At 35.3% G+C, this 72089-nt stretch overlaps 1 protein-coding gene across 1 annotated transcript; it reads right to left on the bottom strand.

The window, feature by feature from the left end:
* Window positions 1-34061: 34061 nt before the first annotated feature.
* Window positions 34062-66208, bottom strand: LOC136036613 (FERM domain-containing protein 5-like). Its single transcript, XM_065718918.1, has 2 exons — window positions 65872-66208; window positions 34062-34912 (listed from the first exon to the last, which is right to left on the bottom strand). Exons 1-2 carry the CDS (start codon window positions 66175-66177, stop codon window positions 34730-34732), a joined length of 489 nt encoding a protein of 162 aa, XP_065574990.1. The 5' UTR covers window positions 66178-66208; the 3' UTR covers window positions 34062-34729.
* Between the last annotated feature and the right edge of the window lie 5881 nt (window positions 66209-72089).

Below are 72089 nucleotides of genomic sequence, written 5' to 3'. Positions count from 1 at the left end.
CCTTCCGCAAAGAAGGTAAGGGCAGGCGGAGATGTGGCCCCTACTACGGTAACTTCAAGACCAACAGTCATCATGTGTGGCGAAAATTCTGGCCCGTCCATGCCCCCACATAAAATAGAGGGAATACGCCCCCTTCAGCCCCCAAACATGAGGAGAACGCGATCGCTTTGTACGATTCTGATTTTAATCAAATTATTGATTTTTAATAAAGATTAATTTTTTCAGCTAAAAGAAATAACTAGGATCTTAAAAATGATTAACCTGTTGTAGCACAGTGGATTGGTGCTCTTCTTGGCAATACGCGGCCCAGGGTTCGATCCCCGCCGCAGCAAGGTTGAGTGACAAGCTTGCTACTTGTTCCTGTAAAAACACCCAGCAACTGAAACGTCGATTCGACACCCTATGCGCCAACAATGGCTCTGGAGGATCTTTACCCTTTATTATTTTTTTTAAATAATCCATTCTTATCAGGTTAATAAAAGGTCCTTTTTGATAGTTTTTTAGGGGGAGGGCTTTGAGGGACTTTTCACCATACTTTATTGCTAAGAAATGAATTTATCTGCGAGATAAATTTTTCAATCTATTAGAACATTGATGCTCTCTCCCATCTTTAAATAGTAACGCATTCCTTTTAAACTTAATATAGCGGTCCCGTCGATAGTTTTGAGGGGGCTTTGAGTAGCCCCATTGATCCCAAAGGAAATGAATTCTCCTGGAGATTAACTATAATGTGTTTTAGCGCTATGATTCCCTGGAGGCCATTTTGAAATTTCGCCCCCTTCTTATTCTTCAAGAAAACCTAAGTAAATGAACAAAAATTTAGTTGTGTGTTACTATTGTCTCTAAGATAGGGATTTTTAGTATAAGATTAATACTCTTTACCAGCCTGATATAAAGTCTTTTTACAGCATAAAATCATATGTGTTTCAGGGGCAATATCAATTTTCATTCTTTTTTAAGCTGTTCTAGAAATGCCTGCATCGATCCAAGATTTTCTGACCGATTTCTTTGGTGAAGAAGAAGCACCAATGGACACCAACAACCGTTCCGTATGTATTTCTAAAACTCGATAGAACATTACACTATCTAAAAACTAAAGGAAGATAACTCACCCATATTTATATGGTAATTTCTACTTCTTAAATTCTTAGCCCTTAGTGGGGTATATGGGTCCAAAAGGGTCCATATAAGGAATGCTTTCCGACTCATAAATTTTTAGCTGGTAGTTAGCTCTCAATACACCCGAAGGGTCACAATGAAAGACTAATACATTTTCTTTCAGCCTAATATAAATTCTTTCTCAGGATGAAATCAATAGTCTTTGAATGAGCTAATAAGCTCCTACTATTTTCTAGGTTTACATACCAACATCTGAAGGGGCAGACAACCTCTATGAATACATTAAATCGCTAATAAAATTGAAACAGGCCCCAGAGAATACTGAACGTCAGTGGGGTTCAAGTGTGGGGGTGACCCCTGTTAATATAGCTCTTCCTATTTTTGATTTAGATGGCATAGTTTATAGTACCCAAAGTGAGCACGATGAGGGGAGCAGGGCAAAGTGAAAGCGGTTCACCCCCCATTTTACCTGACTTCTATTTAGCTGATACCGCGTTGCCCAATAATTATAATTTTAGAGCTTAATTTGCAGACCCATTTAACACCATTTCAAGTATTAGTATCCATACGGATCCAATAGACATAGCTCCCTCCAATGTCAGCAAGATTCGGGCAGTTATTAAAAAAAATTCTGGAGGGCGGGACAGTGTTAAAGCATCCATCTCACAAAAAATTCAAATGAAAATATGGGTGAGGTGTACTCTCATTACCTGCGAACAGAGATTAAGACGCTTCACCCAGACATACAAAATTTTGAGAGCGTTTGTCAGATTGGGTAGGAAGTATTTTTAATAGGATAGATAGTCATTATAAAAATAGGAGTGGCTCAATAGTTTTGTTGAGAGAAGTATATATGTTAACGAAACTAAATTAAAAAATGATTTAAAAGGTGGGAGGGGGGGGAGATAGGTGTAAAATATTATGCAGATTTAAGGGGAAAGGTTGTTCAACATTTTCGTTTCAATACAGACTTCGAGTAGTTCAAGTATTCAGTCCTTTTTGCTGGGCGTAAGCCCAAGATGTTAGTAAGTTCGATGTTATATTTTAGTAAGATGTTAGTAAGGATTTAGTAAGACACATTTGAACAATTTTGAAGTCAATTGGGCTGGGGATGGGGCAAAGTTTTCGAAAGTAGATTTTAAATGTTTAAAGGGGTTATATCCTGTAACACATAAGGGGGCGGATATTTTTGAGACTGCAAATGATCATTTAAAGATTGGAGTGTCAGCGTTACAGTGCGATAGAGAGTATAAAGACGGAGAACTTAAACATAAAAAGGGGATTTTTTTATTCAGCATGGACTCTGTCCACTCAATTGGTAAAATACTTGGTATGGTTTCTTTACGAGCCTGCCAAAGACCCTGATGCAATTAAAAATTTGTTTCCTATCCCCAAAGTTAGTTGGGTTTTAAGTGAGGGTAGAAAGCGTCATGGCACATACTACTATTGTCCCATGTGTCTTTCAAGATTCCATCAACAGTCAAAGATAAAACATCAAATGTGGCAAGGTAACCATTTTGGGTACCAGTTTGTTAAGACGGTATCAGGTGACAATGACATCTTGCGGTTAAGCACATGCGGTCTCTTATGCCCATGCGCAAAGAGACTCGAGTAATACCAGGCAATTGGTAGAGGTATTTGACACATTTGGGGGGATAATTGTGTAAGCGCAGCTACGGTTGCACTTATTAAAACATCCATTAAGTCAATTTCTCAGCAGCACAACGTGAACAATCCAGTGACTCTATCACCAAAGAATGAGTTCGCTATGAAACATAAAGCTTTGTTTTGGGTTTGCATAAGAAGTGTGTTGAGGATATTGGGGAATTGTCAGTCCTCGACCATGATCATTTAAGCAATCTTATTTTTTCGGGTAGAAGTAACTTCCGTGAAGGAAAATGGACCACAATCATGGTTTTTCAAAATTGATGGTGAAATACCAGTGGAGATTCGTGACTTGCTAAAGGGTTTTATTTTCCATTGCATAAACTGACCGGTGCCTAGGGCTTCATTGAGTCCCTACAATATGTCTTTGGTTGAGGATGGGGGTGTGCATTTTGTGTTTTTTTCACCGCCCATGTAAATATGTCCAAATAATAATTTTATATGAATATGTTTTAAAAATTTGCAGCGTATTTATTTATATATTAGAAAAACCATGAATTCTTTTTTTTACTATTTATTCAAGAGATTGAAGTAAAATTCGGTTAGTTGTATTTTGACAGAAAGAAGAGTAATATGTATCAACTTAAAAATCCATTCAGCTAATTTTTTGCGGACATTCATCGTCTGGCAAAGCAAACTTTTAACGAAAACAATTCAAAATCGTGGTAAAATGTATCTAGAGAACTCGAAAAATTTCTATTATTGCTATAGTGTGTGACAAGTGTCCTATCGTAAAATAAAAACTATCGCACCAAACATAAAATTCATAGATGGAAATGGTATGTTAAATATTATTGGACCAAAATCGTGGTTGATTTTTGACAGTTTAGCTGAACCCATTGAAGAATAGTCAAGGGACATGTTACAATTAATAACAATGCGGTCATCATGAAAAGCTTCTGTAACCATTGTTCTCCACAATGTCTTTCATTAGAGTAAATGTATGAGAATCCTCGCTTTGAATTGTACCTACTATATCATCTATAGGGTTGTTTGCGATTCAAGATCACTTACAAATTTGAACAAGCAAATATATTGCGGTGATGCAAAATATTTACCCTCAGCATACTATAAAGCCACGAATAAACCCTATGGTTACATTCTATGGGATATGAATCAAAACACACTCGAAGAGTAGCGTGTGGTCACGGTTATTTGTGACATTGAAATTAAGGTAAATATACCCATTAATAGTAAAAAAGGTCATTAGTTGCCATCATGGCATTGAACAAACTACATGAAAACAGACATTTATCTTCTGTCTTAGGTAATGCAAAACCACGGCTTAGGAAGACTATACTCAAACACGGCATTGAAAATAAAATCATTAATACCTATCTAAGCTTTGCTTAAATTTAACTGTAGGTAATGTTCAACTGCCAGGAATAGTTAGGCAACGGACAAAACAAAATTGTTCACTTTTACATGCCCTAGCTTTCTAAAAAAAAGGAAAAGATTTGAAAGAAAACGGTTTATTCAAGCGGGTGGTAGTTTCTTTTCATTGTAACTGTCAAAAAACGCAGAGCATGTAAACAGTATTCTCTAGATGGCTAATTCTTATAAATTGAGTGTTTCAATTTTCTTATTTGAAGCAATATCACACACAATATTCTTATATGAGGAATCACTTTCTTTAACAGCCAAATAAAAACCAGTAGGTTTATAATTATAGTAGTCAGTATCTTCAAAGCAATGTCGTAAAAATCAGACTCTCTTATTATTCTAGAAACTATAGCGTAGACCAGGCTCTTCCTCAAAATATAATTTAAAACCATGATGATAACAGTCTCTTAAAAATAAACTGAAATCACGTTTGGTGTTTTTTGCAGTCAATCCAGGGTAAGTATTTTCCCACTGATCACATTTATCATAATGAATACCTTCAAGACGGGAATAACAGTCTTTAATTTGCACTCTATGTCCTCTATGCAATTTACAAGAACTGCATAATCTACACTTTCCATTATAGACATCAATAATAGTACCATTTTTACAGGAGGACCAGCTGCTCAATGTATACAAAAATAATTGACATGTTTCAATTATTTTTTTAGTTTAGACTGTCTCACTTCTAAAAAGAAAGCGACTCACAATCAATAAAATGAACTTTCGTCGCTATTACTAGTCACAAATGCTGATCGCTTGTCGGATCACTAGAAAAAATGGAGGAGTAACTGAAACTATGGGTAATCTCTAAACAGATTCGCAGTAGCATTTTGTTTTGTTTCGATTAATATATCAATAAATAGACTAAATGCCTTGGGGTAACGACACCTGAGCATCAGACAATAATCCGAAGACTGAGACACATTTTTAATTATAACGTCAATAATTCTCTTAGTGGAGATTCTCTTCCTTTATTGACAATCTTTGAAAATTTTCATCTGGAACTAACCATTTTTCCAAAGTAACAAGATTTAGTATAATTTTCTGTCCGTGCACTTTATTCATTTTTAATCTAGACACTCTAACTACCGATCATAGACTAACAAGAATTCTTTCTCACTAGTAGCAAACACACTCGTTTCTTAGATCGATTCAAATTATTGTCTCCATTATATTTCATTAATACATTTAATACCTCTTGTAATCTTTTTATATGCATTATATTCACTTTTGTTGCAAATGAGCACTGTTCTTCCGACTTGAATTTGCTTAATGATATTACAGATCGCGCAAACATCTCGTCCCATTATGGAGTTAGTTGGCAGCCTATTGTAATTTGTGCTACAGCATTAGGCACTCTAGGTTTCATTTCACCCTTGCTAGTGCCTTCAGTATCGAATAAAGTAAAAGCATCCATTACTAAAGAATATTATCCTCGAAGTTGACTCACTGGAATCTTTTTCAATACTGAGGAAATCTAACAACTCATTCATCATTGACCTTCAGAGACATCTTTGTCGGATTATATAGGTCCATCGGAGCCAAACAAAGTCACGTAAGATCGCTTCCTCTTCACATGTAGATATTAGACCACGATCAATTTTTTTACAGCCGGGACTTCCCCGCTTGACTGGTGGACTCTAACAAGTCCTAATACATAACAAATCTTCGGCTCATGATTTGCACAAGTAAAAAACCTTATTATGCAACAACCAAAATTAAAAAAAACTTATTACGTAACAATCAAAGAAAATCAATCTCAATGATGAAACAAGCAAAAGTAAACAAACCCTATTACGTAACGTACAGGTGTGCTATACCATTACAGGTGCATTATAGAATTGTGTAAGACCCAAGGGCACGTAGTACAATATTGAGGGACTAGTTGCTCCAATTTTACACTCCCTATCAGCTTCGTTAAATTTCCTATGGGGATACTATTTGTACAGAATAGTTTCTGTTCATTTTGAGTTTTAATGTTACTCCTTACTTTCAGTTAAAAAAAACTTGTTTTTTTAGTTAATAATCTAAAAGAAAAGTCGTAACTATGTAGATCCCATTATCTGGTCCTTCAAGAAACTTTTACAGCTTGAACACTTGAGTAGTATAGCGCAGATGGGTTCAGACTCTACACCTGAGGCTCTGATGAAACTAGATCCGATTGACCTACTTACATGAGCATAGTACAAGAGATACATAATTAGCATAATTTAGCCAGAATATTATTTACATATACTTGTCTTGGCTTGATTCACAAGGTATGTGAACTGGGTGCATTTTATAACACGAATTTAAATGAATCAAATAGCGACATTCTGCTACTCCTTTTTCTTATAAAACGCGCTTGCGTAAAATAAACTGACGCAATTGTGTTCCCAAATGAATCAATTACCACGCCACTTTTTTAAGAGGAAAATTATGGTCATCCATGTCCCACCTCCATTGGACCCAAAATACCCCTCCACAAAGTTTTGCCCTTTTTGGACTTTAAATTTATTCTATATTTTTTACTTAGAGAATTTTTCAACTTTTTTCCATTCCAAAACACGAAATGATTATAATATAGATATGCTAGTCGTAATTTTTCCCATTAGAAAAACGGTTTGGAGCGACATTTTTTGCTTAGAATTATTCGGGACTTAGAATTTCGCTTGTTATTGGCAATACCTAGTTTATTGTATGTTTTAAAGCAGCACTATTTATACAATGGATGGACAAACACCTACATTATATTTTAAAAAAAAGTGAAGATGAAACAATCAAAGAAAGTGTATGTACATGATAAAGTTATAGTTAAGTTAAATGCTGTCAAAGACAAATGTTTGAACTATGAAAAACTACTAATGATAACATTATTGGCAATTTACGCGTGGGTTGTCATGACAATGAGAGATTTGAATCCTTTGAAGACAGGAAAAAATTCACGTATTATGATGGTGGATATATGAGAGTAGCTTTACCAGAGGTGTTAGTGCTCAAAGAGAATAAAAACCTCAACCTGTTATTTGATGACGAAGGCCAGCTTACTGCTACTGCGGGTGGTAAGACGTTACATCTTGACAGGTCATATCGCTATCTTTCTGGTGTTAGTATTCAAATGAAATCAAAGCGAAAAAGAAATACCTATTGTTGCACTAATGCCATAAGGCATATCATGTCTGTGTGCCAAAACTGCAAACTGTGTAATAGTAATGTGACAATAGACAATGAAATGGAAAATAAAATGAAAATGGCATTGGCAGACCATTTAACAACGGTTTATAAAAATGAATTGATGAAAAAACAAAGCGCATTTGAACACTATTATTACCATTGACTGTATACCAACAGAAATAGTCAGTGAACCCGATAATACCGATGCTGAAATGCGTGATGCGATTGTAACTGAGACCATGTTAAAACTCGTGTATGACCCCAGAATGGAATAATTGTCATGTCAAGAGAAAACACAATGAAGTATTTTATACTTCGTTATGAAACATAACTTAGTTATGTTTCCACTATTTTTTAAGGTATGCTAGCAAGTTGAATGTTTGGAATCTATATTAAGAAGTTGGAGATGTAAGACAAGGAATTTTCTGAGACATATAACTACTAGCGGGCTCATAGGGGGTATATTGCAATCTGAAATAGGTTAAAAGTGCTTTTACCAAAGCCAGACAGAGATGAGTTGTATTTTTCAAGAAATTCTCACAGACAAGTAAACAACTGATCAGACACGCATGCAGAGAGAGAGAGAGAGAGAGAGAGAGAAAGAGAGAGAGAGACAGAGGGAGGGAGAGAGACAAAAATATCTACAAAAACACAGAGTCAGACACATAATCACACAAAACACAGACAAGGCAATAAGCAAACATCTGTTCGGACACACAAGAACACAGAGAGACAAAAACGCATACAAACACACAGAGTTAGACATACAATCACACAAATACAGAAAAAACATACAAATACGTGCTTAGACGCAGAGGCACAGTGAAAGAAACAAGCAAACATCCACAATAATGCACAGGCATAGAGAGAGAAAGAGACAAGCAAACACCTACAAATGCACAGTGTTAGACACACAAATACATAAAGGATACATGAGTGTGAGGTTAAAATTCATTAAGTTATCTATTTTCAAGTTAGATTTATTTAGGTTAGGTTAGCGTGGGTTAGCGTTCCGGGTCTACATGTCCGACTCTGTTTCTCTCTCTCTATCCCTCTCTTTCTCTGTGCCTTTGTGCCTGAGCGGACGTTTGTTTGTCCACGTTTCTGTCTATTTGTGTTTGACTCTTTGTGTTTTTAGATATTTTGCCTCTCTGTATCTATATACTTGTTTGTCTGACTGCCTTTTTTCTGGTCTCTGTAACTGTGTCTTTATGTCAGAGTGGGTGTTTGCTTGTTACCTTGTTTCTCCTTTTGCGTTTGTGTGTCTGATTCTGTGTGTTTGATGGTTTCTTTATAATTTTCTCTCTCTGTGCCTGTGTATCCGACGGTTTATTTGCTTGTCTCTCTCTCTCTCTCGGTGCCTATTTGTCTGGGCGGGTGTTTGCTTGTTCCTGGGTCTGTCTGTTTGTATGTTTGAATCTGTGCGTTTTTATATGTTTATGTCTTTCTCACTCTCTGGGCCTGTGTGTGTGAACGGGTCTGAGCGGGCATATTTCTCTTTGTTTGTTTATGTGTTTGTACGTGATTTTTGTCTCTCTTTCTGTGCCTGTTTATCTTAGTGGATGCTTGCTTTTCCCCATATCTGTCTTTGTGTGTGTTTGTCGGTCTGACTCTGTGTGCTTGTTTGTGATCTGTCTCTCTTTCTCTCTGTGCCTGTATGTCTGATCAGGTGTTTGCTTGTGCCCATGTCTGTATTTGTGCGTCTGTGTGTCCGAGTCTTTGTGTTTGTATGTTTTTTTGTCTCTCTCTGCAACTGTGTGTCTGGGCGGCTATTTGCTTGTATCTCTGTCTATTTTTGTGTGTTGGTGTGTCTGAATCAGTGTTTTTGTAAGTGATTGCCAGTATCTGTCTGTGTCTTTTTGTCTGACTGCCTGTTTGCTTATCTCTCCTACTGTGCCTGTGTGTCTGATTTTGTGATTTTGTGTCTGATTCTGTGTTTTTGTAGATATTCTTGTCTTTCTCCCTCTCTCTCGCTCTCTCTCTATGTTCCTGTATTTCTGAGTAGCTGTTTGTTTGTCTATGTCTCTCTGTGACTATGCGTTTGGGCAGTTGTTAGCTTGGCCCCGCGTCTTTTTTTGTTTGAATCTGTGTTTTTGTATATGTTTTTGGTTTCTCTTAATCTCTGTGCCTGTGAGTCTGAGCAGGTGTTTGCTTGTTTCTCTTCGTGTGTTTGTGCGTCTGAATCTATGTGTTTGTATGTGTATTTGTCTCTCCCTCTCTTTGTCTCTCTCTGTTCCTGTCTGACCGAGCGGATGTGTGCTTGTGCCCGTGTCTGTCTTTGTGTGTCTGTGTGTTTGAGTGGGTGTTTGCTTGTTTCTCTTCGTGTGTTTTTGCGGCTGACTCTATATGTTTGTATTTGTTTTTGTCTCTCCATCTCTCTGTCTCTGTCTATGTCTGTCTGTCTGAGCGGATGTGTGCTTGTCCCCGTGTCTGTCTTTGTGTGTCAGGCTCTTTGTGTTTTGTAGTTGTTTTTTTCTCTCTCTTTCTGCCTGTGTGTCTGAGTTGCTGTTTGCTTTTCTCTCTCTCTCTCTATGTCCATGTGTTTGAATGGGTGTTGGCTTATCCCCGTGTCTGTCTATGTGTGTCCATGTGTCTGAATTTTCACTCTCTTTGCCTTTGTGTCTGAACGGATGTTTGCTTGTTTCTCTTTGTGTATTTTTGTGTCTTACACTGTATGTTTGTACGTGTTTTTGTCTTTCTCTCTCTCTGTGCCTGCCTGTATGAGTGTATGTTTGATTGTCCCCGTGTCCATCTTTAATTGTTTGTGTGTTTGACTCTGTGTGTGTTTGTAAGTGTTCTATCTCATTTTCTCTCTCTTTCTCTCTCTCTCCCCCTCTCTCTTTTATCTGTGTGTTCGACTGGTTGTTTTCTTGTCTTGCTTACTGTGCCTTTGTATTTCAGCGGGTGATTTATTGCCTCCATGTATGTCTTTGTGTGTTTGTATGACTGAGTGTGTGTTTTTTCTCTATCTCTCTCTCTCTCTCTCTCTCTCTCTCTCTCTCTCTCTCTCTCTCTCTCTCTCTCTCTCTCTCTCTCTGGCTCGCTCTCTGTGCCTAAGTGTCTGATCGGACATTTGCTTGTTCCCATGACTGTCTTTGTTTGTTTTACTCTGTGCGTTTGTAGATGTTTTTGTCGATTTCTTTTTGTTCGGCTGACTGTGTGTTTGCTTGTCTCTCTCAGTGTGCCTGTGTGTCTGAGTGGATGTTTTTTTGTCCCAGTGTCTGTCTTTTTACGTTTGTGCGTCTGTTTGTGTGTTTTTTAGGTGTTTTGTCTTTTTCTCTCTGTGCCTATGTTTACCAACGGGTGTTTGCTTGTCTGTGTGGATTTTGAAAAAAATCCAGTTCATCTCTTTCAGGCTTTCGTATAAGCCCAGTTTCTAATATACCCCTTATAAGCCCGCTAGTAGTGTCTATGTCTCTAAAAAATTCCTTTTCTCATATATCTGACTTTTTAATAAACATTTTAAATTTTTTGACTGGCTAGCGTACCCTAAAAAGAATGGAAACATAACAAAGTAATGCATAAAATGTTTTTATTAAAAAACGACGTGTAGAATACCCTTATAAAAATAAGAACAAATGCTTTGAATATATTCCATACAATGCTTTATTATATTTTCTCTTGAAGTGACACTTATTCTTTTTTGAGGTCATACACGAGTTTTAACATGGTTTCAGCTGAAATCACATCACCTATTTTATCAGTGGTATTATGGGTTTCATTGACTATATATTTTTGTACACCATCAATGGTAGTAATAATGTTCACAAGTGATTTTTTCATCAATCCATTTTTATACCCCTTTGTTATATTGACTGCCAATGCGTTTTTATTTTGCTTTCGATTTCACTGTATTTTATCACATTATTTTTACATAGTTTGAAGGGTTTGGCACATAGACAAGATATGCATTATGACCCAAGTGCAGCAGTAGGCATTCCTTTTTTCATTTTGCTTTCATTTGAATTCTAATACCAAAAAGATGACGATACGATGTATCAACAGGTAAAGTGTTACAACCCGCAATAGAAAGAAGCTGGCCTCTGTCATCAATTAATACTGTTATGTTTGCATTCTCTTTGAGCAGTGACATCTCCGGAAGAGTTTCAATCACATATCCAACATCATAAAAGTTCAATCTTTTTGGTACTCCAAAGGATTCTAATCTCTCACTGTCATTACAACGCACGCATACATTTCCACTTCAGTTGCGACTAGCAGTTGTTTCATGATTCGAATATTTGTCTTTGTCACCATTCAACACAACGATTACTTTATCATATGCGACCCCTTCATTGGATGGATTCTATCTTCACTTTTTTAAAATATGATGCAAGTGTTTATCCTTCAAATGTATAAAAAACGCTGTTGAAAACATACAATAAACTAGGTACTGCCAGTAACCAGGCAAATTCTAAGTCCCGGAAAATTCTTAGTAAAAGAAAAATTTACGACAAACATTATTTTTCTTATAGTATTTTTCTATTATTTTTCTAATTCTTCATTCCGTGTATTGAAAATATCATAAGTGATTTTTTATTTTTTTTAATTATATTCTATGTGATTTTAAGACATGAGAAAAAAGTTAAAAAAGATTTTAAGTGAAAAAATGGAAGTTCTGAAAAAAGGGAGGCTTGGCAAAAAATTGGGGGAGAGGTATTAGAGGTCCCTGGAGGTGGGGCATGGATGACCATAAGTATCTTCAAACAAAATGTTATAGCCATTGATTCATGGGGGAATGAATTTTAGTCGGCTTACTTTACCCAAGAGCTCGTCATAAAAAAGGGGTAGCGGATTTGTCACTTTTTGATTCGTATTATAAAATGCGTACGGTTTACTTTACCTTGTTAATCATGCCCAGACAAGTATATGTGAATGAGATTCTGGCTGGATTATGCTAATGATGTATCTTGTGTACAATGGTCATGTAAGTAGGTCATTCGGATCTAATTCTTTTAGAGCCTCAGACGTGGAGTCTTGACCCATCTATGCGATACTACTCAAGTGTGCAATTTTTGTTTATATTATCATGTAACTAGCTGTTAGTGTGGCGCTTCGCGCCACACCAACACCAAGCTGGTGAGGGCGCTTCGCGCCTTCCATGCCCTCCCGCACGCGTAAGCCATTACGCGCCATATTTGTTACGTGCCATTTTAGTTGTGTCCCTGTGTCCCACCTGTGAATATAGATAGGTATATATATGTTTTTAACTACGTAAAATTTGCGAATATACAATATTCTTCGCTTTCCCATTGTCTGTTCAAATAAATAGATTGTCAGGTTTACCGACTCTTGGATATGCAAAATAATTTCTTAGACCACACTGCTTTTCCATTTGTGGAAAAGATGGAAAAATGGAAAAGCAGTGTGGTCTAAGAAATTATTTACGTCAAGCCTACGGGTGGCAAAAGACAAATTCAGTTTTAGTATTTTTGAATTTAGCAAAAAAACATGCCAATATAATTACACAACAAAAGTTTTTAGAAAAGTGCAAAATAAACAAAATCATTCCAAAATCATTTCGTTTTAAGTATCATTTAAATACATTTAATGAGACTAGTCACATGAGAAAGGTAAATTTACTAAATTTAAACCATGTATTGAAGGATAAACGTTTTCAAAGATCACAGATCGTAAAAGAAATAGATTTCTTAAAAAATATACTTTGTGGGTATCTTAATACGTATGATTTCCAACAAATTATATCAATTTTCAAAAATTCTTTTGAACATGTTTTAAGGTTATCAAGGGAAAGATTAAACCAAAAATTTTTGGAATTAAAAAGGGAACATGAAAAACAAAATATTTCAACGTATAAATCTAAACATTTCCCAGGACCAGGTGTGATTAATCTAAGCAAAAAGGAGTTAACCAAAGAACAAAAGAATATCCTTGAAAAAAGTATAAAATTTGGACTATCTCCTAAAAAAGTACCGATAGAAGAAATAATTTCAAAGATTGAGACAGGGATTCATATGTTTTCAAAATATGTTAAAAATGTGGATGATTTAAGACTGGGAGTCGTAAATATTTTAAAAGATTTTGGCAATTTTCAAGAAAACCTTAAAAACAAAGATACAAAAATTTTGAAAGAATTAAAAAAAGATGATTCTCTAATAATAACGAAAGCAGATAAAAGCAATACGATAGTAATCCTAGAAAAAGATGATTATGATAGTAAAATAGAAACAATTCTAAAGGATATTTCAACATATAAAGAACTTAACTCAGACCCAACCGAATCTTATGTTGCAAAATTAAGAAAGGACTTAGAAGACCTTAAAAATAATCAAAATATCACACCACAGATGTACTATAAGTTCTTTCCAAGGGGATCGGTTTGCCCAAGAATATATGGTTTGCCAAAAATACATAAGACAGACATTCCTTTAAGACCTATAGTGTCAACAAGGAACTCACCAACAGAGAAAATTGAAAAATGGGTAGCAAAGACGCTTAAACCTTTATTATATCTCCAAAAGTCTTATATAAAAAACTCAGTATTTAAAAAAAATAAACTTAAAAATATTGAAATATCAAGTGACTCTAGACTTTTTAGTTTTGATATAAAGTCAATGTATACATATATACCTTTCGATAAATCTGTGTTTGTTTTATCAAAAAAACTTGATGTGCATAAAAGTGAAATGGAAGAATTGTCTGCAGGGATTGAGATAGAAACTATATTAAATCTAATTAAAATAACTAGCAGGTATACTAATTATTTCAAATTTAAAGACAATTTTTACCATCAAGTTAGAGGATTAGCAATGGGAGGACCCTTAAGTCCACTGTTAGCTAATATTTATGTGGAGTATATAGAAAATTTAGCTATTGATACATATTTTTTAAAACCAAAATTTTGGGGCAGATATATGGATGATGTATTAGTTATTTGGAATTATGGGGAATCACAAATTGAAGGTTTTCTGGAACATTTAAATAATTTGGGAGGGGAATTAGTTTTTACAATTGAAAATGAAACAGAGAAAAAATTACCGTTTTTGGATATTTGGATCCATAGAAAGAATAATAAACTAGTGTTTTCAATTTACCGTAAACCAACTAATAACAACCGCTATTTGTCTTTCACATCAAATCACCCGATCCAAGTAAAAAGGGGGGTAGTTATTTCTTTAGTGGATAGAGTGTTAAATTTAGCTTCACCAGAATACATTAGTAGTGAATTAATTTTTATTAAGGATATTCTAGTAGGAAATGGATATCCCGAAAATATGATTTCTCAAATAATTGAAAAAAGGAAAAAAAAGTTACTGGAACCTGTAAAATTAGAAGAAAATGAATCAAATCAAAAACCAAATTACATAACTTTGCCATATATCCCAAGGTTGTCACAGAAATTAAGGAAAGAATTAAAAAAACATAATATAAAAACAGCTTTTAAATCAGGACAAAATATAAGCTCATGGCTAAATAACGGAAAAGATAAAGTTCCAAGAAATATACAACAGGGGGTATACAAAATTCCATGCTCTTGTCGTAAATTTTATGTAGGTAGAACACAGCAGAATTTAAAAAATAGGCTACAGCAACACAAATATGCGATAGATTGCTCGCTAAGACAAAATAAAAAACCTGATACTTTTGAATCCGCTATAGCTGGTCACGTGTATAATTTTCCTCATCATAGTATTTTATTTGATCAGAAAAAAATTATTGATAAGTCTGTAGGACTTTTACAAAGTTTCAGAGAAATTATAGAAATAAAAAAGATTATCTATGGGGTATTAGTATCAATAGAGATGAAGGGAAATTTAAAATAAATTCAATTTATAATAGTTTAATTAAAGACCAGTCAAAAACTTCAATGAGTATTGATTTGCATAATTGTCCTGAAACAAGTAATAACCTTGCGAACGGAGGTCAAAGCATGGTCAATGCTGTAAGAACTCAACGGACAGCAGCTAAAATAGCAAATGAAAAAATCCATTCAATTTATAATTCATAATTGTGTTTCATTAACCTGTAAGATTTTGATTGGATTTGGGGGTTGGGTGACCTCATTTTCGTATTGTTACAAGTATTTATATTTTTCATTTTTGATAGATCCCCATTTATACAGCAATTGTGGCAAAGGAAAGTGCCAATAGAAACAATTATTGCAGTTTTTTCTAAAGTTACAGTCAAGTGCGGGAGTGTTTGTTATAAAAATGTGAGTTCTTGTTTCTTTTATATTTGATTGTTTATATTTTTAGTTTGGTTTAGTTGTCGTGGCATTTTTAAAATGTCTTAAAAATAGTCTTAAATTGTTGTAATTTTCTCCCTTTTTGATTTTTTTTCCCGTTGAGAAAGGCTCCCGGAGGTGGGGCCAAAATATTCGGAGTATTTTTATTTTTTGTTAGTTAAAGTGTAGTTTTTATTTTATTTTGTTGTCACTGCTTTATTTAAAAAAATTAAACCCGTTTTTTCTTCAATTATTTGTTTCATATATGCAAAATATAATCGTCCATGGGAAGAACAATCCATATTGAGATCTATACCGCATTTTTCTAATGATTGCCCTTGAGCTTTGTTGACGGTGATTTCTAATCGAACATTCCCTGTGTCCCGGCCTTATTTATATATCCCCCCTGTGCCCCCTGGCGTACCCGTTGTAGTTGTGTCCCTATGTCCCGGTCGTCATTTATATTCCCTGTGTCCCCGTCGTCATTTGTGTCCCGGTGTCCCGGTCTGTAATTTCTCTTTGAGTGTCCCGGTTGTCATTTATATTCCCTGTGTCTGGGTCGTTATTAGTGTCCCGGTGTCCCGGTCTGTAGCGTCATCTTATAATGACGTCATATACAAAGCCTTATATATTTATAATGACGTTATATGCAAACCCACAAACAAACAAACATGCATACATACAACTTATTTTTGTATATGTAGATATAGTTTCTTTTTTAGTTTTTTCTTTTCTTAGTTTTGTTCTTTTTCAGTTTTTCCTTTTTTTAGTTTTTTCTTTTTATTAATTTGTTTTCTTTTTTAGTTTTTTCTTCTTTAGTTTTTTTTTTAGTTTTTTCTTTTCTTTTTTTTTGTTTTTCTTTTTTCTTGTCGATGAGTTTCAGCAATTCTTACCAACTGAGCGTTTCGCTCATGAAGAATAATATCTCGAGGTAAAAACTGATCACCGACCATAACGATTACCACTTCGTCGATAATTGGAGCATTGTATCTACGCAAATGTTGGCCAGTAGGCGTTTTGTCAGCGGAAATAACAATTTTATGCGTATCGTAGGCATCAAATCGATTGCTGTTTTGAACAGACGCACTAAATTATTATTTTCGTGGAAAAGATGTAGCAATTGGGAAACGATAGTCCTTTCAACGTCGGAAGAAATTTCGCAACGTGCATTCAATTCAGAATTTCTACCACTGATGAAGTACAGATGTAAAAATTTATGATTCTTGCCTGAGAATGGTAGAAGGGACCCTGCTCTATGATAAATTTGCCCTTCTAGTTTGAAAGTAGGCATAAATTGATCTTTGTTTCAATTTGGGCACCAAACGACGTCATTTGGAAATATGAGTTATATTTTCTGATGTTTAACAAAAAACGCTTAGATCCTGACGTAGTTCCAGTAAACAAAGTCTTCAATGGCTCTGATAGTGCAGCCAGTTGAGGAAGTTTAACTTTTCCTGAGGCGCAACACATTCCCATTGTTTCACCATTAAAATTCAAGGCCCTGCAATAGGGACAAATTTTAGACATAGTCCCGATTTGAACACATCTACTCAAGCTATAATCATTGACTGGCCCGTACCTGAATGCCAGGCGATAATTTTCAGGTTGCTGTTTTGATTCCTCGGCATGCTTTCTTTTCTTACTTTCTCTCTTAGCCGCAAGCCTTTTGGCATTAACTCTTTGAGTTGCTTCCTCGGCTGTTTCTTCTGCCATTGTAGGATTTATACTACAATTTCTCTTTTAATTAACTCTTTGAGCAGCTTCTTCGGCACGCTTTCTTTTGGTAATTTCTCTCTGAGACGCAAGTCTTTTTTCAGGCTGTTGTTGTGATTCCTCGGCACGCTTTCTTTTCTTACTTTCTCTATTAGCCGCAAGCCTTTTGGCATTAACTCTTTGAGCAGCTTCCTCGGTTCTTTCTTCTGCCATTGTAGGATTTATACTAAAATTTCTCTTTGAATTAACTCTTTGAGTAGCTTCCTTTGCTGTTTCTTCTGTAATTTTAAGATTTATATTAAAAATTTCTCTTTGAAAGGCCTTCTTATATAGTTATAATGACGTCATCCACAGTCGACAAACATGTCAGTCGACAAACAACTTCATTACGGTATAATGCTCAATCCTTATAATGACGTAATTCGGCAAACATGACGCCAGTCGACAGTGGACAAACATGATGTCAGTACACAAACAACTTATTTTTATATATATGCTAGCTGTTGGGATGGCGCTTCGCGCCCCCCAAGCTCCCCCGCGCGCGTAAGTCGTTACGTGCCATATTAGTTACGCACCACTGTAGTTGTTTCCCTGTGTCCCACCTGTGAATATATATATATATATCTATCTATCTATATATATAAAAATAAGTTGTCTGTGGATCTGTGGATCATGGATCAGGTGACGTCATGTTTCGGCTGACGTCATGAAATTAGTTGCCATCATTTTTGCTTTGAAGGTGACGTCATTCAAGTTATATAAGACATATGTTCGCGTAGAATTCTATTAATGTTTAAGTTTACAATGACTGATGAAGATGCTCAAAGAGTCTATGCCAAAAAACTTGCTGCTGATAGAGAAAGTCAGAAAAGAAAGCGTGCCGAGGAACTACCAGAGCAACGCGAAAGCAGACTTGCTGCTAAAAGAGAAAGTGAAAAAAGAAGGCGTGCCGAGGAATCAAAAGACCAGCAGGGAAACAGGCTTGAGGCTGATAGAGAAAGAAAGAACAGAAAGCATGACTACCAGAGCAACGCAGAAGCAGACTTGCTGCTAAAAGAGAATGTGAAAAAAGAAGGCGTGCCGAGGAATTACATATATCTATATATATAAAAATAAGCTGTCTGTCTGTCTGTCTGTGGATCAGGTGACGTCATGTTTCTGTGTTGACTGACGTCATGTTTTCGACTGACGAAATTACAGACCGGGACATCGGGACACAAATGACGACCGGGACACAAGGAATGTTCGATTAGCAATCACCATCAACAAAGCACCGGGACACAAATGACGACCGGGACACAGGGAGTATAAATGACGACCAGGACATAAGTAAAAAAAAGCTAAAAAAAACTAAAAAAAGGTAAAAACTACAAAAAAACTAAAAAGAAAAAAAAACTAAAAACTAATAAAAAAACTAAAAAAACTAAAAAAGAAAAAAAATAAAAAAAGGAAAAAAATGAAAAATAAAGGAGAAAAACAAAACTAAAAAAAATAAAAATAAAAAAAAAATAAAAAGAAAAAATAAAAAAAAATAAAAAAAACTAAAAAAAAAGTAAAAACAAAAAAAAAATAAAAAGAAAAAAAGGGGAAAAATACAAAAAATTATTTCATCATATACCATTTCAAAAACGAATGTATAGCCTATACAAACCGGGACACCGGGATACAAATGACGACCGGGACACAGGGAATATAAATGACAACCGGGACACAGGGACATAACTACAACGGGGACGCCGGGGGGCACAGGGGGATATATAAATGACGACGGGGACACAGGGAATGTTCGATTAGCAATCACCATCAAACACCGGGACACAAATGACGACCGGGACACCGGGGACACAGGGACACAAATACAACGGGGACGCCGGGGGGCACAGGGGGATATATAAATGACGACGGCGCGACACAGGGAATCGACCAGGTTGGACATAGGGACACAACTACAATGGCGCGTAACTAATATGGCGCGTAACGACTTACGCGCGCGGGGGGGCTTGGGGGGGGCGCGAAGCGCCCCCACCAACTAGGTGTTGGGGTGGCGCGAAGCGCAACCCCAACAGCTAGTATATATATAAAAATAAGTTGTCTGCCTGTGGATCTGTGGATCAGGTGACGTGGATCATCATTTCGACTGACGAAATTACAGACTGGGACATCGGGACACAAATGACGGACACTCAAAGAGAAAGCGACCAGGACACAAGGAATGTTCGATTAGCAATCACCATCAACAAAGCACAGGGAGACAAATGACGACCGGGACACAGGGAGTATAAATGACGACCAGGACATAAGTAAAAAAAACTAAAAAAACTAAAAAAAAAAGGTAAAAACTACAAAAAAACTAAAAAAAAAACAAACTAAAAACTAATAAAAAAAACTAAAAAAGCTAAAAAACTAAAAAAAACTAAAAAAGAAAAAAAAAAAAAAAGGGGAAAAAAAATGAAAAATAAAGGAGAGAACAAAAGTAAAAAAAATAAAAAGAAAAAAAAAACTAAACAGAAAAAAAAACTAAATAAAAGTAAAAAACAAAACAAAAAAATAAAAAGAAAAAAGGGGAAAAATACAAAAATTTTTTTCATCATATACCATTTCAAAAACGAATGTATATACAGCCCGGGACACCGGGATACAAATGAAGACCGGGACACAGGGAATATAAATGACGACCGGGACACAGGGACACAACTACAACGGGGACGCCGGGGGGCACAGGGGAATATATAAATGACGACGGGGACACAGGGAATGTTCGATTAGCAATCACCATCAACAAAGCACAAGGGCAATCATTAGAATCATGAGGTATAACTAAAAAAACTAAAAAAAGGTAAAAAACTTAAAAAAACACCAATTCAAAAACGAATGTATATACAGACCGGGACACCGGGACATAAATGACGACCGGGACACCGGGACACAAGGAATATAAATGACGCCCGGGACACTCAAAGAGAAATCAGAGACTGGGACACCGGGGCACAAATGACGACCGGGACACAGGGAATATAAATAACGACCGGGACACAGGGACACAACTACAACGGGGACGCCGGGGGGCACAGGGGGATATATAAATGACGACGGCGACACAGGGAATGGTCGATTAGCAATCACCATCAACAAAGCTCAAGGGCAATCATTAGAATCATGAGGTATAGATCTGAATACGGATTGTTTTCCCATGGACCATTATATGTTGCATGTTCAAGAGTCGGTAAACCTGACAATCTATTTATATGCACAGACAACGGGACAGCAAAGAATGTTGTATATTTGCAAGTTTTACGTAGTTAAGAACATATGTATATATATCTATCTATATTCACAGGTGGGACATACGGACACAACTACAATGGCGCGTAACGACTTACGCGTGCAGGGGGGCTTGGGGGGGGGGCACGAAGCGCCCCCACCAACTAGGTGTTGGGGTCCCCACCCCAACAGCTAGTATATATATATATATATATATATATATATATATATATATATATATATATATATATATATATATATATATATATATATATATATATATATATATATATATATATATATATATATATATATATGTTTTAACTACGTAAAACTTGCGAATATACAAAATTCATGGCTTTCCCATTGTCTGTGCATATACAAAGCCTTATATACTTATAATGACGTCATATACAAACGCTCTTTTTACAAACAAACAAACATGCATACATACAACTCATTTTTATATAGATAGATAGATAGATACAATACAAATTAACTGCGTAAAACTTGCGAATATACAACATGCGGTCCCATTGTCGGTGCATAGAAATTGATTGTCAGGTTTACCAACCCTCGAACATGCAACGTAAAAACAATTAAAAACAACGTAAAAACAACGAGAAACAATCTGCTTTAAGATCTATACCGCATTTTTCTAATGATTGCCCTTGAGCTTTGTTGATGGTGATTGCAAATGCTAATCGAATTGGGAATTGCAATATTTTAAATTGAAAAGGCAGATCCGTTGGAATCATGGGAATGCGAGGAATAAGAACAGCCTCACCCTCAAAAGGCCCTGTCAAGATTGTTGCCTCTATTACGTTTTCCATTGTTTTTTTGCGGCAAGTCACGTGCCATTGCAAAGCTTTGGAGGGTTTATATTTCGTAACAATATTATTGGCACGCCTATTTTTAGTTGTAGCACGTGTGGTGGAAACCCTGTGAGATCCAAGGAGTTTTAAAATTCAGATGGATAATTAACCGCTTAATTTGGTTCCACAACTGTGTCGGCTGACTTGTAAAGGACTGCCTGGTCTCGAATCTTGGTCAAAACAATATTGTTGATTTTGTGGACGTCTATATTTTTGGCTGCCAGAATCGCTCGTTCACTTAGCCATTTATGATTTTTATAATTGGTTAGAATATTCGGAAATACTTTTTCAATCAATTCATTTTTGGACTTCACTAAATTTCAGAATTCAGCAGGTAGTTGTATACGTCATGAAATTGAGTCTACTGGGAGCTTTCCGTTTCCAATTGCCAACAATTGATCTGAAAATGTTTGACCAGAATCATCGTTTTGCAATCGGACACGCATATTTGTAGTTAATTTTAATGTTTTTACGTGTGCCCATATATTAGAATTTGTCAGACAAGCATTCATTTCGTCTGCAGGAGTTAATCGGGTTGAAATCTCTCAAAGATTGATCCATAGCCTCGAGTGATTTTTTGTGTGCCATTGGGCACTCGTCCCAAATAATAAGTTTGCATTGCTCCAATACTTTACCCATCCCAGATGATATTCTTTGGAAATATTGCACGTGGGAGTTTCTGTAGAATGCAGGCAATTTCAAAGCGGAATGAGCAGTTCTTCCACCAGGCAGCAACGTTGCGGCTATTCCGGACGACGCAATTGCCAACGCTATATCATTTTTTTATCGAATTGATGCCCGAATCAGTTTTATCACAAACGTTTTACCAGTACCCCCTGGCGCATCCAAAAAGAAAATTTCTCCAACGTTGTTATCGACACAATGCGCTTTCTTTTTTTACTTTCTCTATCAGCCGCAAGCCTGTTTTCATGCTGTTCTTGTGATTCTTTGGCACGCTTTCTTTTCTTACTTTCTCTATCAGCCGCTAGTCTTTTGGCATAGACTCTTTGAGCAGTTTCCTCGGCTGTTGCCATTGTAGGTTCTTCAGTCACTTTACAATTAAAATTTTCTCTTTGAACGATCTTCTTAAATATTTATAATGACGTCGTATACTAAGCATCGTCATAACAAACATGACGACAACTAACTTCATGACGACATACAGCTCAATCCTTATAATGACGTCAGTCGACAGACACACAAGTAAACAACTTATTTATATATATATATATATATATATATATATATATATATATATATATATATATATATATATATATATATATATATATATATATATATATATATATATATAGATACATGGGAACCAAGAAATCTCTTTCACAGAGCAACTTTAATCTCATTTTATTAGCCAATCATTTTTGAAAGTTCATCCTGAAAAATAGTTGTATACTATTGACAAGTAAATTAAATTTAATGTGTTTTTTAAATAATTTATACACTCATTTTTGGTCAAACTTATTATAACTATTGTGACGTCATTTTTAAGAAAAAATATTTTTCCGGAATTGATGGCCTAAACGAATTAACCCAAAGTTGTAAACTATATAAATCGGTTTTCATAGCAGAAAATTGGCAGTAATCTATTTTCAAAATAAAAATTATTGCTCCATTTTGACAAAAAATTCACAGATAATTAGAAATATATATATATCTTGAACTATTTCGTTTAATAAGATACGATATTTTGCTATTACATTTTTGATAGTAGTTAGTTTTAAAATAGTCAGGCTATATAGGTAATATCACTGTGTAATCTTAGAAGCTAGTTAATGTGTAATGTATCTTAAAGATTAAAGATGGATCCTTTCACTCATTCTTAATAAGTAGAGATTATGCTAGTAAAGAACCTTTCACTCATTACGCTTACAGCAAAGACTATATTTGAATTAGATACCCTGAATTTAATATTTTTCCGCACTAAAGTTTTTCTTTAGCTCCTGATTCTCCTCTCAATAAGATTAGAAATTATCTAATTTACACTTTTCTTCACTCAGGACTATTTCCAAGATTAGCCTGGGGGACGAACAGACTTGTACAAATTAGCTTTAGCTTTCTAAAGAAAACTTTTAATCTGACGTGAAAGTAGAAAACTTTTTTCGATTTATTTCTCACTTATCCAGACATTAAAAGAATTAGCTACATGAAAATCTGATGTAATTGCAAATGAAGTAGGTTCTAAGCACCAGTAATCTAAGCACCAAATGATCTAAACACCAAACAGGTGCTTAGAATGTAAGGCTAACGACGACTACAAACTTTTATTTCTCCGATGAAATCATAGACTTATTAGTTTTAGAATACATACGATAAGGGGATTAAAATAAACATCACCAGTCTAAATGAGTTTTTTTTATACATATAGCTTATTTGGAGTTTACCTAGTTATCCGTTATTTCTTATTTTTTTACTCCACTTTTCTCTCTCAGATCTTGCTTCTCCAAGAATAATGAACCTCGATTCAGTATAAAACAGAACAAACCGTGTCCTAATCTATGTTGCCACTGCGCCATTCCATTTTATTTTTTTTTAAGAATGAAACCATCAAGAGATTTGATGGAATTCACCCCCTGGATATGTAATCCTAAGCTATCTTAGACAACTCAACTCAATCTCATCTAATCTTCTTGCACTAGAAAACTGGGAGTCATTATTTCCTCCAGAAGTCTTCTACCACCAAGTTCAGCCAAACAAACAGTTTTTGGTCACAAACTGTGAGTAAAGAGCGACACGGTTAAATACTAGCCGATACTCTAAAAAATGTTATTATGATAACCAATACATACATCAAAAGGATTTAATTTGTATGGTGATTTTAAATATATAAGCTACATCAAGTTTAGTTCTACACCATCAAAAGTTGCGAGCCTGAGAAAATTTGCCTTATTTTCGAAAAAAGGTGGAAAGACCCCTAATGGTAATATAATCTTAATGAAAATCACACCATCCGATTCAGTTTATCAGAGAATCCTATCGTAGAAGCATCAAGATCCTATCTGAAAAATATAGAATTTTGTATTTTTTGCCAGAAGAAAGATTATGGATGCGTGTTTATTTGTTTTTTCCCCAGGGGTTATCGTATCGATAAAGTGGTCCTAGAATGTCGCAAGAGGGCAAATTTGAACGGCAATTAAAAGTTCTAGTGCCCTTTTCAAATAAACAAGGAATTGGAGGGCAACTAGACCCACTCCCACGTTTATTTCTTTCCAGAGTCATCGAATCAAAATTTTGAGATAGCCGTTTTATTCAGGATAGTCGAAAAATCTAATAACTAAGTCTTGGAGGACGACTTAATCCCCCACAGTCCCTGGGGGAAGGGCTTCAAATTATGAACTTGGCCCATTGTTTACATATAATATTGGTTATTGGGAAGTATACAGACCTTATCAGGGGGGATTTTCTTCTGAGAAAGGGTGGGGGGATTTTTTCTGGGGGTTGGGGGATTTCTTACATGGGAAGACCTTTGCATAGAGGATATCTTCATGGGGGAAGAGAATTTACATGAAGGGAGAGCAGGATTTGCCAGCATTATTTAAAAATAATCATAAATTAAATGAAAAAAACGTTTTTTTAAAACTGAAAGTAAGGATCTACATTAAAACTTAAAACGAATAAGAATTATTACGTATATAGGGGGGGTTTACCCCCTTGTCAATACCTCACTCTTTACGCTAAAGTTTTTTAGTACTTTCAAAAGAGCTATTTATTCTAATTAAACGGCCTTTGTAATTCAGGGGTCATTCTTAAAGAACTGGAACAAAATTCGTACTTTAGCGTAAAGAGCAAGGTATTGACGAGGGGACGATACCCCTCATATTACGTATATGAGGGAATTCACACCCTCGTCAATTCCTCACTCTTTTCGGTAAAGTTTGAATTTTGTTAAATAATGGGCGATATAAATAATAATTTGTTTGTAGTTTCTTTTCAACTGAAAGTAAGAAAAAATATCAAAGTTTAAAACGAACAGAAATTATCACGTGTTTGATGGGGTGGCCCCCCTCTCAGTATCTCACTCTTTACACTAATGTTTTACTTTTTGTTATAATTATTTAAGAATGATTCCTGACACACAAGGACCATTTAAATTGAATAATAAGCTGTTTACAAAGTCACAACAACTTAAGCATAAAAAGCGAGATTCTGAAGAAGGGGCAACTCCCTTTGTTATACGTAATAACAACCAAAAGTAAAATCTGAGAAAATTGTGTCCAACAATAATGACAAGACTTGTTTTCCGAGGCTTGTTTGTTTCCATTTTTAATTCAGTTTCGGAACGACCTATGTTGGGTCCAAAAGAAAAAAAATGGCCGTTGGGAGGGAAGTTTTTTCGGTTTTAAAAAAAATATTAGAAATTAAATTAAATTTTTCTTAAAGAACTGTAACGAAATTCGAACTTCATCCTAAAGAGCAAGGTATTAACTAGGGGCAAACTCCCTTTTATACGTAACTACCTGTTGGGGTGGGGCTTCGCGCCACCCCAACACCTAGTTGGTGGGGGCGCTTCGCGCCCCCCTCCCAAGCCCCCCCCCCCCTTGCGCGCAAGTCGTTACGCGCCAAATTAGTTACGCAACATTGTAGTTGTGTCCCTGTGTCCTACCTGTGAATATAGATAGATATATATATATTTTTAACTACATACAACTTACGAATGTACAACATTCTTGGCTGTCCCATTGTCTGTGCACATAAATAGATTGTCAGGTTTACCGACTCTTGAACATGCAACATATAATTGTCCATGGGAAAAACAATATGTATTCAGATCTATACCTCATTATTCTAATGATGGCCCTTGAGCTTTGTTGATGGTGATTGCTAATCGAACATTCCCTATGTCCCTGTCGTGATTTATATATCCCCCTGTGCCCCCGGCGTCCCCGTTGTTGTTGTTTCCTTGTGTCCCGGTCGTCATTTGTGTCCCGGTGTCCCAGTCTGTAATTTCTCTTTGAGTGTCACGGTCGTCATTTATATTCCCTATGTCCCGGTGTCCCGGTCGTCATTTTTGTCCCGGTCGTCATTTGTGTTCTGGCGTCCCGGTCTGTAATTTCTCTTTGAGTGCCCTGGTCGTCATTTATATTTCTTTTGTCCCGGTCGTCATTTGTGTCCCGGTGCTTTGTTGATGGTGATTGCTAATCGAACATTCCTTGTGTCCCGGTCGCTTTGTCTTTGAGTGTCCCGGTTGTCATTTATATTCCCTATGTCCCGGTGTCCCGGTCGTCATTTGTGTCCCGATGTCCCGGTGTGTAATTTCGTCAATCAACAAACATGACGTCAGTCGACACACAAACATGACGTCACTCGACACACAGACACACAGACAACTTATTTATATATATATAGATGTCCCGGTGTCCCGGTCGTCATTTGTGTCCCGATGTCCCGGTGTGTAATTTCGTCAATCAACAAACATGACGTCAGTCAACACACAGCCATGACGTCACTCGACACACACACACACACACAGACAACTTATTTTTATATAGATAGATAACTCCTGTTCGTGTCAAGTTTTGATGTTGCACCTCACTTTCAGTTGCAAAAACTTGTTTTTTCATTTATTTAATCATCTATAGGTCCTTAATAAAAGCTACTGCCATAAATAGCTTCCCGCATTATAATACAGCTCCCGAATCTGACACAGCTCTAGATTATTCGGAATAGGGTTAGTAAAGGAGGTTGCAGTCCTACCAAACACCAACTACAAACTTGAAGAGTGATGTGGAGCTAATATCTACTTTCAATTATGAAATTCGGTTACCAGCTATTGAGTGAAATTCTTTATCTGATGATTTGTTTTTAAAGAGGATAAGTCAGAGATCCAGCCCACTGATTGCTATGATTAGCTGAGGAAGCTCATGGTTAACAAACAGGGGTGTAATTTTCTATGAGGCAGGGGGGGGACTGTTACCTCCAGACCCCAGTTTTCCTGTCAAAAATTGTTGTCAATATTTTCAAGTTGAAACCTCTAGTATCAAACTGTTTGGCTCAATAGTAACCGGAATTCTGCAAAACAAAATTTTAATATCAATAGATACATCAAAAGGATCAATTTATTATGCTGATTCCGAATATATAAGATTCATCAAGTTTAGTGTTACCCATCAAAAGTTACAAGCCTAAGAATGCCTGATTTTTGAAATAGAGGAGAAACACCCTTAGAATTAAAGGAATCTTACCGAAAATCACACCTTCAGATTCAGCCTACTGTAGAAGTTTCAAGCTCCTATCTACAACAATGTGGAATTTTGATATTTTTGCCAGAAGACAGATCACGGATGCGTGTCTACTTCTTTTTTGTTTGTTTATTTTTTTCTAGTGGTTATCGTACCGAAATAATGGTCCTATAAGATTGGGAGAGGGTGCTTTCAAACAAAAATTAAAAGTTCTAGTGCCATTTTTAAGTAATCAAAAAGATCGGAGGGCAACTGGATCCCCTCCCATGCCCGTTTACCCCCTAAATTATCGGATCAAAATTTTGAGATAGCTATTTTGTTCATTATAGTTGAAAGACCAAACATTATGTCTTTAGGGTAAAATGACCTCCCACAGTCCGTGGGGAGAGGCCAGTAAGTTATGAAATTTGTCCATTGTTTACGCATAGAATTTGTTTTTGGGAAGTATGTAGACTTTTTTTGGGTGGGGTGTGCTTGGGCATGGATTTCTATAGGGAGAATCTTCCTTGGAGAAATAAATTTCTGGGGGATTAAACATTCTAGGGGGAATATTACACTGGGGGGCTCTGACTGAATTACTATACGAAATTCTTTTTAATTGTCTTACATTCTCTTTGCTAAATTTTTCATGTGTTCCGTGTGAATTATCCAGGGGCTTTTTTCCGTGTTATTTGATTTCCAAGAAAAATTTTAAACGAAAGGGGGCATTTCAGGAGTGAACAAGAAACCGATTAAAGATTAGAGTTTTATCCAAGTGAAAGGTTGCGAGTTTTTCAGGCTGAATCGTCCTCAAGTATTTTTACAGGGAGGAGGTATTCTCAGCGAGGATGGAATTGTCTATATTGAATTTGATGGGGGGTGCACTTATATATATATATATATATATATATATATATATATATATATATATATATATATATATATATATATATATATATATATATATATATATATATATATATATATATATATATATATATATATATATATATATATATATATAGTGCAATTGGATCGGAGCAGCTCTTTCAAGGAAACCCCATACAACAAAAAGAGCAGCACCATTTTTTATGTCATGCTGTTTCCAAATATTATGGTGTTTTTTTTTTATAAAGTACCCCTCCCCTTGATGGTCCCAGATATAGCCCAAGGGCATATTAAAAACCAAAAGAAAGCAATAAAACAATGATATTTTTTCTTTTTTATGCGCATAATGTTTCTATTAATCAGATTATCATGCTTCCTTTCATTGGTATCCACACTTTGAAATAATTTCGTTTTATTCGAAGAAAGTTTTTAAAGAAAAATTGAATAATACTGGTTAAAAAGTTACGTTCAATTTGTTGGAGGCGGAAAAGTTTTCAAAGAAACAATCTCGGTTCAACCTCTTTTGTAATACGAAGGAAGCAATTCAATTTCTTACGATAGCAGAGTGAAAATAAAATTTCTCTAAAAGCTATCCTTAGCTGAAACTTTGTCAAAGAAACTGACAAAGAATTCTTGAGGATCCCTGAAAATTGTAAAATAACAAGGGGGTAGGCATTCAGTCACTTCATGTACACCAAAGGAGTTAATGCATGGTAGGAGGCACGGGGATAGAATTGAAGACAGTATTAGAGGCACAGAAAGCAGGACTGGATATAGACTCCCACAACTACAGCTACAACTGTTGCAGAGGTGGCGTAAGTTCAAGCCCTTTTGGGTTGATAAACTGGGCAACTCTCCAAACCCGTCTCACTCTGTTTAGAGCACCTACTCTTATCCCTTCCATGGAGCATCTAAAGATGTCCGTTGTTTCTTGTAGCCATATCCATAGGAGCATTTAGAGCATGAAAAACGAGAAAGTAACTTGGAAGGCAGCCCCCTTCCCAACCACACGCCGAAATGTTCAGGATTGGTTGTAAAATTTCACCCTAACAGAAGACGGCAAATTTGCTACAGTCCTCTGAGATAGACACCTCTCCTCTTCTAGGTCAAGTCCCATGGTCTAAAACACACCCCAATCTGGTGTCTTAGGCACCCAGCCGGAAAAGATACTGCGTACGCTTTTTGATATACGTTGGAAACAAGTTTGCGTTAAAAGATTCAATCTGTGGTAACGAAGCCCCTGCAATACAAAAAGGACGTATTGATTCATCTGAAGCTAGCCAAAGTGAGTTATTTGGCGCTGCAACTAACGGAATTAATAGCGCTTCATTGGATATACCTTATTCAACTACCCCAATTCACGTCGACCCAAATATTAAGATAAAAGAGACCCCAGTGACGAGGGAAAATATAAAACCATATCGGTGTAAAGTTTGTGAAAAACTTCTGCTGTTTCTGTTATTTACTTAAATGTGAACTTACACAGGAGAAAAACCTTACGCCTGCAAGGTCGTTACTAAACAATTTTCTGACAATTCAAATTTTAAAAGTCATTAGAGGATTCATACCGGCGAAAACCTATCTGCGAGTAATGTATTGTAAAATATTTTCCCGGAGTTATACCGTGATCTGCTAGCAGAACATTTTTTCCATGCGGTTTCGTAGTAAGGGGTTTTTCTCCCAGAGAGGCAAATAGTCTGTTAGAAATCATTGCGTGTGTCTTGAACTAGGTTAAAGGACTGCCTCTCAGGTTAAGGGAACACATATGTTTAAATGCAAGACAAAGGGTGTGAAAAATAGTTTACACAATATCGTGAAAAAGGGTCCCATACAACTGGGTGAGGATGGTCCAATACGGTGTCGCAAGGAATGTCCTATCTCTCAAAAGAGTGCTGTCATATTCCCTTATCTCCGAAAAGGGTGTGTCAGTATGCCCTACTACCCTGCAATGAAATTTTTCAGTATGTTCCATATTCAATCTGTCAGAAACTACCTACCAAAAAGGGATTGCACCTGCTTCATAGGGAAATGTGGTGCGAAGCAGAGCAACTAACCCTACTATCATCCATGAGTAAGAGATATTTCTATAAAAATTAAAGTTTCTGTAATAATTTTTAGCATTCGAGATAATTTTTACTGATACAATTTTACTTTCAACCCTAAATGTTTAATCTCAGTGTTGCCGAAATTTTTCTCGTCCACTTTAGCCCGAAATATATTTTTCAACTAATTCTTTTTTTTTCGCAGACAAGGCCAATGTCAATTAGATAGATTTTATATTTTTTTTTTCTTTTGTGTCCAATTTCCCCACCGCAGCTTCTATTTTAACGTTCCAGACAATTGCTTTTAAGGTACTGGGAACGAGTTTGCACTTATCTCTTTTTGCTTTCTCATTCGCTTACCGATTTGTCGTATTTATTTTATTATTTGTGAAATAATAATTCATTGAAAAAAACACATCTAGTACAATTTTCCAAACTTCTTTGAACTATTGATTTTTGAATATCCAGAAAGGCTTTTACCGACAAAAGTATTTTGAATTTTAAAGTTTATTTCCAGAGTTGCCAATTGTTTTAGGGCGAGGTATCTAGTTTAGTCCCAAATTGTACACTTTAAGGCTACTTTGCTCTTTTATCGACTTCTGTGAAACCAATAAATGGCATATGAAAAAAAAAGACTCACGTTGCAGCTCATTTAATCTATAACAGCAATAAATAATAAACTTCGTGAAATATGACATTAAAAATCTTCTAAGAAAAATGAGAAAAACTGAAGTTTTTGATTATGAGCAGGGATTACTTGGAATGAAACTTTTATCCTTTGCTAAATATACTTTCATTTTTTTTCCTTCTTTGACTCTTGGTCTAAACTATTATTCCCAGATAAACGATGGTTTGAACAAACAAACTTTTTTATTTAGAAAATCCAAGGACTTTAATCATAAGTTTATTCCACGAGAGATTTAGTTTCTCAATGAGATAAGCAAAACACCAAAATGTTTCTGTTATGTTTCGGTCAGATAATTTTAACATGATATTTAGAAATAAATTCTCATAATTCAGATATGATCAGACAACTTTTAAATTTGGCACAACTATAAATAGACAATAGGAGAGGAAAGTGGACGAGCATGAAGACTTGAGGCAGAACTTTTGTGCGTTGTCTAAATCAGATAAAGTTATTATTCTTTTCAAAGAATATTTTATTATACCAGCTGTTCTGAGAAAGCTCAAACGAATTTTTCAAACGTCAATTTAAAAGATTTTGCTACATTGTTTCATTGAATCTATCTCTTATTAGCCTACTTTAATGATACTAACTTTTTCTTCCCTCTTGATACCACTCTCTAAGATATATAACAAAGTAAGGAACCTTATTCATGACACCAATATTTCTGTTATTTTACAGCAGCTAGATTTGAACTTTCTTTATATTTTATTATTTTTGTCTTTTTTATTATTTTAAGACGTTCCTGTAGCCTTTAGAACTACTTCATCTCTTATTTTTGACCATTCTAGTCCCTTTCTTCAATCAGATTTCATTCTCCTGACTACTTCTGATTCTAACGGGAGTACTGGCAGCATGAGTCACTGTCCAAGTAGGCTAACAAGTGACTCTTTTTTAATAACATAAGAATAGCTGTAAAATCATTTTTCATCTCTGGAAAAAATTTTCTTCCTTTATCCTTTACAATTTTGTTGCTTTTTTTATTTTTTTTAATATAAATACCACAACAGGTATATTTTTTAATCTAAGGGGAAAACATCAATTGGAGGAAATCGTCCTCTAACCGTCTCCCCCTTTGGTGCCCCTGTCTACGCATGGACGTGGTCTGATAGCATTGTTAGTATAATTAACAATACAAATTCCAGTTTGCTATTGGCAACACAATTGGTGATGTTATAACTACTTTACAAAGGACAGAAGCTCAATAAAACAATCACAAGAATAAAAGAGTCAACTATAAGTATAAAAGATAATAAAAGATAATAAGTAATAAGTAATAAAAGAGTCAACTATAATAGTGTAATCGATCAAAAGAACAAACGGGACTAATTTAGATGTTTCATTCAAAGAGTATTGGAAAATGATGCGAGATGGAAATAAAACATGTCTCCAAAGAAAAAAAAATGTATTCTAGCGTTGCAGAATTAAGTCAAAGAGCCACGTATCATCTAAGTGGTACTTTTCTTTCTTTTTCTAGTTTTTTTTTTTTTTAAGTTTTGCACTACCGTACCTGTTTTGGATAAAACAGTTATAAGACCCTGTTTTGCCTAAACAATAAAATAACTATGTTTATATAGAAGGTTATATATATGTGTATATATTTATATCACTGTTTCTTTGACGAGATACTGTTATGTCAAGGATATAACTTCAATCTTTAACACTATCAAAATTTTAATCGTACATAACATAAGTCTATATTAACATAAAACATCATAAAGGGTCAGGACTTAAAAGAGGTAAATAACTTCGAAGACCACACTGCCTTTCCATGACGAAAGTAAAACAGTTCAAAATAGGGATGATATGAATAGATATAAAATTATTTAACTGGATATTTTGAACACATATACAGTGTTCATCATCAGCATTCATCATCAGACTGCTGATGATGAACACTGTATATGTGTTCGAAATATCCAGTTAAATAATTTTATATCTATTCACTGTCAATAAAAAGGTATCATCCCTATTTTGAACTGTTTTACTTTCGTAAAAGAGGTAAAGGATACGGCACTATACTTTACAGTCCCTACCGGCAGTGCTGGTATCCTTTCTTTGACCCTTCAGCCGTAAAGTGTAATAAGGAGCTGAGGGCCAGCCTTCCTGTGCTTTAAATCAGAATAGCACACATGTATCCCACAGTATGTTTTAATATAAAATACCGTGAAGTGTCAAAACGTAAAGGGTAAAAGATACGACCCAGTTCTTCACAGTCCCTACCGGTAGTTCTGATATCTGTTCTTTGGCTCTCCAGCCAAGAAGTGCTATTATGAGCTGGGAGGGGGGGGACAGTACTCCTGTGCTTTCATGCACCCAACCTGTTTACCTTTGCTGTATTTCTCTAGCCAAACATTTGGAGCTGAGTCGACTCTCGTTAAGCTTACGGAGCCACACAAATTACCCTCGTTCCAAACGGAATTATCGGTGATACGGTACTTGAACCCCCATTCCGAAGAACATACGATTAAATTTTCAGTAAATTCAACACTCGGTATAAGTTTTCATATTCCAATTTCCCATTCAGTTCCCTATGCTACTTAAAAACTCTTAATACTCTTTACTTATTACAGACATATTCGTACATATTATCAATGCTTTTTACAATATCTTATTTCCATGCTCTTTACGTTTTTTTAAATATTCTTTACATAATCTTACTTACATGCTCTTACATACTTTGCATACTCTTCACAAACTTTTTACGTTCAATGTTTTTTACAAACTCTTAATAATCTTTACATAGGCCTACTCTTTCATAGCCTATCCACTTCTACATACAAATACATACTCTTTACCAACTCTTTACAAGCTCTTAATTTTCTTTAAATACTATTACAGAAATTCTCGTTCCTACTTTACTTATTCTTTGCAAAGTCTTTATACTTTATACTTTATTGCATACATGCTCCCACATGCTTTACATATTCTTTACAAATTCCTATCCGTTTCCCATACTCTTTACAAACTCTTAATATTTTTTACCTTCTCTTTCATGCATGCTCCTAAATACAAACCATTCCCATACTCGTTACAAGCTTTTAATACTCTTTACTCACTCTTACATGCATAGTCCTATATACTTTACCTACTCTTTACAGATCCTTAATAGTTCCGATGCCCCTTAAAAGCTCTTAATGCTCCTGGCTTGCTCTTACATACATACTTCTACATACTTTACATATTCTTTAAAAATTCCTATCCGTTTCCCATACTCTTTACAAAGCCTTAATATTTTTCACCTTCTCTTTCATAATTACTCCTACATGCTTTACAAACTATTCCAACACTTGTTACAAGCTTTTAATATTCTTTACTCACTCTTACATGCATAGTCCTACATACTTTAACTACTCTGCACATATTCTTATTAGTTTCCAATGGCCCTTACAAACTCTAATTGCTCTTTGCATTCTCTTACATATATACTCCTGGATACTTTACAAACTATTTACAAGTTTTATCAGTTTCTCATACTCATTATCAGCTCTTAATGCTCTTTATATACTTTTACATACCCACTTCAGCTAATTTTACATACTCTTTACAACTATTATCAGTTTCTCACACTCTTAATCAAATTATTTTTCAAATACCTTGGTTCTAGAATCCTCAGCAATAGCAAAGTGAACAATAAACATTTTTCCTTCGTAGTTGAGCTTCGTTATTTCGCACCAACGGAAATGGTGCTGTTTGCGTCCTCCATGGAATGTCAAAACACCAGTATGGTTTACACCAAGGTATAGCTGATTGCCTGCTTGGTCCTAATAATAAAAAAGAAATTATTAAAAGGAGTGAATCACTCCTCTTATGGGTTGAGGAGTCGTTTGACGAAATTTGGAACTTCTGAAGTTTTTAGCACTTTTAAAAAGCTTCTTATTGTTCTAATTAAACAACCCTTGTGTTCCAGGAGTCACTCTTCAGTGAATTGAGACAATTTCTAACTTTAACGCAAAGAGTGAGGTATCGAGGGGGGGGGGGTTTCCTACTTCCCTACTTCCCACGAAAATATCATCTAGAGACAATAATGACGGTGAAAATTTACTCGGGGCAATTACCCATTGATTGACAATTAACCATAGAGTCGATACGATCACCCCTGAGAAAAACAAACGAATAAACACGCATCCGTGATCTTCCTTCTAGCAAAAATAGAAAATTCCACATTTTTGCATATACTGTAATGAGGGTGATATGCTGAGTCTGATAGTGTGATTTTCATTATGATTTGTTGACTTTTAAGGGGTGTTCCCCCCCTTTTTCGAAAATAGACAAACTTCTTCAGACTCACAGCCTTTGGTGGGCAACACTAAACTTAATTAAATTTGTGTATTTGGAATCAGCATAATGATCAAATTTTTTTATATCCATTGATATAAAAATTTCTGTTATTAAAGTTTCGGGTGCTATTGAGCCGCGTCACTCCTTACTTACAGTCGGTACCACGAACGATTTGACAGTTTTTATGTCTAAAGTCTCCCTAGAATTATTACGAAAAACTTTTCAAAATTATTTTTCGTTTTTAATCTTGTGACTCGATTTTCCATGCGTGCAAATTTTTACAGAACTTTTAAGCTAAAACTATTACAAGTTCAACATGAAGTTTAGCTGGATGACTGAGGAAGTATTTTTGAATTCATAGCTTTCAAACCATAGTCTCCATTCATTGAAGAAAACTAACATCTTTTCGTCAATGTCACCTTTAAGCTCAGCTTTGACTTAAAGCACAAGGCTGTACTCTTGATTTACATTTATTAAAATTTAATTTACATTCGATGAAAGATAACACATTTTTGATAAAATTACTCGAAAAATGAATTACAGGCAAAATATTAATTTAAATTCACTGGAAGAAAAACTTAAATGCCCCATCTAACATGACCTTCAACCCCACCTTTAACTTGAAAGGTGTCCTTTGATCCTGATCTATATTTATAAGAAAAACAAGGATATAGGACCAGTCACTTTTCAATGAGCTATAAAACATTCTTATAAGACCTTACGGTAGCTTGCTTGCTCAGGCAAAAAAAACAACAATAGGAAAAATCAAAATAAAAAAAAATTAGCTACCCATCAAACACATTATCTTTAATAAAGAAAAAACATTTTATTTTTGTTCTTCAAGGTAAGGGGCTCAAATTTTTCAGTCCATGGATTTTTGCCATGAAGTAAAAATAAATGTTATTTTTGCTGCCATTTTTAAGGAGTTGCGAGCTCATTATCAAAATTCATGAAAATTCGTTTTCGTATTAATTTTGCAAAGTTTATGTAATAGTTATCATTCGTGGATCACCATTAAATAAATTATTTTTCTTACTGGACAGTTTTTTTTTAATGTGTTGTTAAACTTCCGCCTACTATAGGCTGTAATTGTCTCTTTACTAGGTTGCAGCCACAACTGCAACCAGTCGCGCTGTTTCAGAGGTAGGGGGGTAGTTGTTCCTCCAATAATTTGGAGAAAAATTATTATATAGCCTATGCCCCTTGACTCTTGCGATGAATACCCTTCTTGTCAGCCAAATAAAATTTCGGAGCTACGCCCCTGACTGCAACCCTGGTTCTCTTGAGTATAATATAAACTAGATGAAAGAAATCATCTTTAAGGTAAAACTACTCAAAAAAGAATGCTAATAATAACAATTCCAGAACCGTCGGTAAATATAAGCAGGGGTTAATGGGTAGATCACCACCCAAAGGCAGTAGCGGTTTCAGGCCTCATAATCTGGGGGGCAATATACCTTAATAAGAGCCTAAAAATATAAAACAAAATAATTTTATGTCAGATTTCATAAAAACAGGGGAGGGGCATCTGCCCCCACATTCCCATACCTGCAACAGCAACTGCGTCAGAAGAGGAAAATTACGTGTATAGTACTTAATATTAGTTGAAGGTATTAACATATCTATATATATACTAGCTGTTGGGGTGGCGCTTCGCGCCACCCCAACACCTAGTTGGTGGGGGCGCTTCGCGCCCCCCCCAAGCCCCCCCGCGCGCGTAAGTCGTTACGCGCCATAATAGTTACGCGCCATTGTAGTTGTGTCCCTATGTCCCACCTGTGAATATAGATAGATATATATATATATGGTTTTAACTACGTAAAACTTGCGAATATACAACATTCTTTGCTGTCCCATTGTCTTTGCATATAAATAGATTGTCAGGTTTACCGACTCTTGAACATGCAACATATAATGGTCCATGGGAAAACAATCTGTATTCAGATCTATACCTCATGATTCTAATGATTGCCCTTGAGCTTTGTTGATGGTGATTGCTAATCGACCATTCCCTGTCCCGGTGTCCCGGTCGTCATTTACATCCCCCTGTTTCCCCCGGTGTCCCCGTTGTAGTTGTGTCCCTGTGTCCCGGTCGTCATTTATATTCCCTGTGTCCCGGTCGTCATTTGTATCCCGGTGTCCCGGTCTGTATATACATTCGTTTTTTAGTTTATTTTTTCTCCTTTATTTTTTTCCTTTTTTTTTTCTTTTTTAGCTTATTTAGATTTTTAGATTTTTTAGTTTTTTTATTAGTTTTTAGTTTTTTTTTCTTTTTAGTTTTTTTGTCCCGGTCGTCATTTATATCCCCCTGTTTCCCCCGGTGTCCCCGTTGTAGTTGTGTCCCTGTGTCCCGGTCGTCATTTATATTCCCTGTGTCCCGGTCGTCATTTGTATCCCGGTGTACCAGTCTGTATATACATTCGTTTTTTAGTTTTGTTTTTCTCCTTTATTTTTTTCCTTTTTTTTTCTTTTTTAGTTTATTTAGATTTTTAGATTTTTTAGTTTTTTTATTAGTTTTTAGTTTTTTTTTCTTTTTAGTTTTTTTGTAGTTTTTACCTTCTTTTTAGTTTTGTTAATTTTTTTTTTACTTGTGTCCTGGTCGTCATTTATACTCCCTGTGTCCCGGTGCTTTGTTGATTGCTAATCGAACATTCCTTTTGTCCTGGTCGCTTTCTCTTTGAGTGTCGTCATTTATTTTTTTCTTTTTTAGTTCTTTTAGTTTTTACCTTTTTTAGTTTTTTTAGTTTTTTACCTTTTTTTAGTTTTTTTAGTTTTTTTAGTTTTTTAGCTTTTTATTTTTTTTATTAGTTTTTAGTTTTTTTGTAGTTTTTGCCTTTTTTTTAGTTTTTTTAGTTTTTTAGCTTTTTTATTAGTTTTTAGTTTTTTTTGTAGTTTTTGCCTTTTTTTAGTTTTTTTAGTTTTTTAGCTTTTTTATTTTTTTTATTAGTTTTTAGTTTTTTTTGTAGTTTTTGCCTTTTTTTAGTTTTTTCAGTTTTGACGTCACCTGATCCAGTTTTTTCAGGTGACGTCACCTGATCCACGATCCACAGATCCACAGACAACTTATTTTTATATATATAGATAGTTTTTTTTTTTACTTATGTCCTGGTCGTCATTTATACTCCCTGTGTCCCGGTGCTTTGTTGATTGCTAATCGAACATACCTTTTGTCCTGGTCGCTTTCTCTTTAAGTGTCGTCATTTATTAGTTTTTTCCTTTTTTTTTTAGTTTTTTATTGGTTTTTACCTTTATTTTAGCTTATTTTTCAGTTTTTTCCTTTTTTTTAGTTTTTTTTTATTTTTTATTTTTTTTAGTTTTTTACCTTTTTTTAGTTTTTTTAGTTTTTTTAGTTTTTTTAGTTTTTTAGCTTTTTTACTTTTTTTATTAGTTTTTAGTTTTTTTTTGTAGTTTTTGCCTTTTTTTAGTTTTTTCAGTTTTTTTTTAGTTTTTTATTGGTTTTTACCTTTATAGTTTTTTTAGTTTTTTAGCTTTTTTATTTTTTTTATTAGTTTTTAGTTTTTTTTGTAGTTTTTGCCTTTTTTTAGTTTTTTCAGTTTTGACGTCACCTGATCCAGTTTTTTCAGGTGACGTCACCTGACACATCCATCCACACATCCATCCACACATCCACAGACAGACAACTTATTTTTATATATATAGATATATAAACTAGCTGTTGGAGTGGCGCTTCGCTAGTAATGACGTCATATGCAAACGCTCTTTTTACAAACAAACAGACATGCATACACACAGCTCGTTTTTATATAGATAGATAGATAGATAGATACAATACAAATTAACTGCGTAAAACTTGCGAATATACAACATTCTTCGCTGTCCAATTGTCCTTGCATATAAATAGATTGTCAGGTTTACTGACCCTCGAACATGCAACGTACAATTGTCCATGGGAAAAACAATCAGTATTAAGATCTATACCACATTTTTCTAATGATTGACCTTGAGCTTTGTTAATGGTGATTGCAAATGCTAATCGAATTGGGAATTGCAATCTTTTAAATTGAAAAAGCAGATCCGTTGGAATCATGGGAATGCGAGGAATAAGAACAGCCTCACCCTCAAAAGGCCCTGTCAAGATTGTGGCCTCTATTAGGTTTTCCATTGTTTTTTTACGGCAAGTCGCGTGCCATTGCAAAGCTTTGGTGGGTTGATATTTCTTAAAAGTATTATTGGTACGCCTATTTTTAGTTGTAGCACGTGTGGTGGAAACCCTGAAAGATCTATGGAATTTAAAAGTTCAGATGGATAATTAACCGCTTCATTTGGTTCCGAAACTGTGTCGACTGACTTGTAAAGGACTGCCTGGTCTCGAATCTTGGTCAAAACAATATTGTTGATTTCGTGGACGTCTATATTTTTGGGTGCGAGAATTGCTCTTTCACTTAGCCATTTATTATTTTTATAATTTTTTAGAATATTCGGAAATACTTTTTCAATCAATTCATTTTTGGACGTCACTAAATTACAGAAATCAGCAGGTAGTTGTATAAGTCCTGAAATTGAGTCTACTGGGAGCTTTCCGTTCCCAATTGCCAGCAATTGATCTGAAAATGTTTGACCAGAGTCATCGTTTTGCAATCGGACACGCATATTTGTAGTTAATTTTAATATTTTTACGTGTGCCCATAAATTAGAATTTTTCAGGCAAGCATTCATTTCGTCTGCAGGAGTTGATCTAGGTATTATAGGTAATGTTTGTCTGAAATCTCCCGCAAGCAATGTTAATGTGTTGCCAAAGGGTTTCGATTTCCCTCACAAATCTTTCAAGCATTGATCCAGAGCCTCGAGCGATTTTTTGTGTGCCATTGTGCACTCATCCCAAATAATAAGTTCGCATTGCTGCAATACTTTACCCATCCCAGATGATTTGGAAATATTGCACGTGGGAGTTTCTGTAGAATGCAAATTCAGAGGCAATTTCAAAGCGGAATGAGCAGTTCTTCCACCAGGCAGCAATGTTGCGGCTATTCCGGACGACGCAATTGCCAACGCTATATCATTTTTTGATCGAATTGATGCCAGAATCAGTTTTATCACAAACGTTTTACCAGTACCTCCTGGCGCATCCAAAAAGAAAATTTCTCCAACGTTGTTATCGACACAATGCATTATCGTATCATAAATGTCTTGCTTTCTTTTCTTACTTTCTCTATCAGCAGCAAGCCTGATTTCTTGCTGTTCTTGTGATTCCTCGGCACGCTTTCTTTTCTTACTTTCTCTATCAGCAGCAAGCCTGATTTCTTGCTGTTCTTGTGATTCCTCGGCACGCCTTCTTTTTTCACTTTCTCTTTTAGCAGCAAGTCTGCTTTCGCGTTGCTCTGGTAGTTCCTCGGCACGCTTTCTGTTCTTTCTTTCTCTATCAGCCTCAAGCCTGTTTCCTTGCTGTTCTTTTGATTCCTCGGCACGCTTTCTGTTCTTTCTTTCTCAATCAGCCTCAAGCCTGTTTCCTTGCTGTTCTTTTGATTCCTCGGCACGCTTTCTTTTCTGACTTTCTCTATCTGCAGCAAGTTTTTTGGCATAGACTCTTTGAGCATCTTCATCGGCTTTTGCCATTGTAAGTTCATCAGTCATTTTAAACTTAAACATTAATAGATTTCTACGTGAACATATATGTCTTAAATATCTTTAATGACGTCACCGTCATAGCAAAAATGACGACAACTAACTTCATGATTAAATATCTTTAATGACGTCACCTTCATAGCAAAAATGACGACAACTAACTTCATGACGTCAGTCGACACAGAAACATGACGTCACCTGACAGACAGACACTAAGACAGACAACTTATTTTTATATATATAGATATAGATGTCCCGGTGTCCCGGTCGTCATTTGTGTCCCGATCTTTAATTTCGTCAGTCGAAAAACATGACGTCAGTCGACACACAAACATGACACACAAAAATGTGGTATAGATCTTAATACTGATTGTTTTTCCCATGGACATTTGTACGTTGCATGTTCGAGGGTCGGTAAACCTGACAATCTATTTATATGCAAGGACAATTGGACAGCGAAGAATGTTGTATATTCGCAAGTTTTACGCAGTTAATTTGTATTGTATCTATCTATCTATCTATCTATATAAAAACGAGTTGTGTGTATGCATGTTTGTTTGTTTGTAAAAAGAGCGTTTGTATATGAGGTCATTATTAGTACATACGGCTTTGTATATGCACAGAGAATGGGAAAGCGAAGAATGTTGTATATTCGCAATTTTTACGTAGTTTGAAACACATATATAAATCTATCTATATTCACAGGTGGGACACAGGGACACAACTACAATGGCGCGTAACTAATATGGCGCGTAACGACTTACGCGCGCGGGGGGGCTTGGGGGGGGCTAAGCGCCCCACCAACTAGGTGTTGGGGTGGCGCGAAGCGCCACCCCAACAGCTAGTAAATATATATATATATATATATATATATATATATATATATATATATATATATATATATATATATATATATATATATATATATATATATATATATATATATATATATATATATATATATATATATATATATATATATATATATATATATATATATATATATATATATATATATATATATATATATATATATATATATATATATATATAAATAAGTTGTCTGTGTGTGTGTGTGTGTGTCGAGTAACGTCATGTTTGTGTGTCGACTTACCTCATGTTTGTCGACTGACCTCATTTTAAGGATTGAGCTGTATGCGTCATGAAGTTGTTTGTCGACTGACGTCATGTTTGTCAACTGATGAAATTACATACCGGGACACCGGGACACAAATGACGACTGGGACACACAGGGAATATAAATGACGACCGGGAACCTCAAAGAGAAATTACAAACTGGGACACCCGGACACAAATCACGACCGAGACAAGGGATTATAAATGGCGACCGGGACACAGGGATACAACTACAACGAGGACGCCGGGGGCACAGGCGGAAATATAAATGACGACCGGGACACAGGGATTGTTCGAATAGAAATTACAGACCGGGACACCGGGACACAAATGACGACCGGGACACCGGGACACAGGGAATATAAATGACGACCGGGACACTCAAAGAGAAATTACAAACTGGGACACCGGGACACAAATGACGACCGGGACACAGGGAATATAAATGACGACCGGGACACAGGGACAAATCATTAGAATAATGAGGTATAGATCTGAATACGGATTGTTTTTCCCATGGACAATTATATGTTGCATGTACAAGAGTCAGTAAACCTGACAATCTATTTATATGCATAGACAATGGGACAGCAAAGAATGTTGTATATTCGCATGTTTTACGTAGTTAAAAACATATATATATATATATATATATATATATATATATATATATATATATATATATATATATATATATATATATTTATATATATATATATCTATCTCTATTCACAGGTGGGACACAGGGACACAACTACAATGGCGCGTAACTAATATGGCGCGTAACGACTTACGCGCGCGGGGGGCTTGGGGGGGCGCGAAGCGCCCCACACAGCTAGTATACATATATATATATATATATATATATATATATATATATATATATATATATATATATATATATATATATATATATATATATATATATATATATATATATATATATATATATATATATGTATTGCATGCATCTTTAGTTAATTGATGTGAATTGCGTCTTTAGTTCAAGGACCCTTAACCCAAGCATAATTTCAGAAAAAGGTAATATCTAAAGCAATTAAATATTCTAACTTAAGAAAAGAACAAAAACTTCTTTCATCTAAAAATAAATATACATTTTTATTTTTAATAATTGTCAGAAATTTTGCGTAATGGACTTCAAAACAAGTTGTATAACTAGCGTTTTGACAAAAGCCGTCATAATCTACATCAACTTTCTCAGCGGAATTCTTCTATCAAACAGTTCGTGGTAACGAACTGTAGTAAAGAGCGACCCGGCTCAATAGTAACCAAAAGTCTAAAAAATGGAATTTTGGTACCAATAGCTACATCAAAAGAATTGCATTTTAATGCTGATTTTAAATATATAAGTTTTATCAAGTTTAGTCATACCCATCAAAAGTTACGAGCCTGAGTAAATTTGCGTTATTTTAGAAAATTGGGGGAAAAACCCCCTAAAAGTCACAGAATCTTAACGAAAATCACACTATCAGATTCAGCGTATTAGAGAACCCTACTGTAGAAGTTTCAAGCTCCTATCTATAAAAATGTGGAATTTTATATTTTTTGCCAGAAGGCAGATCACGGATGCGTGTTTATTTGTTGTTTTTTTTTGTTTTTGTTTTTTCCAGGGGTCATCGTATCGACCCAGTAGTCCTAGAATGTTGCAAGAGGGCTCATTCTAACGGAAATGAAAAGTTCTAGTGCCCTTTTTAAATGACCAAAAAAATTGGAGGGCACCTAGGCCCCCTCCCACGCTAATTATTTTCCCAAAGTCAACGTTTCAAAATTCTGAGATAGCCATTCTATTCAGCGTAGTCAAAAAACCTCATAACTATGTCTTTGGGGACGACTTACTCCCCCACAGTCCCCGTGGGAGGGGTTACAAGTTCAAAACTTTGTCCAGTGCTTACATATAGTAATGGTTATTGGGAAGTGTACAGGCGTTTTCAGGAGGATTTTTTTTATTGGAGACAGGGGTTGAGAAGAGGGGGATATGCTGGGGGAACTGTTCATCGAGGAATTTGTCAAGGGGGAAGAAATTTTCTATAAAGGGAGTGCAGGATTTGCTAGCATTACTTAAAAAAAAAACAATGAAAAAGTTTTTTTCACCTGGAAGTAAGCAGCAGCATTAAAACTTAAAACAAACAAAAATTATTTCCCTTATGAGGGGCTCACCTCCTCCTAATACCTCGCTCTTTACGCTAAAATATTTTTAGTATTTTCAACTATTTTTTCTGCGGCTTTTGTGATTCAGGGGTCATTCTTAATGAATTGGGACAAAATTTAAGCTTTAGTGTAAAGAGCGAGGTACTGACGAGGGGGCGAACCCCCTCATATATGTAATAAAAACATAATAATACAAAAGTTCTTTACGTAAGCTAATTTATAAGTTACGTATATCTTTTACTTATAAAAAGATTCGTAAAAAATTAAAAGTTCTAGTTGCCTTTTTAATTAACCGAAAATCGGAGGGCAACTAGGCTTCCTCCCCCACTCTTTTTTTCTCAAAATAATTCGATCAAAATTATGAGAAAGCCATTTAGCCAAAAAAAAAAAAAATATATACAAATTTCGTTTTAATTATTCCTCTGCGGAGAGCCAAAATCAAAACATGCATTGATTCAAAAACGTTCAAAACTTAAATAAAAAAAAAACAAGTTTTTTTTAAATGAAAGTAAGGAGCGACATTAAAACTTAAAACGAACAGAAATTACTCCGTATATGAAAGGGGCTTTTCCTTCTAAACGCCCCGCTCTTTACGCTAAAGTTTTTTTACTGTTTTAAAATGTAGAGTTAAGAGAAAGAGTCAAAATTAGCGTAAAGAGCGGGGGGTTGAGAAAGAAAAGCCCCTTTCATATTTAATTTTTTTTTAATTGTTTTTTTTTATTTAATCATATACAAAAATCATAGGAAAAGGTACAATTTACTGCTACTGAGGTTTATCCAGGGACCTTTTTATCATATAAAATTAAAAACAAGTTTTTTCAACTGAAAGTAAGGAGTAACGTTAAAACTTAAAACAAACAGTAGTTATTACGTGTATGAGGGGGTTCTCCACCTTGTCAATGCCTCGCTTTTTATGCTAGAGTTAGAGTTGTGCTTTAATTCTTTAAGAATGACCCCTGAATTGCAAAGGCCGTTTAATTAGAATATATAGCTATTTTGCAAATACTAACAAAACTTTAACGTAAAGAGTGGGGTATTGATGACGGGATGAACCCCCTCAGAGGCTATGCGTAATAATTACTCTTCGCTTTAAGTTTCAATGTTGCTCCTTATTTTCGGTTGTAAAAAGTATATGTTTAATTTCTGATACTTTTTTAAATAATGTTGGGATATTCGGCCCCCACTTCATGGAAAATTAACTTCCCCAATGAAAAATTCCTCCATGAAAAGATCCTCCCATATAACCTTCTCCCCCGGCCCCCCACCAGAAAAAAATTCTCTCCGATAATGTCTGTATACCTCCCAATAACCAATAATATATGTGAACAATGGGTAAAATTCACAACTTACAGCCCTTCCCCTGGGAGTCTGGGGAATTAAGTCATACTCAAAGACATAGCTAATAGATTTTTAAATGGTTAACTCAAAATTTTAATGGCTATCTCAAAATTTTAATCGGGTGACTTTGGAAAAAAATGGGTGTGGGAGGGGGCTAGTTGCCCTCCAATTTTTGGTCACGTAAAAAGGGCATTAGAACTTTTAATTTTCGTTCCAGTGAGGCCTATCGTGGTATTCTGGGACCACTGGGTCGATACCATTAGCCCTGGGAAGAAAATGTTAACAAACAAACAAAAAACAGATAAACACGCATCCGTGATCTTTCTTCTGGCAAAAAAAAATACAAAACACACAGATAGGAGCTTGAAACTTCTACAGTAGGGTTTCCTCATACGCTGAATCTGATAGTGTGATTTTCAGTAAGATTCTATGACTTTTAGGGGGTAAGGGATTCCACTTTTTCAAAAATGAGGCATATATTGTCAGGCTTATTATCAAGATTAAACTTGATAAAACTTATATATTTGAAATCAGCATAAATTTTTTTTTTAATAAATCTGTTGGCATCAAAATTTTGTTTTTTAGAGTTCCAGTTACCATTGAGCCGGGTCACTCCTTACTCACAGTTTGTTACCACGAACTTTTTGATAGTCCAGGTCACTATGTGATTAAGTTTGCCCATCTTTCCCTTCAAAGCATACTTAAGTAACTTACCCTTACCTACAGACACAGGCGTAACGAAATGATGGTGTTTTTACAAACCTCAATGGGAAAACTCGACCATCCCCATCCGTTCTATGGTTTTCCAGAGCATACTTGTACAAGCTTTCACATGGAACGAGTCCAAAGTCCATGAGGTTTTAGATATTTTTTTTTAAGCAAAGTTTGTGAAGAATGTGAGAAAAATTGTAAAAATTCTAGTTTTGTGAAAATCTAATCTGAGTGTCAAGTGTTGGATGGTCTCCATATATATATATATATATATATATATATATATATATATATATATATATATATATATATATATATATATATATATATATATATATATATATATATATATATATATATACTAGCTGTTGGGGTGGCGCTTCGCGCCACCCCAACACCTAGTTGGTGGGGGCGCTTCGCGCAGCCCCCCAAGCCCCCCCGCGCGCGTAAGTCGTTACGCGCCATAATAGTTACGCGCCATTGTAGTTGTGTCCCTATGTCCCACCTGTGAATATAGATAGATATATATATATATATATATATATATATATATATATATATATATATATATATATATATATATATATATATATATGGTTTTAACTACGTAAAACTTGCGAATATACAACATTCTTTGCTGTCCCATTGTCTTTGCATATAAATAGATTGTCAGGTTTACCGACTCTTGAACATGCAACATATAATGGTCCATGGGAAAACAATCTGTATTCAGATCTATACCTCATGATTCTAATGATTGCCCTTGAGCTTTGTTGATGGTGATTGCTAATCGACCATTCCCTGTCCCGGTGTCCCGGTCGTCATTTACATCCCCCTGTTTCCCCCGGTGTCCCCGTTGTAGTTGTGTCCCTGTGTCCCGGTCGTCATTTATATTCCCTGTGTCCCGGTCGTCATTTGTATCCCGGTGTCCCGGTCTGTATATACATTCGTTTTTTAGTTTTGTTTTTCTCCCTTTTTTTTCTTTTTTAGCTCTTTTTAGTTTATTTAGATTTTTAGATTTTTTAGTTTTTTTATTAGTTTTTAGTTTTTTTTTCTTTTTAGTTTTTTTGTAGTTTTTACCTTCTTTTTAGTTTTGTTAATTTTTTTTACTCCCTGTGTCCCGGTGCTTTGTTGATTGCTAATCGAACATTCCTTTTGTCCTGGTCGCTTTCTCTTTGAGTGTCGTCATTTATTTTTTTCTTTTTTAGTTCTTTTAGTTTTTACCTTTTTTAGTTTTTTTTAGTTTTTTAGATGACAATTTTTTTTAGTTTTCTCCTTTTTTTCTTTTTAGTTTTTTATTGGTTTTTACCTTTATGTTAGCTTATTTTTCAGTTTTTTCCTTTTTTTTTAGTTTTTTCCTTTTTTTTTATTTTTTTTTTATTTTTTATTTTTTTTAGTTTTTTACCTTTTTTTAGTTTTCTTAGTTTTTTTAGTTTTTTTTAGTTTTTTAGCTTTTTTACTTTTTTTTATTAGTTTTTAGTTTTTTTGTAGTTTTTGCCTTTTTTTAGTTTTTTCAGTTTTTTTTTAGTTTTTTATTGGTTTTTACCTTTATTTTAGCTTATTTTTCAGTTTTTTCCTTTTTTTAGTTTTTTTTAGTTTTTAGTTTTTTTAGTTTTTTACCTTTTTTTAGTTTTTTTAGTTTTTTTAGTTTTTTAGCTTTTTTATTTTTTTTATTAGTTTTTAGTTTTTTTTGTAGTTTTTGCCTTTTTTTTAGTTTTTTTAGTTTTTTAGCTTTTTTATTAGTTTTTAGTTTTTTTTGTAGTTTTTGCCTTTTTTTAGTTTTTTTAGTTTTTTAGCTTTTTTATTTTTTTTATTAGTTTTTAGTTTTTTTTGTAGTTTTTGCCTTTTTTTAGTTTTTTCAGTTTTGACGTCACCTGATCCAGTTTTTTCAGGTGACGTCACCTGATCCACGATCCACAGATCCACAGACAACTTATTTTTATATATATAGATAGTTTTTTTTTTTTACTTATGTCCTGGTCGTCATTTATACTCCCTGTGTCCCGTTGCTTTGTTGATTGCTAATCGAACATTCCTTTTGTCCTGGTCGCTTTCTCTTTGAGTGTCGTCATTTATTTTTTTCTTTTTTAGTTCTTTTAGTTTTTACCTTTTTTATTTTTTTTTAGTTTTTTAGATGAAAATTTTTTTTAGTTTTTTCCTTTTTTTCTTTTTAGTATTTTATTGGTTTTTACCTTTATTTTAGCTTATTTTTCAGTTTTTTCCTTTTTTTAGTTTTTTCTTATTTTATATTTTTTTTAGTTTTTTACCTTTTTTTAGTTTTTTTAGTTTTTTTAGTTTTTTAGCTTTTTTACTTTTTTTATTAGTTTTTAGTTTTTTTTTTGTAGTTTTTGCCTTTTTTTAGTTTTTTCAGTTTTTTTTTTAGTTTTTTATTGGTTTTTACCTTTATTTTAGCTTATTTTTCAGTTTTTTCCTTTTTTTTAGTTTTTTTTAGTTTTTAGTTTTTTAGTTTTTTACCTTTTTTTAGTTTTTTTAGTTTTTTTAGTTTTTTAGCTTTTTTATTTTTTTTATTAGTTTTTAGTTTTTTTTGTAGTTTTTGCCTTTTTTTTTAGTTTTTTTAGTTTTTTAGCTTTTTTATTAGTTTTTAGTTTTTTTTGTAGTTTTTGCCTTTTTTTTAGTTTTTTTTAGTTTTTTAGCTTTTTTATTTTTTTTATTAGTTTTTAGTTTTTCGTTTGATATCTCTTTTAAATTGTTTCTATATTTACTGAGTCTAAGAGACAAATATGTTTGTTAAACAAGAGTCCCTGAATCGCTTAATAAATATTTTTGTTTGTTTTGTTGATCCCTGTGATAAAGAATAGTTTACTTACAATTGAGGTTTGCAGTTGTTTGGTATAAAAGCGAAATAGAAAAGAAAGCAAAAAGAGAGATACAAATTAAATATACATTAGTGCCACATCATTATAAAATTTTGGTTAAAAAAGATGGAAAGAGTTTTTTAAATAACATATCTGAAAAGTAATTCAAGAGACCTGTATGCTTTTAGATTTCAGGTAATAAAAAAAGAAAGCTAGCAGGAGGTTGGATCGTATATTAACCGAGACGGAATTTTACAGATACACTTCTTCCTCATGTCTATTTCTGATAAGAAAAGCTCAAGAATAACTGAGTTGAGGGAGGAACACTTTAATTCTTTTGGGTTTTTTTCGTTTTTTTTTTTATGCGGGCATTTTTCTGGTTGCTGTGAAGAAGTGGAAAAGGTATAATCTTCATGGTGTTCAGAGATGGCTTAAGCTGCAAACCTTGTTATATGGACCTTGGGGTACACCCCCCTCCAAAAAAAATATATTCTAAATTTTGAAATTTTTTGCTATTCTCCCTTTCCTCTGCAAAAAAAAAAAAAAAAAATATGCTAATAAATTTTAAAAAGCAATGCACAATTTTTTCATGGGACAAAATAGGATCTTAGTCTTATATATATGCACAAAAGAAATCCCCTGTTCCTTTGGATATTAAATAAAAAAACAAGTTTTTTTAAATGAAAGTAAGGAGCAACATTAAAACTTAAAATGAACAGAAATTACTCCGTATACGAAAGAGGTTTTTCCTCCTCTACCCCCCGCTCTTTACGCTAAAGTTTGACTCTTTCTCTTAACTATATTTTTAAAACAGTAAGAAACTTTAGCGTAAAGAGCGGGGCATTGAGGAGGAAAATCCCCTTTCATATACGGAGTAATTTCTGTTCGTTTTAATGTTGCTTCTTACTTTCATTTAAAAAAAAACTTGTTTTTTTACTGAATTTCTTGGCGTTTTTGAATTAATGCAAATTTTGATCTTGGCTCTCCGCACATAAATAATTAAATAGAAATTTGATTATTCATTAATTGTAATTAATCGGAAGATTTTGAGAAAAAAGGAATGAGGGAGGAGGCCTAGTTGCCCTCCAAGATTTTGATTACTTAAAAAAGCAACTAGAACTTTCAATTTTTACAAACATTTTCATTGGTAAAAACATACGTAACTTACGAATTAACTTACTGAACGACCTTCTATATTTGTATGTTTTTATTGCGTATATGAGGGAGTTCAAACCTCATCGATACCTCGCTCTTAATACTAAAGCTTAGATTTTGTCCTAATTCCTCAAGAGTAAACTTCTACAATAAGATTCTCTGATACGCTGAATCTGATGGTGTCATTTTCGTTAAGATTGTATGACTTTTAGGGGGTGTTTTCCCCTATTTTCTAACATGAGGTAAATATTCTCAGGCTCGTAGCTTTTGATAGATTTAATCGATCTTGATGAGAATTATATATTTAAAATCTGCATTAAAATGCGATTCTTTTGACGTGACTATTGGTATCAATATTCCATTTTTTAGAGTTTCGGTTACTATTGAGCCGGGTCGCTCCTAACTACAGTTCGTTACTACGAACTGTTTGATAAGCATCACAGGTTTCAAAACTAAAAAACAGAAACTATATAAAAAAAATTAAATATTGGAACAAATTAAAACAAAAAGACAATAAATATAGAAAAATTTAAAATATCAAAGGACAATACATAAAAGTAAGTTAATAAAAAAGAAAAAAAGAAAACAAAAAAATATATGTAAAACTATACGTAATTTTTTTTCATGGGACAAAATATGGATGATTTGCACTCATCCTTGAGTATGAAGTGGAAATTGTCTGGAGGTGGGATGGATTAAGTTAGTCTATGTTAGAAAAGACTTTACGACACGATGCTCTGTTGGATGTCTTTTCACCGATGGGCTTGAAATTTATGGGACAAGTACCTTCGGCAAATGGGACATGAAAACAATAATTTTTAAAGGCTGACGTTTCTTCTCGTACACTTACAGAAAATATTCAATTTTGCTTGAAACTTGTGGGGCAAGTACCTTAGGCAAAGAGGGCAAAATAAAAGAATTATCAGTGGTGTAAGCCAGTTTTCGTCCCACCTGTCTTCCTCCAAAAAATGTCTTGATTTTGACATTTGGTAGCCCCATAGCTACAGTGAAGAAGACTTTGTTAAAGAGATCTTATAATGCTGTTCCTTTGGATATAAGCATCACAGGTTTCAAAATTTAAAAAAGGAAACTATAAAAAATTAAATATCGGAACAAATATAAAAAAACGAAAAAAATCAATCAATATAGACAAATGAAGAAAAACAAAGGACAATACGTCAAAGGAAGTATATTAAAAAGAAGAAAAATAAAAGAAAACATAACATTTATAAATTTATAACAGAAACCATATTGCCTTTTGAACAGATCCAAACGAAATGATGTTTCAAAAGATAAAGATTCCCGAATTATGAAACTTCGAATTCTACCAGAGCCTAGATTATGAAGGCTGGTGGTGAGAAAACTACTTTGGTAGAGTTTTCTTGATATTAGATTTTTCAATCCTATGCCGTCAATTACAACCTTACCAATTTAAAACTCTTCTAGTGCGGACTTCCGACAACCACTCTAAAGTCTACCATCCGTTGATTTAGCAGCCTCACTGCTGCTTCCGTTGCATGTTGGCCTCTTTTTAACTGGGGTTACTTATGATTCACTGAATGAGTGAAAGTATACATTGAGTCCCTTTACCCCCCCTAACAACAAGCTTATAAGCTCTGGTCATCTTTTCTCGTTGATAGGCCTAATGCTTCCTTTTTGTATGGGTTTGAAACTATGAAACATTTGTTTCCATCCGGGTAATCGAGAATAGCCTGTAGGCGAGAATAGCTTGTAGGCGAGAATCGCATAGTACGTTCAAAATAAGGTCAAATGGATTAAAGTAGTGAGTCCCAGCCGATTCCGGGCCTTGCCTCACCTAGGCATTTCAAAATTCTGATGCTCCCCTCATTATATTAAAGTTTTGTTATTCAAAATTTTACGTGTGTTCCCCTGAAGTCAGATTAAAAGGTAATTAACTTGGCATTTTTTTGGGGGGGGTCGTCCTCCAGGTATATTTTATACTCATAAAAATATTGTCTGAAGATATTTTACATAATGTACTAGCTGTTGGGGTGGCACTTCGTGCCCCCCAAGCCCCCCCGTGCGCGTAAGTCGTTACGCGCCATATTAGTTACGCGCCATTGTAGTTGTGTCCCTGTGTCCCACCTGTGAATATAGATAGATATATATATGTTTTTAACTATGTAAAACTTGCCAATATACAACATTCTTCGCTGTCCCATTGTCTGTGCACATATGTAGATTGTCAGGTTTATCGACTCTTGAACATGCAACATATAATTGTCCATGGGAAAAACAGTCCGTATTCAGATCTATACCTCATTATTCTAATGATTGTCCTTGAGCTTTGTTGATGGTAATTACTAATCGAACATTCCCTGTGTCTCCGTCGTCATTTATATATCCCCCTGTGCCCTCTGGCGTCCATGTTGTAGTTGTGTCCCTGTGTCCCGGTCGTCGTTTATATTCCCTGTGTCCCGGTCGTCATTTGAGTCACGGTGTCCCAGTCTGTAATTTCTCTTTGAGTGTCCCGGTCGTCATTTACATTCCCTATGTCCCGGTTTCCCGGTCGTCATTTGTGTCCCGGTGTCCCGGTCTGTAATTTCTCTTTGAATTTCCCGGTCGTCATTTATATTTCCTGTGTCCCGGTCGTCATTTGTGTCCCGGTCTGTAATTTCGTCAGTCGACAAACATGACGTCAGTCGACAAACAACTTCATGACGACATACAGCTCAATCCTTATAATGACGTCAGTCGACAAACATGACGTCAGTCGACACACAAACATGACGTCAGTCAACAGACAAACAACTTATTTTCATATATATAGATAACGTCATTGCAATACTATCATGTCTCTTTTTTGTTCTTTAAAAGCATTTGAATGTGACGTCATTCACATGAAAAAGGTTTTTTTTCAAAATTAAGGCTTTAAAGTTTAGTCGGTCGAAGGGTGCAAGTTCCGCCCATGACCCACCAAAATATTGCCATGCCTCACTGGTAGGGCCTGCGCAACGGTGGGAATCACGTGGTTAAAAATTTGTCATGGGTAATATTACTTGTTTTAGATGCCCATTATAGGTCAAGAAACATTTTTTTTTTCTTCTGAAGGCAAATTACTCTGGCTATTCAATAAATCGTAAAAAATTGAAAATTTCATGATATAAAAAAAGATTCGTTGGAGCGAACAAAAGATACATGTGGTATTTTAAAAGTAATAACATTTACTGGGTGTCTAAGACTAAAAAACAAGATTTTTGGCAAAAACTTATTATTCTGAAAAGTCTCCATGGATCTTTCAATCAACTTCTTGTTAAAAAAAAATTATTCTAGGGACATACATTTTCAAAACTTTGCGACACTGGCAGCCACCGCATTTAATTGATAAAGAAGAAACATTTAGGTCCAATGTAGCCCCAGTGTGGCCTAAAGTAGCCACAGCATTTTATTGATAAAGAAGAAAGATTAAGGTACGATATGGCCCTGAGGGGCACGATATGTTACTATGAAAAAAGACAAAAAACGAGATTCAAAAGCCCCATGACCTAAGACATAAAGATTAAAAACAGTTGTAAACTAAAATTTAAAAAAAGTTCCAAACTTACAAAATTAAACACGCAACAAATGAGTCGAAGTCAAAGCACGTACAGGATTTTTTGGAAGATAAGCATTTTTGAAATTTTTTATGACTACTTATGTGTGTTTTAGCAACTATTTTAAATTTAACGATACAATTTTCTTAGATTTTGATTTTAAGGTTATTGTATATTTTAATATTCCTTTTTGTTGAATTGTTCTATAATCCTCTATTTCCATAAAGGAATTAGAAGGGTTTGAGCTCATGCTATTATCTATATTAAGAAGATTACTGACGAATTTACATACTCAGAATATTACAGCATCTGATAATAAACAACAATTTGAATTGTTAAGACAATTATAGACATCCATTGTTTAGACTTTCAACTCAGAAGATTAAAACATTTGTGGTAACAACAATTATAATTGTATTAGAAGTTACAATCTCCATTTTCTTGGGTAAGAAGAACAATTTCACTCAGTAGATCCTCTCTTCAGAAACTTTTAAATCAGCTTATAACCTTCGATAATAAGGGTTATATAAATAAAAGCTTTTTAAAAGCATTATTCTAAAATGATATGTAATAGAAACTATGCCATAAACAACTCAATTACGAAACTACAGTACAGGTAACTATTTGATTAAAATTGTTTTATTAAAGCTATAAAACTGTGGGTTCTAATGTGCTGAATGGGAAATATATTAAATTACCCAGAATCTGTACTATCAAGAAGTACATCAAGAGACAATATCTGGTATATCTATTAGAAATTAACTATGCAAAAACTAGTCTAGAAAACAATTCTAGATTTGCTCTCCCTTCTTCTATAGATCAATTGTCTTGCGAAGCGATTCTTCAAAAAGCCGGAGAAATTTAATGCATTTTAAGATCTAGAAATTATATATAAAAGGATGTTACGAGTTTCTTAAGAAACCGAAGACATAATTTTCTCAATGGACTTTACTAATTCCCTTTGCCAAGGAAATGTTAGCCTAGAAGGTAAAATGTCCATCGCATTAATCAGTGTCTTGTGATTTTTAGAAAAACAGTTGAAAAGAAAAAGTAATTTCATGGAAATTTAAAGGATTAGACCAGACACATCAAATTAAACTTTGCGGATTAGAATCGAAAGAGGTCTTCTACATTTCGACAGACCTGACTATAGACGTTGTCTATTCTTTTTTTTTCCACTGTTGATTGATAATTAACCACTATTGATAATTTTAGGCTAGAGTGAGTTGAATTTTAGCCTTTTGGGGGCTGTTCAAAGCCTGAAGTGTGACAGAAAATAAATGAAAGATCTATGGAATTTAAAAATTCAGATGGATAATTAACCGCTTCATTTGGTTCCAAAACTGTGTCGACTGACTTGTAAAGGACTGCCTGGTCTCGAATCTTGGTCAAAACAATATTGTTGATTTCGTGGACGTCTATATTTTTGGGTGCGAGAATCGCTCTTTCACTTAGCCAGTTATTATTTTTATAATTTTTTAGAATATTCGGAAATACTTTTTCAATTAATTCATTTTTGGACGTCACTAAATTACAGAAATCAGCAGGTAGTTGTATACGTCCTGAAATTGAGTCTACTGGGAGCTTTTCGTTTCCAATTGCCAGCAATTGATCTGAAAATGTTTGACCAGAGTCATCATTTTGCAATCGGACACACATATTTGTAGTTAATTTTAATATTTTTACGTGTGCCCATAAATTAAAAATTTTTCAGGCAAGCATTCATTTCGTCTGCAGGAGTTGATCTAGGTATTATAGGTAATGTTTGCCTGAAATCTTCCGCAAGCAATATTAATGTGCTGCCAAAGGGTTTCGACTTCCCTTTCAAATCTTTCAAGCATTGATCCAGAGCCTCGAGCGATTTTTTGTGTGCCATTGTGCACTCATCCCAAATAATAAGTTTGCATGCTGCAATACTTTACCCATCCCAGATGATTTGGAAATATTGCACGTGGGAGTTTCTGTAGAATGCAAATTCAGAGGCAATTTCATAGCGGAATGAGCAGTTCTTCCACCAGGCAGCAATGTTGCGGCTATTCCGGACGACGCAATTGCCAACGCTATATCATTTTTTGATCGAATTGATGCCAAAATCAGTTTTATCACAAACGTTTTACCAGTACCTCCTGGCGCATCCAAAAAGAAAATTTCTCCAACGTTGTTATCGACACAATGCATTATCGTATCATAAATGTCTTTTTGTTCCGACGTTAACTTGGAAATGTTTTTTTGTACATACGAAAATAGATCACTCGTAATAGATCACATCCAATTCTACACATGTTGAAACAGCAGCGATACGGTTAGGTGAAGGCATTCCCAAATCCTGAAGAGGTTTGTTTGCCATACGTACGCACAAATCTTCTATAATAACTAAAGTGTAGTTATAAATTTCTGATGTAAAATCAAAAGTCATATCTGACGTCTCTAACTGTTTTCGATGGAGTATATCTTCGGACATTTTTGACTTATATTTTTCCCATAACTCTGTAGGAGCTGATGGAGAGCAAGTTGTTAAAATGATGCCAAACAATGCACGAATTTGACTTGGGGTTGACGTTTCGCACGCGTCATTGATGCAGTTATCCCAGTGTTGGTCATTCTCCAATAAATTCAGAGCTTGGCATGCACTACGGTAAGTGTCATGTATAGTACCGTTTAAAGTTCTCAAATACTCAAAGGATGTCGGACCGGGTACATTCACCAAAAGCAGGCGTAGAAAGAAGCATTCATGTTAATTGGGGTGAACGGTGTAGAGTCTTCCTATCGTGGTATCTTTGAAGATGGTAGGTTGGCCGTCGACTGACTTACCCTGTTTTCGACGTTCAAATACTTTATTTTTAGTATTTCACGTGTAATACGAAGGCACTTCAGTATACAGCAGTTTTTTTGCAAAAGAATCATTTTTGCAAAGCGAAAAAAAAGTTGTTAATGTTGTATCCGGTGGATTCAGGGCTCTTTGTTGCACGTTGGTTTCCGTGAAATAAACACGTTGACCATTCTGTAAATGTACCGCTAAGTGAACAACAGCTGGACTACGTTCATGTATCGGAAATAAAAGAATTCGCCAAACAGCTTCATTACTGCTTATGTATATTCCAGGCTGATATTGTACGATTTCGTCGAAATCTTTGATTTCGGGCTGCAAGCCAAAAACTGCCATGTCACTGCCTTTGTTGACGTATTTACATATGTATTTGATTGCCTTTACGGAGTTACAGTATTCAACGTTTATGTGTGCATTAAATGTTTTTGATAATAATGGGGAATATGGAACAACCCACTGGTTATCTACTTCGATGGTGGTACCGTTACGCTTCTTTATTATTGCTGTTTTACCGCCATCTTCAGTAGATCTTCTTCTATATTGTGGGTAACCATCATTCCCAGTAATTGTGTTTGATACTAAAAGTCGAGGATATTGCTTTGTGCACCTTCCTTTGGCCCATGCATGGTGAATTTTCGTTCAGTGCACCGCAAGGTCCATGTATCATATTTTTTACAATAATATCAAGTAACCCCTTATCGACATTTTTATCAGGTATTTCAGCGGAAATCACATCATCAATTTCGTTCGAAGTAATTTTTTTATGTAGCCAGATTAGTATATGTGCGTGCGGCAAACCTCGTTCTTGCCATTCCACTGAGTACATCCAGCATCGCACTGACCCAAACACTTCAAGTTTTACTATGTAGTTTATCAGTGATTTCAACTTTTGCCGGAAGACACGGGCTTTAATGTCATGTCTATGAACCGCCGATTGTCCTTGAAGTAAAAGCTGCAGTATCTCGTCCCAAGATTGATTACATGTAAATGTAATAAATAAATCTGGACGACCATAGAGACGAACATACGCAATAGTATCTTGAGCATATTCATGCATATGACGGGGACTGCCAGCATATGACGAAGGTAAAATTGTTAATCTTCCAACGTTTGTGGTATTACCGTCATTTATAACTGCATCTCGCAAAGGAATGTATTGTTCAGAGCGGAGCTTGGTCTGATTCAGGCGGATATATAGCAAACGTTCTGATTCAATTTTAGCATACATATCAACGACGAATTGGTGAAACAATTCACGGCATTTTAAAATATAATTTTCTTCATCCTGCCGAACCATTAGTCTATAGGAATAATAATGCATTGCACTGCATTTCTTATTCATTTCTTTGTTAGTGGCTGGATTCATCAATTTAATATTAAAGTGATAGCCCTCGGCTCCATCCCAAAAAATGATAGGATATTGTAGGGCATCGTAGCATCGATGAGTTTCAGCAATTCTTAACAACTGAGCGTTTCGCTTATGAAGAATAATATCTCGAGGTAAAAACTGATCACCGACCATAACGATTGCGACTTCGTCGATAGTTGGAGCATTATATCTACGCACATGTTGGCCAGGAGGCGTTTTGTCAGCGGAAATAACAATTTTATGCGTATCAGTAGGCATCAAATCGATGGCTGTTTTGAACAGACACACTAAATTATTATTTTCGTGGAAAAGATGTTGCAATTGGGAAACGATTGTCCTTTCAACGTTGGGAGAAATTTCGCAACGTGCATTCAATTCAGAATTTCTATCACTGATGAAGTACAATTGTAAAAATTTATGATTCTCGCCTGAGAATGGTAGAAGGGACCCTGCTCTATGATAAATTTGCCCTTTTACTTTGAAAGTAGACATAAATTGATCTGGATTTTCGATTTGGGCTCCAAACAACGTCATTTGGAAACATGAGTTGTATTTTCTGATTTTTGACAAAAAACGCTTAGATTCTGACGTAGTTCCAGTAAGGAAATTCTTCAATGGCTCTGGTGGTGCAGCCAATAGAGGAAGTTTAACTTTTCCTGAGGCGCAACACATTCCCATTGTTTCACCATTGAATTTCAAGGCCTGGCAATAGGGACAAATTTTAGACATTGTCCCGATTTGAACACATCTACTCAAGCTATAATCATCGACTGGGCTGTACCTGAATGCCAGGCGATAACTTTCAGGTTGCTCTGATTCCTCGGCACGCTTTCTTTTCTTACTTTCTCTATCAGCAGCAAGCCTGGTTTCTTGCTGTTCTTGTGATTCCTCGGCATGCCTTCTTTTTTCACTTTGACTTTTAGCAGCAAGTCTGCTTTCGCGTTGCTCTGGTAGTTCCGCGGCACGCTTTCTGTTCTTTCTTTCTCTATCAACCTCAAGCCTGTTTCCTTGCTGTTCTTTTGATTCCTCGGCACGCTTTCTGTTCTTTCTTTCTCTATCAGCCTCAAGCCTGTTTCCTTGCTGTTCTTTTGATTCCTCGGCACGCTTTCTTTTCTGACTTTCTCTATCAGCAGCAAGTTTTTTGGCATAGACTCTTTGAGCATCTTCATCGGCTTTTGCCATTGTAAGTTCATCAGTCATTTTAAACTTAAACATTAATAGATTTCTACGTGAACATATATGTCTTAAATATCTTTAATGACGTCACCGTCATAGCAAAAATGACGACAACTAACTTCATGATTAAATATCTTTAATGACGTCACCGTCATAGCAAAAATGACGACAACTAACTTCATGACGTCAGTCGACAAAAAAACATGAGGTCACCTGACAGACAGACACACAGACAGACAACTTATTTTTAGATATATATATATATATATATATAAATATATATATATATATATATATATATATATATATATATATATATATATATACTAGCTGTTGGGGTGGCGCTTCGCGCCACCCCAACACCTAGTTGGTGGGGCGCTTCGCGCCCCCCCCCCAAGCGCCCCCGCGCGCGTAAGTCGTTACGCGCCATATTAGTTACGCGCCATTGTAGTTGTGTCCCTGTGTCCCACCTGTGAATATAGATAGATTTATATATGTGTTTCAAACTACGTAAAAATTGCGAATATACAACATTCTTGGCTTTCCCATTGTCTGACCATATACAAAGCCGTATGTACTAATAATGACGTCATATGCAAACGCTCTTTTTACAAACAAACAAACATGCATACACACAACTCGTTTTTATATAGATAGATAGATTGATAGATACATTACAAATTAACTACGTAAAACTTGTGAATATACAACAGTCTTCGCTGTCCCATTGTCTGGGCGTATAAATAGATGGTCAGGTTTACCGACCCTCAAAGATGCAACATACAATTGTACATTGGTAAAGCAATCTGTATTAAGATCTATACCGCATTTTTCTAGTGACTGCCCTTGAGCTTTGTTGATGGTGGTTGCAAATGCTAATCGAATTGGGAATTGCAATCTTTTAAATTGAAAAAGCAGATCCGTTGGAATCATGGGAATGCGAGGAATAAGAACAGCCTCACCCTCATAAGGCCCTGTCAAGATTGTGGCCTCTATTAGGTTTTCCATTGTTTTTTTTTACGGCAAGGCGCGTGCCATTGCAAAGCTTTGGTGGGTTGATATTTCTTAAAAGTATTATTGGTAAGCCTATTTTTAGTTGTAGCACGTGTGGTGGAAACTCTGAAGGATCTATGGAATTTAAAAATTCAGATGGATAATTAACCGCTTCATTTGGTTCCAAAATACAAATTAACTGCGTAAAACTTGCGAATATACAACATTCTTCGCTGTCCAATTGTCGCTGTATATAAATAGATTGTCAGGTTTACCGACCCTCGAACATGCAACGTACAATTGTCCATGGGAAAAACAATCAGTATTAAGATCTATACCACATTTTTCTAATGATTGACCTTGAGCTTTGTTAATGGTGATTGCAAATGCTAATCGAATTGGGAATTGCAATCTTTTAAATTGAAAAGGCAGATCCGTTGGAATCATGGGAATGCGAGGAATAAGAACAGCCGCACCCTCAAAAGGCCCTGTCAAGATTGTGGCCTCTATTAGGTTTTCCATTGTTTTTTTTACGGCAAGTCGAGTGCCATTGCAAAGCTTTGGTGGGTTTATATTTCTTAAAAGTATTATTGGTACGCCTATTTTTAGTTGTAGCACGTGTGGTGGAAACCCTGAAAGATCTATAGAATTTAAAAATTCAGATGGATAATTAACCGCTTCATTTGGTTCCAAAACTGTGTCGACTGACTTGTAAAGGACTGCCTGGTCTCGAATCTTGGTCAAAACAATATTGTTGATTTCGTGGACGTCTATATTTTTGGGTGCGAGAATCGCTCTTTCACTTAGCCATTTATTATTTTTATGATTTTTTAGAATATTCGGAAATACTTTTTCAATCAATTCATTTTTGGACGTCACTAAATTACATAAATCAGCAGGTAGTTGTATACGTCCTGAAATTGAGTCTACTGGGAGCTTTCCGTTTCCCATTGCCAGCAATTGATCTGAAAATGTTTGACCAGAGTCATCGTTTTGCAATCGGACACGCATATTTGTAGTTAATTTTAATGTTTTTACGTGTGCCCATAAATTAGAATTCTTCAGGCAAGCATTCATTTCGTCTGCAGGAGTTGATCTAGGTATTATAGGTAATGTTTGCCTGAAATCTCCCGCAAGCAATATTAATGTGCTGCCAAAGGGTTCGACTTCCCTCGCAAATCTTTCAAGCATTGATCCAGAGCCTCGAGCGATTTTTTGTGTGCCATTGTGCACTCATCCCAAATAATTAGTTTGCTTTGCTGCAATACTTTACCCATCCCAGATGATTTGGAAATATTGCACGTGGGAGTTCCTGTAGAATGCAAGTTCAGAGGCAATTTCAAAGCGGAATGAGCAGTTCTTCCACCAGGCAGCAATGTTGCGGCTATTCCGGACGACGCAATTGCCAACGCTATATCATTTTTTGATCGAATTGATGCCAGAATCAGTTTTATCACAAACGTTTTACCAGTACCTCCTGGCGCATCCAAAAAGAAAATTTCTCCAACGTTGTTATCGACACAATGCATTATCGTATCATAAATGTCTTTTTGTTCCGACGTTAACTTGGAAATGTTATTTTGTACATACGAAAATAGATCACTCGTAATAGATCACATCCAATTCTACACATGTCGAAACAGCAGCGATACGGTTAGGTGAAGGCATTCCCAAATCCTGAAGAGGTTTGTTTGCCAAACGTACGCACAAATCTTCTATAACAACTAAAGTGTAGTTATAAATTTCTGATGTAAAATCAAAAGTCATATCTGACGTCTCTAACTGTTTTCGATGGAGTATATCTTCGGACATTTTTGACTTATATTTTTCCCATAACTCTGTAGGAGCTGATGGAGAGCAAGTTGTTAAAATGATGCCAAACAATGCACGAATTTGACTTGGGGTTGACGTTTCGCACGCAACATTGATGCAGTTATCCCAGTGTTGGTCATTCTCCAATAAATTCAGAGCTTGGCATGCACTACGGTAAGTGTCATGTATAGGACCATTTACAGTCCTCAAGTACTCAAAGGATGTCGGACCGGGTACACTCATCAAAAGCAGGCGTAGAAAGAAGCATTCATGTTGATTGGGGTGAACGGTGTAGAGTCTTCCTATCGTGGTATCTTTGAAGATGGTAGGTTGGCCGTCGACTGACTTACCCTGTTTTCGACGTTCAAATACTTTATTTTTAGTATTCCACGTGTAATACGAAGGCACTTCAGTATACAGCAGTTTTTTGCAAAAGAATCATTTTTGCAAAGCGAAAAAAAGCTGTTAATGTTGTATCCGGTGGATTCAGGACTCTTTGTTGCACGTTGGTTTCCGTGAAATAAACACGTTGACCATTCTGTAAATGTACCGCTAAGTGAACAACAGCTGGACTACGTTCATGTATCGGAAATGAAAGAATTCGCCAAACAGCTTCATTACTGCTTATGTATCTTCCAGCCTGATATTGTACGATTTCATCGAAATCTTTGATTTCGGGCTGCAAGCCAAAAACTGCCATGTATATGTATTTGATTGCATTTACGGAGTTACAGTATTCAACGTTTATGTGTGCATTAAATGTTTTTGATAATAATGGGGAATATGGAACAACCCACTGGTTATCTACTTCGATGGTGGTACCGTTACGCTTCTTTATTATTGCTGTTTTACCGCCATCTTCAGTAGATCTTCTTCTATATTGTGGGTAACCATCATTGCCAGTAATTGTGTTTGATACTAAAAGTCGAGGATATTGCTTTGTGCACCTTCCTTTGGCCATGCATGGTGAATTTTCGTTCAGTGCACCGCAAGGTCCATGTATCATATTTTTTACAATAATATCATGTAACCCCTTATCGATATTTTTATCAGGTATTTCAGCGGAAATCACATCATCAATTTCGTTCGAAGTAATTTTTTTATGTAGCCAGATTAGTATATGTGCGTGTGGCAAACCTCGTTTTTGCCATTCCACTGAGTACATCCAGCATCGCACTGACCCAAACACTTCAAGTTTTACAATGTAGTTTATCAGTGATTTCAACTTTTGACGGAAGACACGGGCCGTAATGTCATGCCTATGAACCGCCGATTGTCCTTGAAGTAAAAGCTGCAGTATCTCGTCCCAAGATTGATTACATGTAAATGTAATAAATAAATCTGGACGACCATAGAGACGAACATACGCAATAGCATCTTGAGCATATTCATGCATATGACGGGGACTGCCAGCATATGACGAAGGTAAAATTGTTAATCTTCCAACGTTTGTGGTATTACCGTCATTTATAACTGCATCTCGCAAATGAATGTATTGTTCAGAGCGGAGCTTGGTCTGATTCAGGCGGATATATAGCAAACGTTCTGATTCAATTTTAGCATACATATCAACGACGAATTGGTGAAACAATTCACGGCATTTTAAAATATAATTTTCTTCATCCTGCCGAACCATTAGTCTATAGGAATAATAATGCATTGCACTGCATTTCTTATTCATTTCTTTGTTAGTGGCTGGATTCATCAATTTAATATTAAAGTGATAGCCGTCGGCTCCATCCCAAAAAATGATAGGATATTGTAGGGCATCGTAGCATCGATGAGTTTCAGCAATTCTTAACAACTGAGCGTTTCGCTTATGAAGAATAATATCTCGAGGTAAGAACTGATCACCGACCATAACGATTGCGACTTCGTCGATAGTTGGAGCATTGTATCTACGCACATGTTGGCCAGGAGGCGTTTTGTCAGCGGAAATAACAATTTTATGCGTATCAGTAGGCATCAAATCGATGGCTGTTTTGAACAGACGCACTAAATTATTATTTTCGTGGAAAAGATGTTGCAATTGGGAAAGGATTGTCCTTTCAACGTTGGGAGAAATTTCGCAACGTGCATTCAATTCAGAATTTCTATCACTGATGAAGTACAATTGTAAAAATTTATGATTCTCGCCTGAGAATGGTAGAAGGGACCCTGCTCTATGATAAATTTGCCCTTTTACTTTGAAAGTAGACATAAATTGATCTGGATTTTCGATTTGGGCTCCAAACAACGTCATTTGGAAACATGAGTTGTATTTTCTGATTTTTGACAAAAAACGCTTAGATTCTGACGTAGTTCCAGTAAGGAATATCTTCAATGGCTCTGGTGGTGCAGCCAATAGAGGAAGTTTAACTTTTCCTGAGGCGCAACACATTCCCATTGTTTCACCATTGAATTTCAAGGCCTGGCAATAGGGACAAATTTTAGACATTGTCCCGATTTGAACACATCTACTCAAGCTATAATCATCGACTGGGCTGTACCTGAATGCTAGGCGATAACTTTCAGGTTGCTCTGATTCCTCGGCACGCTTTCTTTTCTTACTTTCTCTATCAGCAGCAAGCCTGATTTCTTGCTGTTCTTGTGATTCCTCGGCACGCTTTCTTTTCTTACTTTCTCTATCAGCAGCAAGCCTGATTTCTTGCTGTTCTTGTAATTCCTCGACACGCCTTCTTTTTTCAATTTCTCTTTTAGCAGCAAGTCTGCTTCCGCGTTGCTCTGGTAGTTCCTCGGCACGCTTTCTGTTCTTTCTTTATCTATCAGCCTCAAGCCTGTTTCCTTGCTGTTCTTTTGATTCCTCGGCACGCCTTCTTTTTTCACTTTCTCTTTTAGCAGCAAGTCTGCTTTCGCGTTGCTCTGGTAGTTCCTCGGCACGCTTTCTTTTCTGACTTTCTCTATCAGCAGCAAGTTTTTTGACATAGACTCTTTGAGCATCTTCATCGGCTTTTGCCATGGTAAGTTCATCAGTCATTGTAAACTTAAACATTAATAGATTTCTACGTGAACATATGTCTTAAATATCTTGAATGACGTCACCGTCAAAGCAAAAATGACGACAACTAATTTCATGACGTCAGTCAACACAGAAACATGACGTCACCTGATCCACAGACAGACACACAGACAGACAACTTATTTTTATATATATAGATATATATATATATATATATATATATATATATATATATATATATATATATATATATATATATATATATATATATATATATAGATGAAAAGAAGTTTTTTTCTCTTTTTAAGTTGGAATCTTCAATTGCTTAGGAATTCACCTTTTTCTAAAAAATTTGCTCGGGCTAAGGGTTCTTCAACTAAAGATGCAATTCACAAAAATGTAGAATGAGGAAATAGTTTTTTTTTTCAATATAGAATGAGGATATAGTTTTTTTTTCAATCTTTATAAATGAAAATAAGGTAAAATTATTTTTTTTAATCTACGAAGAGGGGGGAGGCAATTTTTATTATTTATTTTTTCAACGAAAACAGGACAAACAATATATTTCTGAAAATCGAGGGGAGGGGATAAAAATCTATGAGAGAGCAGTTTGCTCCTCCCCCAAAAATGTTGGTGTCTCTACTTTGAACGCTTATTAGGAAGAGCTCTCCAATCTTCCCTAAATGAAGGTAATGCGTTTGACAGCAATACACTGAATACCATTTGAAATGACAGAAATAAGAATTGATTCGGACGGTGAAGAATAACACACTATTCCTCGGAATTTAAAAATACAATAATCATGAAATATATAGAAAGAAGAAATCAAAAGTAATGGTATACCTTTACTGCGTGAGGGTCTACTCCATACGTATCTAATACACAACTACGCCTTAGCAGAGCAATTTGAGCTTGGTGAGCAGTCAATCCATTGACGTTTGGGGTAGAAGTTGTAATTCCATTCGGCGTTGGCGTCGAGGCACCTTGGTGAATTTCTGCAATTTTTTCTTCTTGTTTTTCTGATTGTTGGAGGAGCAAACGCATACCTGATATGTAGCCATTGGGATGGAGCTCAGGGTCAAAGTCCCCGAGCTCAACTAAAAAATTACCCTCATTAGAAACAGAGTTGGATATCAACTTGTTTTTCATTTTTTTCTAGCAGTGAGAACCAGAAGTAGTTCAATTGGTAGAATTGCCTTAATGACTAAGGAACTAATGGACTTTGAAGTACCTAGGTTTTTTTTTAATTTTTATTTTCTTATTATTATTTTTTCAATTAATAAAAGGTTAAGACATTCATCTAGAATGTGCAAAAAACAAGCCAAAATACATGTTTGAAGCTTATCGTGGAATAAAGTACCTCTTCAGTTCATAGTTCAAAACGAGGCTCTCATACACTTAGGCTATTTTTATAGTTCTCTCTCTCTTGATAAGATAAGAACTAGTACTTGTCTGAGAGCATACTACTTGCATTACCATTCGGCCACCTCCTTCGATATCTGATTGAGGTTGATGAGTTTGGCGTGACTCGATCTACTGCTCAGTGGCTCCATGCTCCCACTTCTGTGTTCTTACGTGAAAAACAACCGCTTACGTTTCTTTGCGGATTGTATCTTAGTTTCAATAAATGTCGCTATTAGTTTCAATGATATTTCAAAAAGCTTCGAAGTCGATCAACTTTAACTTTAACCGTAAATTGCATGGTGAAGCCGGAAAAGCAACTATAGAAAGAGATCATGATAAACAGGGGAAAATAAACAGGGTAAAGAGCATGTTGAAGCTGGAAAAGAAACTCCAAGAAATGGCTTCTGCTATAAAAAAAGCTTCATTACTTAGTCTAAGACTTATTTCAGACTACATTAATCAACAAGGTTAAACCTCAAGACTATCCATGGAATTGCCCTTGGTATAAAATCAGATTGCAGCTCCTAGACTGGTCAACTCAGCAAGCCCGTCTTCTCAAGACTAAGTCTTGATTTAATATGGGAATAATAGTCTCTCGCTCAACGCATACACAGGGGAGATTGATTTAGAGTATAAGAAAACACCCTGTGATGTATTCAAAGAATCAAAAGTAGAATAAAACCAAAACATAGTCACAAAAGGTTGGGAGGAAGTCCTAGAAGAAATTGGCTGGGGAGGTAATTTAGAAGTAGGCTAGTATGTCAGTTACCTGGTATAGAATAAGAAATATTCTAAAACCAGTCTTTTTTTAAATTGGCATATCAGAAAATTATATTTAACGTAATAAGTCCTAAGCCTCAATCTGAAGCATCAGTTAGGTTAATAAGATCTTTGATAGACCTTAGTTTTAGGAATTTGAAGTTTTTGCTCTTGTCTGAAAGTGTTACAAATACATTTTGTCACATTTTTTCGATTTTTCGCATAAATTAATATTGAATCATAATCGCAAAAAAAAGTAAATTAAATTTTAAACCCAGGGTAGTAGTAAGGGACATTATGAGGAATATTCTAGATTTCTTGGAAATTGTTGCAGAGAGGTTATTCCATAAATCGCTGAGTTTAGTTTTTTTTTTCATTTTTAATAAACTTTTGGGTTTTGTCATATTTTGTGAGACTCTACATGTTCATAAAGCTTGAGACAAGAAGAAGATTGACGCAGAGCTATGACCGCTCTAATAGGATGTAAGGAAATAAGGCCGTTTTCTAAAATATGTTCAGTGACAAACCTACTTGAAATTAGATGCCGGCTAACGACAAAACTTGAAGAAAATGAAAACTTAGTATCCAAATCATGCTTACGGGGAGCATATAAAAAATGTGATCCATGTGCGAGATAGGAGTTCCGTGGAGTTTTGTCATCACAGCAAAGCCTGGAAAGGCTGATGGATATCAAACTAAGGAATCTAATCATGCTTAAACAGGGAGGTTTAGATGTTATGAAGAAAGTCGGCTCCCTAATTCTTGTCATCTGTATATGTAACATAGGTAGTTTTGAAATCCCAGGGAATTCTGGTAAAAAGCACGGTAAGCCTTTTAGTTTTTGTTGTTTTTTTTTGGGCGGGGGGGCGGGTCATGCTTAACTATATATATAGTTAATATATATAATATATAATATATAATATATAATACATTATATATATATATATATATATATATATATATATATATATATATATATATATATATATATATATATATATATATATATAATGTATTTTCTTGGTTTCAATCTTGTTTGAATGATAGGTTAATTTCTGTCAATCCACAATTTAATTTCTGTCAATCATAAGTGAATTTTGGCGTCCCTCAGGGATCAGTTTTAGGGCCAGTGCTATTTTTGATTTATATAAATGATCTTTTTTACGCAGTAAAAAAGCAGAAACCTATTCATTGCTGTAGACTCTGTCATCCTAAACCTTCCCTTGCCCATAGTGCCAGCTATAGTTCGCCATCTTCTGATGTCCTTGTTTGTTTTGCTGATGATAGCACACTCGGCACTTCGGGGAACTGTGAATCCGAGCTTCGATTAAACTTGGAATACTTGTTTGAGAGAGTAATTTCATGGCTTGATGCTAATTTTCTTACCCTAAATTATTCAAAATCCAATTTTTTTGATATTTTCGCACGTTTCTCAGATTTATCCCAAGTTATCAGAAATTCATCAGCCAAATGGGATAATTCACGAATCTAAAGATCGATATGTTCGTTTTTTTGGGCATTCTTGTTGATGAAAACTTGTCTTTCAAGCGTCACATTGATTTGATTAAAATGAAGATATGCAGGAGTCTTGGTATTTTAAGGAAACTCAAACATATTTTCCCTGGATCAATTTTGGAAATCCTTTTTCACTCCTTGATCCGATCTTACGTTTCCTACTGTCCAATAGTATGGATGTCAACCTTTCCTTCACTGTTAAAACCACTTTCTAAGGTTTATAATAAAGCTAGAAACCTCATTAAGGAAACTAGCCGTTCAAGAGTAATCCCATTACTTGATCTCGAGTCACTGTATATTCTTTCGTGTGCATGTTTTACTTTTTCTCAGCTTCATGGTGACCTCCCCTTCCCCTAAGTGTTCAGCCATCTTTCATCTCTGATCAGAATAATTATAATCTTCGCAATACCGAAAATCATATTCAAGTTCCTTTTACTCCTTGTGTAAGATCAGACTTTAATCCTTTAATTGCGAGTTATATTGTATGGAATAAGTTACCCGAATCAGCTCGAAGGTGCCACTCATTCGGTTTCTTCAAAAAAACTATTAAAAATTCATTGGTTTCTTAGAAATTATTTTATCTCTTTTTATATGTGTATATGCGTGTATGTATGCATATATATTTCCTTATTATTTCATTGGAGTCTATTTTATCTACAGATCTACATAATTAATTTAGTCTGTTCAATCTATTAGTCTATTTAGTTTTGTTTTCTATAGTTTTTCATTTTATTTATATTTTCCTCTCTTCTCCTTTTTGCTCTTCTCTCTGTGAGTAAGTGATTATTTAATTTTTATTTCTTCTCTGAGTAAGTGGCTCGTTCATTTTCCCCTTTTTTACAGGCCAAAGAGCCTCTGGGGAAATAGTAAAATGTAATATTGTATGTGGTTTTCGTGATGAATAAATCTTATCTTCTTCTTCTTCTTCTTCTTCTTCTTCTTCAAAGAGGAAGTACTGTGCAGGACCCCGGTCTAATACTGGCAGAACGGGGCGAAAAACCTGTGGGCTCTATAACAAGTTGGGGAAGGGACAAAAACATTACAGTTGCGTGTTCAATGAGTTGAGGGGGCTTTATGCTCCATCTATGTTTATTTTTCCTCGATCTCGTATGTCTCCGCTCTTAGAAAAAAAAACGTACCACCTGGATCAGTTTACTCATGCTCTAAGACAGGCAGGATCAATGAAGAACTGTTCGTTATTTGGTTAAAATACTTTGCTCAGTTTACTCATGTCAGTAATGACAACAAAATGCTTCTCATTCTGGACAACCATTCTACTCATTGCTCATCTGAGGCTTAGGATATTTGTAGGGAGAAAGGGATTGTTATAGTGTTGCTGTCGCCCCATACATCACATAGGCTTCAGCTTCTGGATGTAGTATTTTACTCAGCCTTGAACGCTGCTTACAAAAGGGAATGTGATTTGCTCATGACAATCAGGAACTTAGTAAAAATTATCCCTTGCAATGTAGCAGATATATTCAACAAGGTCTATTCACCAGTTGCTACGATTGCAAAAGCATCAAGTGGGCTCAAAAACACAGGGAGAAGTCATGACTGAACAAAACTTAGAATCCTCAGCCCAATTTAAAAAAGTTCATATTCAGCCTAACAAAGAAATTGATGTGTCTATATAAGAGATTTCACCTCTACCTGGATGCAGTAGTTGTGCTGATGAACCAAGAAAAGGAGCGAGACTAAAGCAACATTCTCAGATCTTGACTTCAACACCGATGAAAATCCTACTTCAAGAAAAAAAAAGAAAGCGAATCGATCGATGAGGAAAACATTTGTGAAGAAGAATCAAAAAGTGAGCTTTTTTTGACAAATATGGGTAAAGGAACCTGTTTCTCTTGTGAAGACACAGGGAAAGTTGGAGAGATGTGGTATCGGTACACTTCTTGTGCATTATGGGCACATCAAGGATTTCCTGGATGTGACACTCCTGACGAGTATTTATGTGACATGTGCTCCAGAAAGTGAAATTGAACTAAAGTTCTTAAAGTCCATAAGTTAAATATATTGGCGCTCAAATTTTGTGAGCCATTTTTAGTATGGAAAGATGTTTTTTTCAAGTAACTGGCTTCTAATTATGTCCATACTTTCAATTACATTTTCAACTGTTCCTCGACTCCCCACTCTTTACGCTAAAGTTTTTTACTGTTTAATAAAGTAGAATTGAGAAAAAAGAGTCAAACTTTAGCGTAAAGAGCGAGGCGTTGAGAAGGGAACAGCCCCTTTCATACACGGAGTAATTTCTGTTCGTTTTAAGTTTTAATGTTGCTCCTTACTTTCAGTTAAAAAAAAACTATTTTTTTATTTAATTGAAGAAAGAGGTGATTTTTTGGTCTTATGGGCACCCGATGGTGCAAGAGCTTTTGACTCGTGCATATTTTCGCAGGTTTTGCTGGAGGCCTTTTTGAAAGGTACTGATGATGCGGTAATTACTTGTTTAAGATACATGTGTAGAAATCTGAAGGCTGGAATTAAAGATGGTATTCAACTATTTCCGATTCTAAAAGGTGTACGCCAAGGAGCTCTGACTTCTCCAGTTTTGTTTAATAATTGCGTTACTGGTGCTCAGGATAAGTTGAACTCTACATTTATCTTCAAAGAAATTGATCTTTCGCTAGTTACGTTTGCGGATGACCTACTAAACCTTTCCTGCACTTTTTAAGGATGCTCTTCAACCTTTGACTTTCTCCAAGAATAGTACGAACACATTGGTTTGATCTTTAATGCTGATAAAACAGTTGTTCTACGATTCAACTATAAAGGGAATAGAAACTCAAAAAGTCTATCCATCTCTGAGGTTCCTTTGACAAGCAACCTTGCTTACCTGGGCATGCCTATTGGACTAAATTTGAAAGAAACTGTAAATCTGGCAATTAAAAATTATGCCAGCAAGATACAGGCTGCGTATGCATCCCTGGCTTCAAACGTTTCTTATCTAAGTAGAGCTCGATGTTCTCATTTATATAATAGTCCAACAGTTTCTCCCTTACTTGCCCTTGCTCCTCTTTGGTCTTTCTTTGGTTGCGGCATGAGAAAGCAAGCTCTTTAATTCAAATTCGCAAAGTATTTCATGGAACTTCCAACTGACAAGCTGTTGTAATCGTATAGACTTCAGATAAGCCTCGTTCGATTTAAATTGTAAGTTCTAGCTCTCTTTTTAAAATTCAAGAGTAATCAGACGGTAGGCAACCCACCCCCCCCCTACGCCTTTTTTATAAGTTTTTCGATCAACATTTTGTATTAGCCATTTTGTTCAAATTCGTCCAAATTTAAAATAGCTATGGTTACGGGTTTGAATCCCCCCCCCAGCGCAGGGGGAAAGGGCTGCGAGCTCTACTAGCAGCCCATCGTTAAAATATAAAGCTTCT

This window comes from Artemia franciscana, chromosome 15 (assembly GCF_032884065.1).
Source record: "Artemia franciscana chromosome 15, ASM3288406v1, whole genome shotgun sequence".
NCBI classification, from domain to species: domain Eukaryota; kingdom Metazoa; phylum Arthropoda; class Branchiopoda; order Anostraca; family Artemiidae; genus Artemia; species Artemia franciscana.
Note: the sequence above shows the minus strand (reverse complement) of the source record. Positions and strands in the feature narration are given on the sequence as shown.

Bases quoted from the DNA above. Each gene is read 5' to 3' on its own strand.
- LOC136036613 (XM_065718918.1), bottom strand. From the start codon at position 66,177: ATGAAAAACAAGTTGATATCCAACTCTGTTTCTAATGAGGGTAATTTT. The intron at 34,913-65,871 runs GTATACCATTAC...TTTTATTATTAG, and splicing joins TAGACCCTCACGCAGTAAAG to GACCAAGCAGGCAATCAGCT.